Source organism: Candoia aspera, chromosome 4, assembly GCF_035149785.1.
Source record: "Candoia aspera isolate rCanAsp1 chromosome 4, rCanAsp1.hap2, whole genome shotgun sequence".
In the NCBI taxonomy this organism is placed as follows: Eukaryota; Metazoa; Chordata; class Lepidosauria; order Squamata; family Boidae; genus Candoia; species Candoia aspera.
This window is the reverse complement of record NC_086156.1, coordinates 96,706,040-96,778,128: the sequence shown is the minus strand read 5'-3', so window position 1 is coordinate 96,778,128 and position 72,089 is coordinate 96,706,040. Positions and strand designations below refer to the sequence as shown.

The following is a 72,089-nucleotide window of genomic DNA, read 5'->3' as shown; positions in this document are numbered from 1 at the left end:
TGCTGCCCAGAATTGGAGATAGTAGGTCAGGTAGGTCTCACCAATTAAGAATATAGTGGAAGGAGTACATTCTTTTATTTGGAATTCTCTATTTCTGTAGTGTAAAATTTTGTTTGCCTTTTTAGCAGCAATGTCACACTGCTGCTTCATATTTCGCTTGTGATCAGCTTCAGAATCCTATTCATACATATTATTGCAGTGCGAGGTACAATTGATTTCTTTTTCCAAACTAAATCTGCATTTATCTCTGTTAAATTACATTTTTAAAGCTGTTCCCTACCCTTTCAAGATCATTTGAATTTTGTTTGTATCTTCTAGAGTAGTAGCTATCCCACCTACATTTGTATCATCAGCAAATTTCATAAGTGTTCTTCCCACCTCTTCATCCAAGTCATTAGTGAAAAAGTTGAAAAGAACTGGGCCCAGGATCAGTCTGTGGCTGCATACTTGATACATTGCTCTAGTTTGATGAAGAACTATTAATGAGAACTCTTTGAGTACAGTTTTCAAGCCAAATTTTGATCCACCCAATAGGCATGTGGTTCAGCCTATACATAACTGAATTGTTAATCAGAATGTCATGGGAGACTTTGTCAAATACTTTTCTGAAGTGAAGCAAATCCACAGCATTTCCTTAATCTATTAAGGAAGTTAATAAAAAAAAATGAAACAAGATTAGTCTGCTAAGGCTTGTTCTTAACAATTCCATACTGACTTCTGATAATCACCTCATTGTTTTCAAGGTTCTTATATACTGAATTTTCACAGATGTCAATGTCACAATGACTTGTAGTTCCTTAGGCCTTCCTTTCTCCCTTTTTGAAAACAGGAATAACAATTGCCCTCTTCCAGTCATCTATTAATTTAAATTTATTTATTTATGCATGCCTTTGAGTCAGACTTGACTCCTGGTCACTGGACAAGTCCATGCAATTTTCTAGACAATATTTTCAGAAGTGGTTTGGCATTGTCTTCTTCCTAGGGCTAAGAGTGACTAGCCCCATGTTATCCAGTAGACTTCTGTACTTAAAGCAGGACTAGAATTCAGGTTATCCTGCTTCTAATCTAGCACCTTAACCACTAGACAAAACTGCCTTTCCATCTGTGATTTAGGATTTCTCAAAAGATTACTCTAGGATTTCTAGATTAGAAATAGAAATAGGATTAGGAATAGAGAGCCAGTTTGGTGTAGTGGTTAAGGCATCAGGTTAGAAACTGGGAGACTGTGAGTTCTAGGCCCACCTTAGGCACAAAATCAGTTGGGTTATCTTGGGCCAGTCCTTCTCTCTCAGCCCTAGGAAGCAGGCAATGACAAACCATTTCTAAAATCTTGCCAAGAAAACCACAGGCAGTTGCCAGGAGTCAACACTGACTTGAAGGCACCAAAAAAAGAATGGATACAGGCTTGGTCAGACCATCAGCAAGTTCCTTTAATAATAAGAAGGAACTTCTTCTTAAATGTAGAAGAATGTAGTCCATCTGGCCTTGGAGATTTGAACTCAGTAACAGTGGGTATTCCAAATTATGTTCCTTTTAAGCTGAGGCTGAAGTTCTGATGTTTTGGCCTGATTCTCAGTTAATTTGAAATAAATATTTACTTTCTCAGAAGACTATACTAAAAGAGGAGGCCAGTAATTCTACCTCTTTAATTTGTTATGTATTTGCTAGATCTTTACCTTGTCTTTCCTCCAGGAGCTCAACGCAGGATACTTCGCTTTCTCCCTTCCAACAATAACCCTGTGAGAGAGGTTAAGCTGAGACAGTGTGACTGACCCAAAGTCACTCAGTGAACATCCATTGCTGAAAATGGACTTGAACCCAGGTGTCCCTGGGTTATTTATTTGTCCTCTTTGCTTAATGACTGCTTATTTTCTTTTCCTTCATTTTGAACATATCTGGTACAGCTTTTTATTCTCCATATTTTGTCTTAGTTCATTCTGATCTTTAATGTGTCATGGTTCCTGTTCCAATGTTCCTGTGGACATCATAACTAGTTCCCGCGCCATGCTGGTGTTGACATGTGTTACTGTTTGGGAGGGCACTGCTCTTGTTCTTTGTACCAGGCACTGATGTAGAGACTTTGGAATGTCTATTTGGGTTATCTCGCCTGTTCAAGGACACTGCAGGAACCGTTAGGAACACCTGCAGGCTGCAGGGAGTGGTCTCTTTCTGACTCTGGGGGGAGGGATTGGAACTGTTTAAGCTTTAATTGTTTGAAAGACCCACGTTTTTGCCATTCTCAGCTTTGCTCTTGAACTTGCATACTATCCAGTAATAAATCAGATATCCATAAGCTTCTTGTGTGAGTCTGGTTGGGAACTTGGGTAGGCGTTCATTACATAAAGCTGAGAATCTCTAATTTTGTTAACTCCTACCAAGAGAATATTCTTGTGAGGAATTTTAGTTGATGATGGCTATGGCAACCCGAACCACGGAAGTGCCAGAGGAGCCCTCCAGCTCTGCCCCTGAGAACATCACCACACTATTGAGCTACTTGTCAGTATTATTCCTTGATGACCTGTCCCTCTTTCCATCTCCTGCTTATTAAAATACGTCTTTTTGAACTCCAGTATATGCACAGGTAACTCAGCAGCTGCCCCTGAATATCAGGTGTTTTGGAACCCCAGCGGCAAAAGGCTGGTGCCTTCCATCTCCTTCACAAACGCACCCCTGGAGAGGCCTGTAGTCTGATTTGACAAGTCTGTTCTTCATACGGCATTACTGAGTCACCTTGTTTGGCTCTTTTTTTTTACTCATTTCCTTGGCTAGGAGTACTTAATTCAGTATTTGCAGCCCAGAGAGGGGGGAACTGCTGAGACCCAGCAGAGAAGATGAGCCAACCACATCCTGCCCAGAGCCTGAGAGCTAACCTGAGAGTGCTCACACGCTTTGTTGCTCCCTCCCTCTGGTTCGCAGCTTCCCTTGTTCAGTTGGCCTACTGCACCCTTACTGCAAGAGCCTGAGGGTGGAGGTGGGGGGAATAGAAACAAAAAAGACATTGCTGGGAAGTTGGTAGACAAAACAAGAAAAATGTTCTAGAGAACGCATTGTACTGTTACCCTTCCTCTCTCTGTTTATGTGCCATCGAGTCCGTGTCGATTCTTAGTGACCACTAAGAATGGTGCTTAAAAGCTTGCGAACCTTTTTGAATTTTCAGTCTTCCTGCTAATCTGTCCCTGACATTTTCCTGTAGAATTTGCTGGTACAATTCAGAATTCATAGTTCCATCAATGATGGCAAGCCATCCTGGTCCAGAGACAGCAAACCACAATACCTTGTTTCACAAATGGGATACGGGTCTTATGCTGGAATGCAGTGTTTGCCTTTTGCCAAACAATGCTTTTCATTCAAGCTAAAAAGTTCTATTTTGGTCTCATCTGTCCACAGTCTTCTGGCTTATCCATGTGGTCTTTTGCAAACTGTAGATGGGCAGCAATGTTTTGTTTGGAGAGTAGTGGCTTTCTCCTTGCAACCCTGCCATGCGCACCATTTTTGTTCAGTGTTCTCCTGATGGTGGTCTCATGAACACTGACATTCACCAATGCAAGAGAGGCCTTTAGTTCCTTAGACGTTACCTGGGTTTTTTTGAGATCTCCCAGAATGTTATACACCTTACTCTTGGTTGGTAGACCACTCCTGGGGAGGGTAACAATGAAGTTGAATTGCCTCCATTTGTACACCATCCACCTGACAATGGACTAGTGGAAATAGTTTTGTAACCTTTTCCAGCCTGGTGAGCATTGATACTATTTTTTCAGAGGTCCTCCGAAATCTCCTTTTTTGAGCTATGACACACTTCCACATTGCTGTATTGTGAAGATCAGACTTTGATAGTGAATACCCAGAATTCTGTTCTTTAAATAAGGCAAGACACTTCACACTCACACCTGATTACCATCTCATTGATTAAAACACCTACAACTCTAATTTCCCCTTCAAGTGAACTGATAATCCTAGAGGTTCACACACTTCTGCCATACACCAATATGTAGGTTTGGATCCCTTTCCTCAATAAACAAATGAACAAGTTTAATGTTTTTGGCTCAATTGTTTAAATGGGTTCTCTTTATCTAGTTTGAGGACTTGTGTGGAGAACAGATCACATTTTGGGTCATATTTATGCAGAAATTTTGAAAATTCAAAAGTGTTCACAAACTTTTAAGCACCACTGAAGATTTCCTCCATGACAATCTGTCCCTTACCTGGTCTTTCAGGTCTTCTAATGGTGCACCCATTGCAACTGTAACTGAGTCCATCCACCTTGCTGCTGCTCGTCCTCTTCTCTTTCCTTCTACCTTTCCCAGCATTACAGCATTTTCCAGAAAGCTACTGTAGGTCCTTGCATAATATGTCCAAAGTACTATAGGATAATTTCTGCCTGGCCATTTGTGCCTTGAGTGAGAATGTTGAGTTGGTTTGTTCGATGACCCATTTGTTGGTTTTCTTGGCTGTCCACGGTATTCTCAGGAGTCTTCTCCAACACCAAAGTTCAAAAGTGTCAATACTCTTCCTATCCTGCTTCTTCAAAGTCCAACTTTTGCTCGTATAGAGTGTCATAGGGAATACTGTGGCTTGCACGATTCTGATCTTTAGGTATAGACACCTCACAGCATCCAAATATCTTTTTCAGCTCTTCTTCTCTATCTCATAGTATTTTAGCAGGAGGGGACCTAAATCCTTGAGTGCAAAAGGCTGCAGCCTGGAGATGCCTGCTAATATTTCTTAACTTTGTTTCTTTGGATTAAGTTACATATTGGTTTAATATTTAGTATTGCAGGTGAGGGCTGGCTGGATGTACAGTTGAGAAGTACTATACTTCCCTTGGAAAAATGCTGCATGGTGTTGCCACAAGAAGGTCCTGCTCCTAGCCGCTGCACTGAACTGCACCCCAACGGTGGGGTTATTCTGAGCAAATTAGAGTTTATGACTAATTTGCCCTGCAGGAACTTAATGTTGCTCTTGCCATCACCAAATCAGTCCACCAGAATCCACTAATGCGTGGGTAGGCAACCTGTAGCCCCAGAACCCATTTTTGCTTGGGACTCAATAATACTGCTATCATCCAGAGGTGCAGTTGCCAGCATAGCAGCTTCCTACCTTGGGAAGGAAAGCATGAAAGCAGTAATGTATGCCTTAAAGTAGGCTTAACATAGTAGTTTTTTAAAAAAAATCCCCAAACAGCTAAATAAATAAATACATGCATACATACATACATACGTAAATGAAATCCAGCCTCGCCTATGTATTTAAGAACTCATGGTTCTGCCTATTGCAGTCCCATGCCTCTAAAAGTGCAATCTTCTGCCCAAACACTTGCCAATCTATTCAGGGAGACCATCAGAGACCCCTTTGCTCAGAAATTCCTCAGCTTGGGGACCAGTCTGCTTTTTCTTATATGCCTGATCTGCTCACTAACTGAGTACATATAATAAAAACAATAAACATGCAAACCAAGTATATCAGCCATGATTCCAGAAATGCAAGCACTTAACATTCAGTTCTCAGCAACCGAAGTCTAAAAGGCCTGTGAGAACAAAAGTGTTTTAGCCTGGAACTGGAAAAATAGCGTATAGATGCAAGGCCGTGCAACTATGGACACATTTTCTCTTACAGCTATTCTAATTTACTCAGCAGTTGTATTTAAAGGTGGCCTCTTTAGAGGACTGAAGTTTTCAGAGGCTTCTTGCGTGAAAGTAAAACAAGTCTAATGATCCTCCTGGCGAGCTATGATGAAATCTGTCACGGCTTAAGGTAGGGTAACTTCCCTTATTTGAAGAGGCTTAGACACATCCCTCTAGATGAACAAATAGCTGGTTGCCATGATCAGTTCTTCCTCTATCCCAGTGTTTCTCAACCGTGTCAACTTTAAGATGTTTGGACTTCAAACCCCAGAATTCCCCAGCCAGTGGGAATTCTGGGAGTTGAAGTCCATGCATCTTAAAGTTGCCAAGGTTGGTTTAAACAGAAAGCACTGCTTTTGGCAGGACTTTGCAAACTGCTCAGGCCTAAAACTGAAGAGTTATTTTCTTCTATTCTTTTTTTCTAATAATCTGCCAGTTTGCCTCCCCTGGAAGCAAATTGGTGTTTGAGGCAGAGACCTCCACTCCTGTTTGCTGTATAGATGCTGAATGGGCTGGAAGATCTATCTCACTTCAATGTAGTTGGCTAATTTAGGGTTGTTTAAGAGAGGCTGTGTGACTGATACAGTTCATTCTTCTGGCATTATACAGCAGCTACAGCATCCTTCCAGCAGTTGCTGCCTGAGGCAGCCATGTCACTCTGCATGCTGGCTGGGGAATTCTGGGAGTTGAAGTCCATGCATCTTAAAGCTGCCAAGGCTGAGAAAGACTGCTCTATCCAGTTCTTGGTTGACAATTTGTATTTCTCAAAGGACTGGATTTACTCTGGAGTGGGGAAAGGTCTTTAGTTTCTCATCTTTGCTCTTGTTCTCAGGTGGGCTTGTGTAGGGCTCCATTACTCCCATTACCCTCTGCAATGGGCTCCGGTATTACTTTCTTCCTCTGTGGCTGTCATTTCCTTAGTATCTTGGCAGCCTTCTTTCCTTAAAATAATGCCTATTTTTGTAGCACCAGCCCACCACAAAAGTTCACAGAAATTACATGCCCCTTGTTACTCCCCCTCTGCCATGGTATGACCCTCTCACATGATTGGTTTCATTCCTTTTGTGGCTTGCTGATTCTCTGAACGTGATTGGGAGGTGCTCTTTCGGTTGGCCAGATCTGTACATCTTTTTTATGACTCTTGCTTCAAGCAAGAACCTACCTTTAGCTCAAGGAAGCACTAATGTCAGGTTTGGCACTGTTGAATACAGAGCAGAATTACAAGCTAAGAGGTTGAGCAGTGTTAGTGCTTTGCTTATGGCCAGTGTCATCAATTTGCATTTCTTCCCTGTGGACTTAGACCTGTTCATGTACCATTAAAGCATAGCATGAAATGTTACAAGAATAAATTTTCTTTATCTATACATGAAGTGGTTAAATGTCTTTTGCTCACATTTAAGTGTTGGGAAAGAAATTGTCAGTCTGACATTACCGCATAGCTTTCAATCAGCTGTGGCAAAGCTATTTGAAACCCGCAGCTCTAGCTAAGAATTGTGTGAGTTTGTGATTCCCAGACAGCTGGAGGAACCCAGATTGGGGTCATCTGGTTTAAAAAGCTGGGCTGACATTGGAATTTCCACATGGCCTTTTTCCTAAACAAATTGAAGTGGCCATGTGATTAAATGAACTGGCAAAACTCACATTGATTTAATCTGGGTAAACTAGCATATAAACTAAACCTTTTTTTTCCCTTGAACACAGTGTACTTTGTGTGTGTGAACACGGAGGAAGCTATGTAGCTTATTTATTACAAGCATTTCCTCTGCAGTGGTGAAGAGGAGGAAGTTGTTTGATAGGGATTTTTATCCAATAATTAACATTAAAACCAATCTTGTTGCCTAATTAATCAGGACATTTTAAAAACTTCTAGTAAAATGCTGCATTGAACTGCCCTAACTGGTTCATTTAGAGGCTATTACATAGTTATGGGTTCAGCCCATCCCCCCACCCCCCAAGGTGGAAGATATCATGTGTACCTAAACCTCATACTTTTAATTTCTACTTTTACTGGCTGGGCTAAAAAAAGACCTAGTTAGTAGCTTCCCTTTCCCTCACCCAACAGCCCACCTGCTTCCTCTCCAATTATACTGTTCTCTTCACTTCCCCATTCTGGGTGCATGTGTGATGTGGGGGAAGAGCAGAAGTGGGTTTAAAACCTGTACAAGTAAGTCAGCATTGTTGGAAGGACCCTTGTTCGTTGTCCCCTGTACAATTGTTTCTTGAATCCTCACCAACGACTCATCTGCATTTCATGATTTTTCAGCAGTATAGTGTTTGGAAAAAGGACAGGGAGAAAAGGAAAAATATTAAGGCATTTTTATCTAGGTTACTTTTGAGAATGGAATGATGCAGAAGGTCATGTGGACAATGCCCAAGAAAACCAATGAACAGAGAATTGGATCTAGATTTAATTATCCTTAGTGTAGATTGTTTGAAATCATTGGTATTTATGTAAGTCATGATTGATTTGATTTCAGCCAATTACTCTTAATTAATTTAGACAATTATGCTTAGTTCTGGAATAAAGCTTACTCAAGTTTCCTCTTTGCCATGGATACACACTGTAGTATTGGCCAGTCATTCTCAGGGTTCACACATTGCACCAAACCATGATGTGTTGAATGAACCTGTGGACTAATTCTTGCTTATTCCTAAGCCATAAACAATGTTTTCTATACTACAGTGGCTGGATTTACACATTACAGTTAGACGAAACCAAATGGAACTTACTATAAGAGTGCAGAGGTGAGTATCTGGTGGGTTCAATATAGCCTCTGAAGCATCCTTGGGTAGCATAGTTTTTTTTTTTTTTAACTTGTTTAATTTAAAACAACTAAACTTTATACATGTCTGCTAGGCTTAATGTGCTACTTTTTTTTTTTTTTTAAAAGCAGTCTCCAAAAGATACACATGTGGGGGAAACATGAGTTGAAGTGTTAAGTTCTTTTGATGAGGCCACTGTCATTTATTTAAATGTATTTATATAAAGCTTTTGCCCCATCCTTCAGATGCATATATATTATAACATTTAAAATCAATAATGTTAAATTCTAAAAGACCTGTCCCCCTCCAAGTGAAACAAAATTCTAAAAGCTAATAAAATACAAAGCTTGTATTTCCTGTCTTTTTAATACCTTTTTAAAAAGGAAGGTCTTTGGTGAACTAGCAGCCCAATGGGTGCCTGTTTGGCCTCCTGAGAAAGGGAATTTCAGAAAGCCAGAGAGAGTGAGTGAGAAAGGCCTTTCTCTCCCAGTGAAACATAACTCTGCAACAATTGGGACATAGGGAAGGAGTCTCGCCTTCAGAACTTAGGAAATAGACATGCTTCCATGGAAAGAGATGGTCCGTAAAGTGGATTGGACCTAATGCATTTAGAACTTAAAATATCACCATTGCTCTGAGCTGGGTCTGAGAACAAACTGGTAATCAGTGCAGTCCTTGTAGATCTTGCCTGCAAACACCAATCCACACTTTCACTGCTGCATTCTGGACCAGCTGTAGTTTGTGAAGACACTTCAAAAGTAACTCCATCAATATGGTTCAGTAATCTAATCTACATGTCACTGAGGCATGTGTCACTGTAGTCAGTTCTGATCAGGAGTGAATGTAGTTGGCACACCTGCTTAAGATGGCCAAAGGTACTCTTAGCTGTAGTCACCACCTGAGCCACCCAGACATAGAGCTGAAATCTGAGGCACCAATAGATTGTAAACTTGATTCTTCAGTGAGGGCATCATGCTACTCGAAACAAGCTTAATTGCTATTCCTGAGTCTGTCTGCTTTCTAACCATGGACTCCTCTGTCTCAGGATTATCTTTCAATTCATTAACCCTACCCAGCCTATTGCTGCCATCAGACACCGATTCTGAGCATCAACAACTACCCTGGTACTAAATGAAAATGAGAAATAGAGTTGCATATCTCGTACATGTTGATGATAAGGCACTGCAGATCTGATAATATCTTCCAGTGATTTCATATAAACATGCAATAATACAGGGGACAAAATAAAACCCTGAGGCATTTGTGTCCAAAGGGCTGCCCATGAGTCCTCCAACATTAATGTATAATGGTACTTCCTAAGCCCACTCTGGGGGTTCAGCAGAGACATACACCACTCCTCTCCATCTGGCTCCTGGTGTGGATAATCTACAAGGATAACTAATGTTGTCTCATTGTTCAACCAAGGCCTACCTTCAGATTAAGGTAGGGCTAGATGATGTTTCTTGTCCAAGAACAACTGGAGCTGAGATGCTACATGGCCTTCCAGCACCTCACCCAGAAATGTTACATTGGAGTTTGGTTGCAAATTATCCAACATGGTGTACTCCAGAGTGGACTTCTTCACTAGAGGTTTCCCCATAGGCACATTAAATCTGGCTAGTACAGTTTCTTCTCCTAGTGAAGCATTGACCAGTCTGGGTATTTGATCAACCAACTTTCCCCTGGTTATCTTAATCAGCCAGGAAGGTCAAATATCAAACATGCATATAGCTGATCTTGTACTATGAATTTTATCTACATCCTCTGCAGACCTTGCTGTCTGGGGGAAAAAACGGGTAAAAAAATTCCCATTTCTAGCTTAGTGCAGGGTGTGACTCCTTTAGCTTTCATCTTCAGTAAAATGGGCTTAGTAACGAAGCTGGTGAGGCGATTAAAAAATATAGCTGCACTTGAAAAGGTCTATAGGATATTCACAAAGAATCAGTTATGACCTGGATATTAAATGCCATATTTGTGGACGTTACGTATTTGATTATCAAATCAAGAGAAATGCACAGCAGAGTACTGTTGCTTTTTTATGATAATTTGACTTTTTAGACAATGTCTTCTGTTCTTGTACTAAATACTAACTGGACTGAAAGAAAAAGCTGGGGGAAGATAATCTCTGGCTGTTGCTATAGAATTCTCACACAACTCTTAGCCATAGTTAACTGAACCATGGCTATTCAGGCTGCTTTTGGGAATTTGCACAACATTCTGAATCATAAATTAATTAGGAAGGCTTGGTTTACACAACACGCTAGGCTAAAATGTGATCGTCTGGTTTACCGTTCAGCATCAGACAGAATGTTCAAACGTGGAGGGGCAAAAAATTCTTATCTTCTTTTTTTGCCCCCCCCAAGTTTTTATTTGGATAATCGTTCACCGAGTATATGAAAGTCTATTTACTGCCACTGTAGCGGTGAGGGGTTGGGGGTTTCCTTTTGTAACCTCATGATAGATATGGAACAGGAAGGACCCCTCCTTTGTGCAATGGAACCAGTGTTTCTCTGATGTGATAAAGGGCAGGGCAGAGGGAAGGCAGGAGGGCCAGGTTTTGATATGGGTGTGGGTGCAAAGGAAACAGGCATCTTGTGTCATTCACTTCCATCCAGTCCTTCTGTAACCATTTAGAGCTGTTCCTCCTCCTTGCCCTTGTATGTAAACCCCAACATCTAGAAGAAGTTCCTTCTTTCCTCCTCATTCTGCACACCCCCATCTTTCTTGCTCCATTTCCCTGCCCAGAGAACCTTGCTTCACAGGTCCTCCTGACTCTTTATCCCTCCCCAAACCCATGCATTTTTTTGCAGTGGTGAACTTGTAAGTCCTGGTTTCCAGATCCCCTCCCTGTTCCTCATTGCAACCTGCTAGATGCTTCCTCCCCTCCCTTCACTTGCCCACTTGGGCTGGAGTATGTGTGTCTCTGAGACTTCCTGCTTGGGTGCTGCACTTAGGGTTCACATGATTGGTTGAGGGATGAGCTACAGCGCTAATTGCCGATTGCCTTATATGGGCAGAAATTGCAGAGAAGAACCAGGCAAAGCTTTTGCCGCCATTTTATGAGACAGGATGTGGTTGGCTTGCGGTCTTGGCTAGCAGAAAGACGTTTACTTGTGTGTTGGGTGAGGGGGAAGGGGAATTGTCACCTGCAAGCGCTGTAGGCTCAGTGACCTGTTCTGAAACCTTCCTTGCATGTTTCCCGCTGCATGTTTCCATTGTCCTCCTCCCATGCCTGTAGCCTGATTATCAACACATGTACAAAAATTACTCACAAGAAAACTGCAGCCAGAGCAAGTAATTTATGACCAGAGCAATTTGTTGATCAAAAGTGATGGTCTATCATTTGCCGAAAAAGACCTGTATGGTCATGAGTCCTGATCATGTTATGAGAAATTGGCCCCAAGGAAGCAGATGGCAGCCAGACTTGCTGCTGGAGACAGTCTTACCCAGAATCATAACTGAAGAGCTATAAATTCATAAAACTACAACCTGGAAGAACACCTTGATTTTGCACTGATTTTCATAGAAGTCTGATCATCTGCAACTAGAGCAGCATGTCTTGTCATGGGTGATGAGAGTTGTAAGCCTACTACATCCAGAAGTTTGGTTTAGAACAATAGTTTTTCATAGCATGGTTTGGCACTAAAATGGCTTTGGTTTTCTTGATCAGTGATCTCTTGTCAAGAGAGAGAAAGGGGGAAGATGACCTTGTGGATTCTTCTTGATCAGTTAAGAACCTTTAATACTGCTGACTGTGATATCTTAGTAGACTGGCTCTGTGGGTAAGAGGCACAATGATACAGTGGTACTGTTCCTATCTCTGCAAAACTTTGGATGATTTCTACTCACCCTTTGACAATTGTGGCCCGTCTTATCTCCTGTGCTTTTCATATATCTATAAAGTTGCTGGGTGGAAGTCAATGGGAAATTTAAAGTGTTCCTGATGACCTCTTGTTCTGCTTCTCCATTATTCAAACTGAGACTGTACAGATGCTGAATTTGTATCAGGATTTAGTGATGGCTGTGATGAATTCCAGCGAACTGAGTTTGAATGTGAGATAGATGGAAGCATTGTAGATATGGTTCCTGCATCAAGCCATTGAGTACAGTCTTCTAAAACAGCTGAGGAAAGAACATCTTAATCCTGTATTTTTTCTGATATCAAAAAGCTAAGAAGGCTGGACCTGATTAGTACTTGGATGGGAGATGGCCAGGAAATAACAGGACTGTAGGTGAGATGGAGGAGTTAGAAAAACATCCTCAAAGAAGGTAGTGGCAAACCACTTCTGTACTGTTGCTAAGAAAACCACATAAAGATATCTGTGGAATCATAAGGAGTTGAGTATTACCTCATTTTAGTCTCCCTAATAGATTACTCTTGACATATTGGAGTTGGGGCCGATTTAGAAGCTTCCATTGTGGAATGTATTAGCCAGAACTGTTATCTGGTACACAGAGGTGGAATCATATCACACTGATTTGAAAAGGTTTGTACTAATTGTCTGCTCACTTCTGAGGTCACTTCAAGGTGCTGGTGCTTATATTTAAAAGTAAATGATTAGAAACCCAGATATCTCCAGGATGTATTAGCCAGTCTGTCCATGCTTCACAGTCACCAGGAGACGATCTTCTCTAGCTGTTGCTGGTAGACTATGGGGCGAGAAGAAAAGGCCTTGTGCTGTAGCACTGATTGTGGAGTGGTGTCATCTTAGAAATATAGCCAACAGCTTCCATCAGAGTGAGAATGGCAGTTTACACTGATGGATTCCCAGCCAGATGGAACTGAAGGCACTAAAAACACTTGAGTTTGGGGTGGGGAGGCACAGTGTTGCGTGATCTTATTCTTAAAGTACTTAATAAAAGACCTACCCACATTCTCCTTTATAGCACCACACAGAAGCATGCCATCATCTTCAGTTATCATTTTGCACTGAATGAGGCCCCAATGTCAGGTGAGACTTTGTCCTTATTAAAATATATAGAACAGCTGCGAAGACAAAGGACAACCCGAATGAATGCTTGTCCTAAAAGATGAGGCTATATCAGTTTGCCTCTCACTTGCCTTTGTTATACCCATGAGTACATGAATATTTGTTACAGGATACATTGAACAAACACCCCACAGCCTGTTTGGGTAACACAAACATACATTTATGGGTACATGAAAAAGCATAGTTATCTTTTCAAAATCTTGTTGGTACAGCGACCAGCACCTTCTAAACCTGAACAGGTAAGTAGATGGGTAATTTCTGCAGTTATGGGATAGAGTTTCCATATTTGCTTGTCCTCACTGTGCTGCTTCCCGGTTGTACTTCAGTGGTAAGTGGAATTACACTATGCCAAACAAATACAACTTCAGCTGTTTACAAAGGTTTTCTCTGTGTTTTCTTAACTACACAATACAGTAGACTCTCAGTTAACCGGCACCCATGGGGATTGGTAGATGCTGGATAAATGTAGTTTCTGGTTGCTTGAGAGTTACTATTAAACCCTAATACCCACTAGATGGCAGCAGAGAGATACAGATTTTTTTGCTGGTTGCTTGAGAGTGCCAGGGTTTTTTTCTGGTTGCTTGAGAGTGCCTGTTTTTTTCCGGTTTGATTTTTGTGCTGGTTGCTTGAGTTCCGGTTAACTGAGAGTCTACTGTACTTAGCTGGACAAGCCCCTCTATGCAATGCAGTGTTGGATGTTTTGAGAGCTTGCTTGTCCATTTTTCCAAGCTTGTACACTATATGGTAGTTTCTACAAAAATACCAGAAGTAAACAATGCTAGACAAGGTTGTGGGGGAAAGTCAGATGCTAGTAGCACATGGCAGAGGATGTAACCTCATTATTTTATAACTAGTGGAAATCCTTATTTCAGATAATATCATAGTCTTCACAATGGATCTTCACAACTTAATAAATAAGATGCTCTCTTAAAAAATAGTTGCAGTCTGAACTGAGAACAAAATCATGTTTTCAAAATACAATTCTGGAGTCAGAGGATGATCTACATAAAGAAGCTGCTTGACTCGATCCTACACATGCTAGATTAAATGTGACAGAATGAAAGTTACTGCTAAGGAAGTAGGCATAGGCTGAGTTCATACATGTTTAAGCCACCGGTTTCTTGGCTTTGAGTTAATATGTGGGAACCCAGGGATTTTATACTAAGCAAGTTGTGATGTATTTAGTAAACCATGGCTTAATGCAATATGTGAACCAAGTCAACAGTCCAAAAAATCATTATACAACAATTTCAGTTACTATTTGGAGAAAAGGTTACACAAACTATGGCCACATGGTTGAGGTTCTTAAGCACAAATCTAATTATACAGACATAGTTCATCACAATAAATTGTAACCATCCAACTGTTCTCTACCAACGTGGACTGCCACTGAAGCCAACCATGTTGCCTCCCATTGGACAGCATGCTGTGAGAGACTGTCAGCTCCAATACAGAAAATGATGGATACCAGCAGTGAACATTATAAAAACAACTTTGGGTTGCAAGCAACTATAATATGAAAAATTGCCTTTGTGGGCACACACAGAATCGATCTCTAGATGGGATATAGAAACTAAAACATATTTAAGAAATTCTCATTCTTCTTTCACTATAAAGATGAATACATGTAAAGAGAGATGTGTCTAGTAAGCAATCCAAGGGGAAAAAGGTAGCCCCATTATAATTCTCACAAGGTATCAGATTGTCCTTGGGTTTCAATAGGTTGTTGCCTGTTGACAGCAGTACAGTTTATTGCAATGCTCTCCACGCTGGTTCCTATACTAACGTTAGACTACATTTCAGATAGGTCAAGGGATTCAGGAATTGTAGTCCAACACACTGGATGAATATCAGATTGTGGAAAATTGGTTTATTGGTTATACTGAGTTCAAACACTCTGGCCTGGAGGCCATAGAGATGATGCAAATAGCTCTCAGGGTGGTTTTAACTAAAACAGCCATTGCAAAGATTTTACAGAGGGAGAGGAAACATGCACTGCCCTGATCTCTTTGTAAAAATGGTAGTGTTAAAAACAAAACAAGACACAAAAATGATCCCAGCTCATATGGTGTCCTAAAGCTGGCAGATTTAATAAGCATGACCTTTTTGAGCTACGCTTTTTGTACTCCCCAGTGCAATTTTGAAAGGGGCATTCCCCTTTCCTCCCCCAACCTCATGAAAAGGAAGCATATGAGATCTTTACAACAGAGTTAGGTAGCATAAAAAAAAAAAACTGGTAAATTTCATTCTCCTTATTCCAGATGACATTTGGTCTTTTCCCATCGGTCCCTGAGCCTTAGTTTTAATGTGATAATCAGCATAACCTGGGGTTATCCTGTTTAATCTTTAACAAAGCTGTGGAATTAGTTGCTTGCTTGATCAGAGAGCTAGCATAGGATCACAGAGTAAGAAAGCAGAGAACTTGCAAGGATCTTCTTCTACACTTAGCTCTCCCAACTACCTTGTTTTCCAAAACACGTAGCGCCCCCTGGTGGCCAGCATCTTGCATTTATGTATTCCGCCCTCCCTCCTCTGCTTACGTAAGAGTCCAGGGAGGGTGGATAACTAGGAAAGCAAAAACCATCCCATTGCCTCTCTTCATTTTTGGCATTGCTTTTTTCTGTGTGACACAGAAAACAGTGATGCAGGACTGTTGGTGGCACACAGCATATGGCTGTTTTAAACCACAGCTTCTCTCCCATGTCAAATCTGAAACCTATTTATTTTGTATTGCCTCACAGATATGGGTACTTGTATTCAAGCAAAACATAACCAGTTTCTAAAATTATTTCTCACAGGCCTTAGCTATCTTTTTTAGAACCTTGATATCATAGCCAAAGGAAACTTGGATTTCTCCAAGCAATTTCAGGCAATAGTTTCTGAGTTTAAGAATGACGGAGGCATGGCCATAAATACAGTTAATGCTTTCACTTCAGATCATGCAGAAAGAACAGCTACCTCTTATCTCGCATCTAGACAGTGACGCCACAGGAAACTTCTGCATCAGCTTTGGTTCCACAGACTAAGTTCTCAGCTTGCAATTTAGATTCAACAGTTAGCAAGAAAGCCAGGATTGAGAGCGAGCGAGCAATAATACAGTGATGAAGTAGGATGAGGTAGGCAATTGGGTGCCCTCTTAGTCAGTGTTTCTCAACCCTGGCCACTGGAAGATGTGTGGTCTTCAACTCCCAGAATTCCCCAGCCAGCTGGGGAATTCTGGAAGTTGAAGTCCACACATCTTCCAGTGGCTAAGGTTGAGAAACACTGCTCTAGGTGTTTTAATGTCAACCCCATCCGCTTCAGCCAGCACATCTGATGGGAAGGGATCTTGGGAATTACAGTTCAAGACATTTGGAGGGCACCAGGTTGCCTATTGTGAAGTAGAGCATTAAGTGCATAGCTGTTGCAGCGGCATGTGATTACACCTAGCGGTTTCAAGAGGGCCAATGTTGCATAAGGTATGAGGAGTGTGCTGTCTCTAGCCTTGACGAGTGAAGAAACTCGCATTTCCTCTTCTAGAATAGCCTTTCCCAATATAACTAGGAAGTTCAGGTGATGGAATCCCAACACATCTGGAAAGCACCAGGTCGGTGAAACCTGCCTTAGGAGGTGTTGACAGCACATTTCACAGGTGCACTATGAGATTAGCTGTATTTGTCTTTAAGACCACAGGAAAGACATAAAGACATGATCAGAATGACTGCAGCATAAATGTTTATAGCATAATTGTCATCATATAACCTACCCTTGTCCCAAAGCCCCCCTTTTTGTTTCCTTGCACAGGCATACAACGCAAGACAAAAAGGGGAAAAAAACAGCTGAACTTTTATTATTCTCAAAACCAAAGTGAAAACAGCTCTGTCAGATGACTGAGGGTGGGCTTGGAAGGGCGGCGTGTCGTCTTGCTTAGAGAGGAAGGACAAAAGGGAAACCGGGATCAGAGGCAAGGGATAACGCCATAACTTTCTCCATGTCGGATGACAGAGGGAGGCCGGGGGAGAGGGTTCAAGGGTACCGTGGGTTGTGCAGCAAACTCCGCCAGCCGCTGTCTTTCACTGCACTGCTTGCTCATTAGCGCTGCTGCCAGAGTCCTGGGGCTTCATCACGTCTGGGAGCTCTGGGGGGCTGGAGAAGGGGTCGATGCAGAGGCTCTCAAAGGCATCTTCTGGAGGGGGAGAAAGTGGTGTGTGTGTGACACGATCATTCTGGAACGGTGCTATCTTCTGCTATGTCACTGGCTACTATCAATCCCAAACAAAAAATGAGTTCCATGAGAAGTCCAAAGCTGTTGCAAACAAGTCAAGCACATGAACAGCTCATACCTGTCTTTTCAAGCAGTGGCTGTTTAATCCTGTATTAGCAGCAGCATATAAGGATTTTATTTCTATACCGTTCACACTGATACTCGGGTGTGAGTAAAGTTTTTAGTACATCTTTGCTTTGGTTGCCTGCAAACTTAGGGGAAAAAATAGCTGTTATCCCTGCGGAAGCAGAATTATTCTTTGCCGAGGCAGCAGCTAGGTTCATTCTCTATCACCCTGTGATGATTTTTTAAATCACTGGCTTGTTTCCCATCCAAGATAAAATGTATTTTATCACTATATTTATGCCCACCTTTCTGCCAAAACTGACATTCCAGGCAGCTAACAGTATGAATATAAAAATGAATAAAAGGGCCAGGCCTTTGATGTGTTAAGTGGGTTTTTAGCTATTGAGTTTAACAGGTATTTTTATTCCTATACTTTTAATAGTGCTTTGATGCAAAATATTTTGTCTATCGAACACTTCAAGCTTGAAATGCCCCATTTCAAGCTCAACATGGGATGTTCCAGCCATCCAGAGCTGTTTTGGGGTCAACAGTAACCAATTTTGAGCTCAAAATACTGATTTGAACTTGAAATAGAGCTAATATGCAATCAAAACACTTTCAAAATGATCCAAACAATTGATTTCAAACTTTTTAGCAACTACTTTGAGCTCAAAACATTAGCCTATTTATTCACCAGAGGCCTGTGAAAATAAAACTATTTCTCCCTGAAGGGGACACCCACAAGAATAACAGCATGGGAGCCAACCTGATTTAATGTGGCTTTATGGGTTACAACCATCCCTTCCAATTGATTTGGGGGGGGGAACGGGGGACAGAGGTGGTGTTTTATCAAAATCTACAGTTAGCAGCTGGATTCTGGACCACCTGAGATTTCCAAACATTTTACAAGAGCAACCTTGCATAGGCCATGTTACAATAATTCACAGTACTGTGGATGAGAAGGCTTACAGCATGGCAAGAGCCAAATGTTAAAATTCATCAACTTTCTGCTTTGGTGAATCTCTCTCTCATGCTCAAGGTATTCTGGGGTATCTGGTCTATTTCTGAAAATTTAAGTCTCTAGAGCAGGGTATACTGCTGGGAGGTGCACTTTTTTTGTATGAGGGGCAAACAGGGCTGCAGCTGATGAAGCAGTGATATAAAAATGGGTGGGATGATCATTCCCCCCACCCCCTTTTCCTGGAGGGTACAGCTATTTTATTTTAAAAACTACCTTAAGCCTGTTTTAAGGCTTCTCCTACAATTTGTGTTTCCTGCCTCAAAATGGTAGGCACTTGTGCTGCCAATTTTCAGCATGATTAGTCAGCGGGTGATCTGGGACTCCAGGACCAGATATGGCTCCAAGGTGGCACATTTGCTACATGGCTTAAAGCTCTACATGGCTTGTGCTGCAGGTACCACCTATTCACTTGTATATTTAGCTGCGCATTAACACCACCTCTGGAGGCCATCTCCTGGTTGCCTGCCATTTTATGTGTGGCATTACACCACTGCAAGGGGGTCTTTTCAAAGATAGCACTCCAGGCACAGGATATCTTTCTAGGGCAAATTTATTTTTATTTATTTATTTATTTATAAATTTATTCACCGTCCATCTCCCCCTCATGGGGGACTCTGGGCGGTTTACAATAAAATGAAGTTAAAACTTAAAACCATTTCAGTACAACAATACAATAGAATAAGAATAAAATAAAATAAAATAAAATCTGGCCAACTCTCTTAGGTTATCAGTGAAAACCACTTCCTGGTTTTAGGCTTTTAATCTTCCATGACAACTTTGGGCTTGTTTGTTTCAAGAAAGAATACTCACCACCGGCTCTGAAGGCCAAGCCGACTGTTGCTGGGGCCTGGGGCCTTGCTGTCTGACTGGTGAAGCCGCAGTCTCCGAGAGTTTTGCTGTCATCCAGCAGCTGATCATCCTGGAAAATGGGGTAATTTGCACCAGGGTGCAAGAGAAGTCTCAGCAAATCACATATCTTTTTATCTTTAAATCTGGTAATCATGATCAACTATTCAATGATCAATAATCAACTATTACATAGGTGGGTAATTAAAAGCAACCTGCCCACAGAAATTAGGCAACTAGGCTGCAAGCTCTGTTTAGGACATGGTTTAACTGTCTTAGGCACATCGGACTGCCACAGAGTTTGGGGGCAAAGGGTAGAATAGTAAGGAGTCTGTATTTTTTTTTAACTAAAACTATGTGCATACTAGTATGCATTGGAAACCATTTTCCATCTCCCTTATTGCTTCTATTTCTAATCTCATTAAAAAGAACTCCAAGAATTCTTTAATCCCTAATTTTCTAGGGCATATTGAATAGCTTCTTAGATGGGACAAAGGACTGGGTGGGTGGTGAACCAATCACATTGGCATACCTGATTCTGTGGGTTAATTGCTTATTGTTTTACATGGGTGGTTATTAATTTATTCCACTGAAGAGATACCCGATATCTACTGAACAGGATTTTTAAGCAACATATGTACAGGATTTTTAAACCCTGTAGAGTTTAAAACCCTGTACAGGATTTTTTAGGCAACATATGAAGATTTGGATACTGAGAGGGCTATTTCCAAAACTAAAACAAAAGATACACTACATAAAGCTGCAGATCAGGGGCCACAGATGTACTTCTTAAACCAGTATTTCTCAACCATGGCAATGCTAAGATGAGTGGACTTCAACTCCCAGAATTCCCCAGCCAGCATGGAGTTGACATCCACACATCTTAAAGGTGCCAAGGTTGAGAAATGCTGTCCTGAACACTCAGTACCCAGATAAGGATAAGAAGTGTCCAGAAGCCTAATTGCTATCTTCTTCCCTCAACAATCCTGCTGAACAGTGGTGATTCCAAAAGACCATCAGAAGCAGCTAACGAGTGATTTCTTCCCCATGATCTGGCTGCAGGCTAAGCAGTGAAAAAAAGCACGTAGAGCTCCTAGAAACTCTATAGTCTAAAAAAAAAAAAGGCAACTGAGAGTGGTTGGGATTTCTGGGTGCTGCAGACCCAGTATTTATTTTATTTATTTATTTACAGGACATATATGGCTGCCTATCTTGTATGATGACTCTAGGCGTCTCACAACAATCCATAAAAAAAAAAAAGTTAAAAACAAAAATACCCTTTCCCCAGCCAAGACAATCATCCTTGCAACTCAACTCTCATCCTAACCCAGTGCTTGGAGGAAGAGCCAGGTCTTCACAGCCCTCCAGAAGGCTAAAAGGGTAGAATGTCAGGTGGGAGTATCTTCCAAGAGCAGCAGTTTGGTTAGGTCAAAACATTGATATAACATCTGAACTGATAAAGGAGAGCACTAAAATGCCAACCTAGCAAACAGCAGGCCCTGGTGTAATGCCAGAATCAATCAGAAGACTCCCTGAAGGTACCCTCTATTATGATCTCTCCATACCTTGTATAATCTCTGTTCTTCTGGAGGTCTCTTAAGAATCCCCTCCACAATTCTTTTCAGCTCATACACTGTACTGGACTCCTTGGCGTCTGTGAAGATAGTTGTCTTGTGACGTCGGATCATTAGAAAGACGTCCTGTTGGGCAACAGACAAGTTCATAATATTAGGTGATCCATAGCATTCTTAGTTTTATCCAAGCAAGCCATTGCTATCAATAATGATAACATCATTTTATACAATGTTTCATGGCAAAACCTCAAGTTGGTATGTAGGATAGACAATTATTCTCCAAAATATAAAATACAAAGTACAGCAAAACCTCCGTTTTATAGAACAATTGAGAGAAATTATTCCCAGGTTTTTGCTGTATCCAAATTTATGTAATGTACATAAAATATAAGTACACTGTCCAGACTGATTCATCAAGCAACAGACAAGTCCGTTGTTCGAAAAAGCGGCCTAAATTCAGATTTTGTTGTTGCATCCAAGGTCTTCTGGGGTCAGCCAATCGAGATTTGCTATAAATAAAACAGCAGCAGTTAACAATTGTATACTAAAATTAGCACTGTCATTTACAAGCAGCCTAACACCACAGAATCCTGAAATTGTAAGAAATGTAATCTTTTTTAAGGCATTCCCAAGGATGGAGCCATCACTGAAACACTCTATCTTTTACAACTACAATCCTCTCTCTCGTACCTGCCAATTAATAACCATGTGACTAGTTCTTCATGGCCTACTTTACAGCTCATATGAGTTTTTACAGGTGCAGGTAGTCTCTCTATTAAACCACATACAGAATACTACAATTGTCTACTCTGGACAGAACCCAGGGACCACAGATGACTACAGCAAGGTCTTTCCACTCTGCGTAAATATGCAGCTGGGCATATCAGCCAAAACCAATAGAATGCACTCCAGGTAGCCAGTGCTTCCATGGATAGCACAGAGGACATGTAACGTACTAGATCTTAATCTGTAAGCATACCGGGCAAACCCAATTCATTAATTTGGCTTTCACAAACCTTGGCTTAGTACAATTTGTGAATCTAACAAGAGAGACCCTGGCAGAGGAATGGCAAATGTTAGATCATCCAGATTGATTTAGAGAATTCAGGCTTTCTCAGCCTGTACTCTTCAGATGTGTTGACCTCCAACTCCCATCATCCACAGCCAGTAGGAATAATAACAACAGAATGGTGGGCACTGTAGTCTAGTATATCTAGAAGGCACTAGTTTGGGCAATGCTCTGGTAGAGCAATGGTTCTCTTCTCATATATAATTCAAACCTGTATCAGCAACTCTGGTGCTCACATTTGAAAGATTCCCCCAAACTATTATTTTGAGTTTTTCCTACTTCAGAAGTTATCCAAAATTATTTTATCTGCTAGTAAAAATCTCAGACTTAGTTTAGATACTTGCCCATTTAGAATGCAAAAATTCCTGCAACTTAACTTCTCTCCAGCATAAAGGATAACCTTTCATAGCTAATGTTTAAGTCACCCCATTTTACAGAAACCAAGTCTTTGATTCACTCCTGAGGCTAAGATGTTGAACCTGGACTGGAGAGATCCAGATTCAATCCACCCTCAGCCAGGGAAGTGGTCCAGTTGACTTTGGTCTGTCAGTGTCTCCCAATCCATCCTACTCCATGGGGTTGTTGTAAGAGGAGAAACGGATGTTTGGTGAGGAAAGGCAGGCTATAAATTAAATCAAATCCAAAATCAAGACATTAAAGCTCATGTACCAAGTAGGGCATGACAGAGCTGAAGCTCAAATTCTTCCTCAGACAAGATATTCATAGGTAACTTTAGGTCAGTTTCTTACACTTTCTTGTGGCAAACTTAAAACTGAACACTTGTATATACTCCTCTAAGCTTCTTAAGAGAATGCTCTTTTAACTGCTTTCTCTTAAGAGTTGGCAAGAAGCAATAATGGTGCTTTGACCACTTCGAGGGGGTATTAAACCTAAGACACAATCCATCACTTGAAAACCTTGTCTTTTTACATTTTTTTTACACTTCCCACAATGCCAAGGGCCAGGCTACTAAGGCCTGATGGGAGTTGAAGTCCAAATGTTCTGGAGAGCATCTTAAAGGAAGGGTAGGGTAAAAGCCAAAGACTAGGAATTGTATTTGGCCACGTTCAGTTGTTGGAGGCGGCTTGCAGTTTCAGCCAGCCTTTTCATATTGCGCCCTAGAAAGTAAAAGCACCCAGAAGCGGGGAAGCTTTCTGTACCGTGAAAGACATCTTGTCTATATCCTTTTCCCGATACAAAAGCATCCCGAAGCTCCCTTAACTTCCTTGGGGAACAGCCTCCCACCCCAAGCTGGATTCATCATCTTGCTAACCAATGTCTGTCACAATGTCTGTCTTTTTAAAAACCACCAACCATCTGTTTACGAAATAAGCAAACAAACTCGAGAGGAGCCGCAAGGAATATCAAATGATTGCAAGGAATAACGAGGCAGCCTCTCGAAGCACGAAGATGGGGGCGTCAGAGAGCCCAGCGCCACCAACAGCACCAGGGCGACCTCCCTCCTTATCAGTGTAAAACTTCCGGGGTGCCTCTGCCCCATCAACCCCTCTCGGAGCCTACCTCGCAGGGCTGTTGGGACGATAATGCGGGCGGGGGCTGAGGCAGAACCAGGGAAACGGTCGGGAGGAAAACCCGAGTAGGCCGTCGGGAAAGGCTGAAAGGAGCAAACCGGCAGGAAGCCGCCTCTTTCGGGGCGTCAGGAAAGGCGCTGCGCGAGGAAGCCCAGACCGCGTCCGCCCACAACGGAGCCGGGGAGGAGGTCAGGGAGAAAGGGGGCGAGGGGCGGCGGACAGGTGGGCAGGGGGAGCCCCCTCCGGGGAAAAGGAAGGGAAGGGAGCGAGGAAGGTGGTTCCGGGAGGGTCGCGGTCGCTCTTGTGATCCCCGCTGTTGTTACTGCAGGCCCGGCCCCGCTCCCCCCCGGCCCCCGGCAGGCCCCCTCCCCGACTCACCATCTCTGCAGATGCAGCCTCAGCCCAGACCCCCCGGAGAGGAAAAAGCAGCAAAACCCCCAGTTTCCCAACATGCACCGCAGTCTCGGTACAACCCAACCCGGTTTAGGGGAAGAGCACCGGGGCGCATGCGCCCCATCAAGACTCGCCTTACGGCTTTTGGTCGGGGAAAGACCAAAGAGAAAAGAACTCGCGGAAGGAGCCGCCGGAAGAACAGGGGGGTCAACGGCACGGAACCGCTCGCTGCCATCTTGAGAGAGACACCCAAAAGTCTCGCCATATTGAGAGGGTCCACGCGGCTAACACCACCACCTCCCAAGCGCTTCCCCTCAAGGCTCATTTTATAGAGCGGTTACTGTCTATGGCTGCTTCCGTTATGCTGCGGAAGTTAAGAGTTATCTTCGCGGGTTGCCTCTGAGCGGTGGCTATGTTTTTCGAGAGCCCTTTAATCTTTTTGTATGCTTAACGCTGAATCTTGGCAAGAATTCCCTTCCTACCTTAAGAAGGTAACTTCCGTTTTACGCCTCTCCGAGCTAAAATTGGTTCATAGGTCAAGTGCAAGGCTCCTTATGTAATTACGCAGGGAGATGGCTGCCATCTTGAGAAGGGCATTTCTGGCCTCTATAAAGACCCCCATTTTGCAACATGGAGTTTCTTGGCCCTGGGCTGCGAGTCCAGGAATTTGGCCCTCTGAGAGCTTTGCAGTAGCATGCAACCTCGATTCCAGTATAAGAAAACAAAACCAGCTATTCCCATCATTTCCCCAACTTGGTGCTCATCAGTTCCCTTGCATTGCAAATAATTGAATTCTTAGGAAATATGTCAGAAACTTTTGGGAGTTGTATTCCATTACACCTAGAGCAGGGGTTCCTAAACTTTTTGTCATCACACCTCCCTTTAGTGTAATCTCAATGTATATCCCTTCCCTAAAAATCCAAACACCAAAATGAGCACAAATGAACAATGAAACAGTGCAATAAAACTTTAGGAAAGGTGGATTTATTGTAACAATGTAACTAAAAGGTTCTTTGCACCTCCCCTGGACTCAGTCTGCACCTCCCAAGGGAGGTATGCCTCACAGTTTGGCAAACCTTGACATAGAAGATGCCACGCTGGGGTAGACTGTGCTGAGTTTGAGTCATCCTAAGATTTTCTCTGTTGAAGAAAATGCTGCATTTCAATGTGTACCTAGTACATTTCCAGTGTGCAACTATAATGCATTAATCCTTTTGACAACCAGACCATACTATAAATTGGACATTGTCATTTCATGCTGCAGAGATTCAAAGCTTCTGTTTCCCCCCTTTCTGAGCAACTCAGCATGCTGAGGAAAGGACTAGAAAGTTCTCCTTTTCCTAATAGGCAAGTTTTCCCAGCATAGAAATGCTACCATCTTCCCACAGTCATATGTGATACAGTTCGTAGCACCCAATAGTGCTTCATTGACTAAACTGATGTAGAATATTAATAAAGATACTTGGATACTTGTCATTATCTTCAGCTCCCCAGGTAGGGGTCAGTTTAGCACGCTGTGCTAAACCATGAACATTGTGTATGAAACACAATTGCTTGGATTCACATCATGTGCTAATGAAACCCAAACTACATCATGCATCAATAGGTTGTATGGGCCCAGCTGATATCTGATAATGGAAAGATGCATTGGGCCACCTAGAGCTCCATGGAAGCTTCATAGGGTACAAAAAATTTAAACAGTTTTAAAACCCAGACTTAGAAGTGCTACAATGGTAGGCTGAGAAACAAGTGATTACATTTATATCTTTCACCACCAGATGGCAGAATATGGTTTATGGTCTTAGATTTTATTTGATAAGTGGGTCTTTCCTATTCTCAACACCATTTCCCTCTCTTCCCTGCAATACTGGTCAGCATTCGATAGTACTTGACCCTTACCAGCACAGATGTCATGATCACCGTTGCGATGTTCGCTCCATCGTAACGGTTCACATGCCAGAGTGTTGATGCGTGTTCCTGGCTGGGAGGGTGCTGCTGATAAACCTTGTACGGGGAGATGTGTGGGGCTGTGCCAGGAAGGAATGTCTTTGGGTTATCTCTTAAATGTCAAGGTCTTTTTGCCCCTCGATCAGCAGAGCTTGTTAGGAGCACCTGGGAATGTGGGATTGTTCTGTATGCAAAGAGGGGGGGTCGTTGTTGGAGACGGAGCTATTTAGTTTGAGTTTAGGCGCGCTTTTCTCATTCTCAGCTTTCTCTCTGTTTGCACCTTATTCTAAACTTTAACTTAAACTTAGATTTGGAGTCTGAGCATTTTATTTGAGTAAGGCAATCGTTACAACAGATGAAGCACTGCTTTTCTGCAGTCTGTAGTGGAACTTAAGCAACTATGTCATGATATATAAGCCTTATTTCCCCATAAAAATCTGACACGATCAATCCTGTGGTCAGCAAAAATTGAAAAAATGTCATAGAAACAGAAAACCACTTCTGCCACCTTTTACTTACTCTTCCATTATCTTTTTCCCAATAATTTTATTAAATATTATATTATACAAGTAAAACCTATACAGCTATAAAATAGAAAAAATACATTTAAAAAAATTAAAGAGTGCAGAAAAAGAAAAAAGAGAAAAGAGAAAAAGAAACCTTCCCCTTCATCCCCAGCAAGTATAATCAACACTAACAACTTATCACTATCTCTTAAAATATAACCAAACATGTCTTTATTCCACATCTCACCCCACTTTCTATAAACCCATCTCTAGAACCTCATCTCTCCCTATTAAACAGTGAAAGTCCAGTAAGGGTTATCAGAAATAACAACATAGATATTACAAATTATATCTGTTATACCCAATCTGAATCCTTCCTTTCCCATTAAACACCCCCCTTTCCTTTCTTCAAATAATCAAAATTCAGTCCCACACAAAAAACAACTAAACCTTACTAGAAATAACCATCATCATCCAGTCTTAATCAAGAAACCAGTAAACATCCCCCCAAATAACAACCCATTATTTTAACCTTGATTGAATAAACCAATTCTTCTTTCTGTAGACAGTCTTTAAGATCCTCAAAAAATGTTCTGACATCTGCCTTCTCATACTCTGTTCGTCTCTTCTCTCAAAATTCTTGTTCCCATCTTTGTCAAGCCCCCTTTGTACTTCCAATGTAGCAACCCCAGCAAATTCCTCTTGTAAATCCAGTATAAGGAAATAATCCAGATCACTTACTTCATAAGTATTTAAGGAAAAATAGCTTAAGCATTGCTCTAACTACTTAGATCATGGAATTATTTAAATTAAATGGGGTATATAGTGACCCCTAATTTAAGAACAGTTGTGTGGTTTATACACATTTTAAATTTCTATAAAGAGTTCTAAAATAAATTAGTTCCCCAAGGAGAACCATAAGATGTACTGTTTCAGAGGCTGGAAGAGGATATTGTAGGGCTAGTCCATCCAAGGGTGCCTGGGGACAGGCAGTTATGTTTTGGTCTTAGTGGATTATGTCACCCAGATAGATGCTGAATCTGTGAATTGGGTCTTAATGGACTTGTTTGTTAGGAGAGGATTGCTGGCTGAAGGTCTTGTAGTTGCTGGTACAGATTTCATGTCTGTAGGGCTGAGGATGGGTATTTCATAGGAGGGCTGATGCAAAAGTTAGCAAAACAAGAGTTACCCTGGGGAAGTTTGAAAGTCCGCCATTATTTATATTTATATTCTCTTTGATCCAGTCTAGGTAGAAAGGCACTGATGTATAGACGCCAGGTTGGTTGGGTTGAGCACAGTTTTCCCCCCAACTCACCACCCCAGCCAGTGTCCATGCCCCATTGGACTTGCAAACTAAGGGCCCTCCGGAATCACCCTGTAGAGAGAAACAAGAATGAGTGTGGGTGGAAAAGGAATAAGGTTTTTTAAGCATATGTATTTCTTTCTTGTATTCCCTATTTCAATTTATACCTATCACTTTACCCACAGAATGCTCTAGATGGGGAACTGTCACAGTGCAATAAAATTATTTGCATGCAGAAAGACCTAGATCAAATCCCCATAATATCTGGGTTGGGTTAGGGTTAGGCTTCCAATTTCTAAAGAAAGAAGCAGAGCTGCCTCTTGACTTTGCTTCTGAGCTGGCACAGAAACCTCTTCCAGTTACTGGATGTGCTGGGGGATCTCCTTAGAAATAATGCAAAGCAGTGCCTCTCAACGAGGCACATTGCCCTGATGCTGCACCTCAGTGAAGCTGATCCCATTGTCTCTCTGTTGCAGAGCATCTTGGGGCAAAATACAGTCATCTTTCCCAGGCTTAATATACAGGTCTCTTGTCCATTTGAGTTGTCAAGTGCCTGAAGCACAGTCATGTGACTGTGGGGGTGCTGTGAACCAGGAACTTCAAGGACTGGTCATAAGTACCACTTGTTCAGTGCCTTCGCAACTTTGAACAGTCACTGAATGAGTGGTCAATAAGTAAGGACTACCTATATTGGTATTATGAGGATGATGATGAATGGATTGGATTTGGAGGCCCATCAAGGGGTCTCTGATTAGTGGTCAGACTAATTGGTTGCTTCTTTGTAAGGAAAGGAGAGAGAGAGGTGAAAGAGGAGTTACATGACAGTTGGACTGAAGGAAAGAGAAGGAAAGAGCCAGTATATATGGAACCATATTACAAACTATTGACTATTCTAAAGCCTTTGACTGTGTGGACCATAACAAACTGTGGCAAATTCTTAGCGGTATGGGGATACCAAGTCATCTTGTCTGCCTCCTGAAGAATCTGTATAACGACCAAGTAGCAACAGTAAGAACAGACCACGGAACAACGGACTGGTTTAAGATTGGGAAAGGAGTACGGCAGGGCTGTATACTCTCACCCTACCTATTCAACTTGTACACAGAACACATCATGCGACATGCTGGGCTTGAGGAATCCAAGGCTGGAGTTAAAATCGCTGGAAGAAACATTAACAATCTCAGATATGCAGATGATACCACTTTGATGGCTGAAAGCGAAGAGGAACTGAGGAGCCTTATGATGAAGGTGAAAGAAGAAAGTGCAAAAGCTGGCTTGCAACTAAACCTCAAAAAAACCAAGATTATGGCAACCAGCTTGATCGATAACTGGCAAATAGAGGGAGAAAATGTAGAAGCAGTGAAAGACTTTGTATTTCTAGGTGCGAAGATTACTGCAGATGCTGACTGCAGTCAGGAAATCAGAAGACGCTTAATCCTTGGGAGAAGAGCAATGACCAATCTCGATAAAATAGTTAAGAGCAGAGACATCACACTGACAACAAAGGCCCGCATAGTTAAAGAAATGGTGCTCCCTGTAGCAACATGCGGCTGCGAGAGCTGGACCATAAGGAAGGCTGAGAGAAGGAAGATCGATGCTTTTGAACTGTGGTGTTGGAGGAAAATTCTGAGAGTGCCTTGGACTGCCAGAAGATCAAACCAGTCCATCCTCCAGGAAATAAAGCCAGACTGCTCACTTGAGGGAATGATATTAAAGGCAAAACTCAAATACTTTGGCCACACAATGAGAAGACAGGACAGCCTGGAGAAGATGCTGATGCTAGGAAGAGTGGAGGGCAAAAGGAAGAGGGGCCGACCAAGGGCAAGGTGGATGGATGATATTCTAGAGGTGATGGACTCGTCCCTGGGGGAGCTGGGGGTGTTGACGACCGACAGGAAGCTCTGGCGTGGGCTGGTCCATGAAGTCACGAAGAGTCGGAAGCGACTGAATGAATAAACAACAAAAATATTACAAACCCACTAGGAACCCACTGTGACAAGCTATTCACTTTGTAATTAAGTGCAGAGGAGTTGTTGATACACTTCTTTAAAGAGAATCAGCATAATGCATCCTGTAAAATCTGTTTGTATAATGGTGTTTTTAAGTGAAGTTTTAATCATTCAACCTGTCCTCTGAATAAATGGAAGACAGAATATAGTATCTCTTCCCTTTGGCTGAGATAATAGGCTACCAGTAAAACAAAACAACAAAACAAAACAACAAAACAAAACAACAAAACAAAACAAAACAAACAGAGAAGAAAGGCAATCACGTCATCGTGGTTGAAACTTCAAAATTAGGTTTATCATTCTAGGGTGATGGTAGCAAGATCTTAAAAAAAAAATAATTATAATAATAATGACCAGCTTTGCTTGGAACAGCTTCCACCCTAAGACAATAGCTTTAATATTATTAAACAACATCTGCCTATCCCAGGTCCTTGGGAAGCGCTTGATAGGTGGACAAAAATGCCAAATCTAGTCTAAACACCTGGCTGACTGTGCAACCAACCATAATAATCCTTGTCTGGACTGCCTTGCGAGTTAGTCCAGACGAGAAGCACACCCAGGAGTACTAGCTCTATCTTTATTGTAAGGTTACATTAAAAGAATCTTGCAAGTCTGAAAGTACATTTCTCCCCACATTTTCTTTACAGGGAGGGTCCCTTCTGAGATGCCTGCCACACCCACATTCCTTCTCCGGGCTTGGCTGCCTCTTATCCGGCTTGCCTAGTCTGCAGTGCTTCCTCCTGTCTCCCAAGGTCATTCCCACATACCATTACACTCCCACTGTGCTCTGAAGCCCCTCTTTGCCTTGAGTTGCAGGGTCCTAATGCTAAGCTTGCATAGATTTATTCTGGCTGAGATGTTTTTGTGGTTCAGCATGTTGTGCTAACCCAGCCCCCTTGGTGACATTATGGTTCAGTGTATTGTTTTCCCCCGGAAAAAAAGGTTAATTCTTCAAGCAGATTAAGCATCTTGTGTGATTGCAGCTGGAAGGTCTACTCAGACGTCAACAGAACTGAGTTTAACAGAGCTTATTTCTAGGTAAATGAAATAGGATGACTGCCCAAAGGACCCAAACCTACGTGATCATTGAATAAGATTTCTTTTTATAACTGGTTGAAGCCCTATTTTTTCCTTGCCCTTCCAGAGGGTAAAAGAGAACTGATCATTGGGGAATGGCTTCTCCAGGATAGGACAAGATCAGAAAGAAAGACGTGATGATTATGTCTACACCAGGACCTCTCACTTTCCATCAACCTGAGGGCCACAGCAACCTTTGCATTGTGTTTCAAGGGCCATCCCTGAAAAGTGGACAAGGCCAAGCCCGTTTTTGGTTTTCAGGATTTAAGGCACCCATTTTGCCCCTGAGGCACCTGCTGCGCCCACCCACCCTCCACTTCCTATGCAAAAAAAGAACTCAACATTTTAGTTCTATGCTCTGGAAGGCCCATGGTTCAACAGAAGAAATGCCGATTTCTTAGAAATATTCTTCAAATATTTCTTAATTATCCCTTGGAATAGTGGTAGCCCAGGCTCTCTCTACATACTTTCTTTGGGGTTCTCTGGGCATAGGAAGATCTGCACTGATGTACAGATCACAAGTGCTGCAGATGTTTCATTATGCATTTGAACAAAGCTTCATCAGTGAAGAGATCCAAAAGTGGAGGATACTTTTAGCCTGGAGAACCCCAAAGAAAGTGTGGACGATATTTTTTGCACTTCTAGTCTTACAAATCAGTTTAACAGATGCCTAACATGTTTAACACCTTCTCAGGACAGTGAAGATACCTATAGAACTTTCTTTCAGTTGCTCAGAATTTATATTTGTGTCTCATTTTGCCTCTATAAAGAACAGGTTTTGGAACATCCTACCTGACAGGCATCCTTTCCACCTTCTTCATACCCAGCACAGATCATATCAGCCTTGACAGGATCAGTTTTTAACTGATATCCTTTGCTTTTATTATAGAGTTGGTTGCAGGTATCACGATCTATGATTGGTACCTCCACTTCCTGAAGGATATGGGGGGGCGCCAACTGTTCTGTGGGAGAGAAAAATGGGAGAATTTTCATTCATGGAATGCAAAGGCAACAGTTTTATGCACAATATGTAGACCTCCAGATGTTGCTGAATCGTAACTCCCAGCAGTCCCGGCCAGCAAGATGAGTGATGAAAGATTCTGGGCGATGTATTTCAGCAACATCTGGGCAGGCCCATAATGTGCACTGGTGCTGTAGGATACCATTTGCCACTTGTACAACCTTACTGTATATTGTTGGATTCATGATAACTTGCTCTTCCTATATTTTTCTGAATTTTCAGTCATGTACTTAAAAAAGACCTCCATTAATTTGCCCTCAATGATGTATCAAAAGTTTTTTCCTGACCTCCTGAACTCCCCAAACTAGCACTTTACTTTCAGGTCAGTACAAACACCTCATCCTTACTTTGAAACCCACCGCCTCTTCCACCTCTCCAAGTGCAGATTATTTTGATAGATACCTGCCTATATACTCGGTCATCCAGTTCCATCACTCTTGTTTATTGAAAATAGATAAAATAAAACCAAACTTCATAGAGCTGGACATCCTCAATCAGATGCCCCTCGGGTTACTCAGTGACAACTCCCATAAAGACTTTGCTGTCTATGGTGCAACATACATCAAGTTATGTTGAAGAAGACTATGGAAAACCTTTAAAAACTACAGATAAAAAGCCTCAACAGCTTTCTTTTCTCAAATAAAAAATATATGTCACTGAGCACCAGGAAGGAAAGAAAGAAAGAAACAAAAAATCGCATGTAGTCCAGTCTTCTGGGACTCAGTGAGAGCAATTAAAAATGCTTCCTTCAGTTTTCCTCACCTGAAAACTTAGTGTGTCCCCACCCAGTGACCCAACATCTTGTGTCTGCAGCAAACTCCGCAGAGGACGTTGGCAAGCGGACGGGAAGGATGTAGTCAGTGAAATTCACAGGGGAATTCAGCTCCACTAAAGCAATGTCCCCACTTGACCCGTCGCCACTGTAGTCAGGATGGGAGATGACACGTTTAACGGCGGATGTCACCATATTGGGAGAAGGGTCCAGGAGTTTATAAGCACCCAACTGTACTTCATATGGTGTTCCAGCACTGAAAGTTGAGAGTCAAAGGTGAAATAAAAGCTTTTGCAAGGGTGTTTGCAGGATGTGGTCAAAAAAATCAAGATGGTGGCTGTGATGGTATGATCCAAACTCAGCCCACTTTTTATGTGCTTCATGAGTGTGGTGCACATAAAAAATGGGAGGTGCTTTGAATGCACCTTCACATTGCTATCTTGATTTTTTTGATCATACTTGCGAAAACCCCTGGAGCTAAGAGCTCATTAATTCTTTAGTTAAGATTACTAGTGAGCATGGCTGAGTAAGACAATAATAGAATGCATTTATTTCAAAATGCAATTTTCAGCTAGGTCTATGGGAGGAATTGGCAAAAACTTTGTACAGTATCTTAGGCAAAATTGCAAACAGAAGTATAAGGATTTGGGCAAATTGGGCAAAAATATACATAATTTAGTGCATTTTTTTTAAAAAAACCTTCACACTCAATGAACTGAATGTGATAGATTTGTAAAAATCATCAGAAAGTAAAGTGAATCAAGTTTACTTCCCCAATTGTGCCCATGAATCCATTTCTGCTTTCTGATGGTTTCCCCCCAGTGCAAAGCCATGGATAGGTTATTACTACACAGTAAGTAACAACTTTTCTTGACTGCAACGTTGTGACACTCCATCATTTCTTGCAAAGAGTCAATAAGGCCCTTTCCTCGCTTGCTTCAAGCTTTGGTGCTGAATCCTTATTACGTGAGAAACTGCTGTGGGGTGATGTATATTTCTTTTATCTTCAATGCAACCAAAGGGAAAGAGCTGCCTGTCTGCTCAAAAAAGTGAAGTACTGTATTTTAAAAGCTTCAAATATTATAATCCTTAATGATTTTTATAATATTATAATATAATTACATCCAGCAAATATTCCAATTATTTGAATCTGCTTTTCTCTGAGCTTTCTCCCCAGTGTTTTTACTTTGAATGCCTTTAGTTTAAACTAATGTTTCTCAGCCTTGGCAACTTTAAGATGTGTGGACTTCATCTTCCAGAATTCCCGAACCAGTGCTGGCTAGGGAATTCTGGGAGTTGAGGTCCACATACTTTAAAGTTGCCAATGTTGAGAAACACTGTTTTAAAAGCACTGCTTTTGGCCAGACTTTGCACAGCTTGACGTTTGTTCAGGCCTAAAACTGAAGAGGAGTTGGTTTCTTCTATTCTTCTTTCTAATAATCTGCCAGTTTGCCTCCATAAAAGCTGGGATCAAGATACGTCATAGGTGTTTGAGGCAGAGATCTCCAGCCCTGTTTGCTGTGTAGAACCTGAATGGACTGGAAGATCTATCTCACTTCAATATAGTTGGCTAATTTAGGGTTGTTTAAGAGAAACTGTGTGACTGACACAGTTCATTCTCCTGGCATTATACAGCATCCTTCCAGCAATTGTTGCCTGAGGCAGCCATGTCACTCTGCCTGATGGGGAGACCATCCAGCCACCACACCTGAAACTCCCATTCCCCTGCTTCAACTGCCTGGCCCCACCATCCTGGGACCCACAAGTCTGATGACAGAATCATTCAGCCTAACTTCTGGCGGCCTCTGGAGCAAATCTGGACAATGGCTCTGTAGCAGCGTCTAATGTATACTCACGAAGGGAAGCAGTGAGCTGCAGATACTACCCAGTTCGGGTTGATAAGGGAGCCTCCACAAACATGACTGTTAAACAGTAAAATGCTGGTTTGCCAGGGCCATGACCCTTCAACAGCTGCGTGCCCTCCAACAATCCGTGAAAGGGTCACAGGCTGCCCGCAGGCTGGGAGGAAAGAAGATGTACAATAAGAAGAATGCCATGATCACCCAACAACATTTCTACTGGCAAAAATATGATTTTTCCTTTCAGTGTTAAACTTGCTTAAAAATACAATATTCCACATAAAACATGAAAATGCTGCCTGCCTGTTGGAATCCAATGCCTATGCCACATAACAAGGCTGGAAAACTGTGGAAGACTAGGGATGGGGCACTCAGAGCTGGAAAGGAGAGACAATGCTTCAAAGTGGCCAGAGCCACATCAGGCATGTGGCCATGATGGGGGGTTTTCTGTTCTTTTCTTTCAATTTTACAATTTGTTTATTGAAACAATCTCAAACTGATTTTGAGGTATCCAGTAGTTTTGCTTTGGAAAACCGAGTTGCTGATTTTCAGTATTCATGGCCAGAAAGGATTCTGAAGGCTAGAAAAATGAATTTGGGGTTGGATGCAGTCTTGGAGCCATTGGTTTTCCACATGTAGATTTGATAAATGGTCCCCCAGTGCTACCAACTTAAGGCCTTCTTGATATGTTTGACAGTGAGTACCATCACTCACAGCTGAGGTGATGGAGCTGTAGTCCAAGGCATCCAGTGGCTGCCAGGTTGGAGAAAGTGGCTTCATATTCGTTGATTAGGCTTTTCAATCCAAGCTTTTTAAATTGAACCCTTTGGGGTTCAGCTCAGCCACATGCAGAAATCTTGCTGGCTTCTGAACTCAATTAATGTGTTAGTGTCAACGTAATGTGTTGGACCTGGTTAAGATTTAGGTGTGACACCACCAGGACATCCAAGGCTTTGAACTAGATTGGGAAGTTGAAAAAATGTCCTGGAAGAAGGCAAAGACAAAACCACTTTTATGTTGCTGCTGAGAAAACCACATGGTTGTATCTGTGTAATAATCAGCAGTCAAGCTTGACTCATGACAGTTTTTATATTCAGTGTCAGCACAATATCTGTGAAGAATAATTACGGTTATTAACAATGTCTGTCACGCAAGAAGAATGTGTGTTTCTCCTACTTTCTAATCAGCCAGAGATATGATTCACTCCTAAATATCATTGAGGTTGGGGTTTCAATGCAAAACTTCTGCTTTTAGTCTCCCATGTCAATGAACTAAGGGATTAAAACAGGAACTAAGATGAATCTAGGCATGCCACAGTTCTTTTTTTTAAATAATACTTTTATTAAAGATTACATTGTACAGATAAAACTAATGCAAACTATAAAAAGAAAAAAGAAAAAAATTGAAAAGAAGAAACTTCCCCCTTCATCCCAGCAAGTATAAATAACTTTAACAACTTAACACCATTTCTTGAAATATAACAATCTCTTCATCCCATATCTCACCTCATTCTCTATAACCAAATCTTTAAAAGTTCGTCATCCATCCTAATCAGCAAAAGTCTATTACAGGTTACCAGAAATAATGTATCTATTATAAACTTAATCTAAGAAACCCACTTGAATTCCTTCCTTTTACTTTGATAATCACATTTTCTATCATTAAACAGATCCCCCATCATTCAAATATAGTCAGTAAAAATCCAACACTAGTTACCAAAGATAACAACATAACTGTTTTAACAATAAAGGTTTCTGCATGCCACAGTTCTCAGCCACCACTTCTAACCATGCAAAGGGTTTTCCATCAACATTCTGTTTTTGAAAGTCTCATTATGCAAGATAACTTTTCCCACCCCTCTCAAGGGTAGCTTTCCCTAGCCCAATGATCTGAGGATGTGTTGGATTTTAATTCCCATATCATCCGAAGCCATCCTGGCTAAGGAATAATGGGAGTTATAAACCAACTTGACAGGCTTCCAGCTTCAGGAAGACTGCTGTGCATAGCCCATCTCTCTTCACCCTTTTGTTTCCAGAGTGTCTCTGAGACTGTAGAGCGTCTGCGTTCCTACTGTGGTGAAATTACATGGAATCAGCTCCCAAGGGATTTAGGGTTAGAGAAAGGAGGTGCTACTTTTTCTTTTAGGCATTCATCCCTGCCCTCTGGCGTGGGTGAAAGAGGCCTCGTGGCTTATACTAACTAGACGTTATAGATCTGCTTTTCCCTTGGAATCAATGCAGAAGACCCCTGATTTCCCTTCCCGCATCCTGCCCACCGTGACCCCATCTGTCACCTTGAAGCACCACCAGCAGCAGCAGCCAAACCGCCAGAGAGGGGGGAATGCTTGCCATGGTCCTTTTCCTGCTCTTCTATTTCCCTCCTGAAATGGCCTCTGATTGTTCTCCTTTTGTTTCAGCTTTCGTATCTGTGCCATAAAGTTAATTGCAAAGGTGAAAGGGTAGGGCGTGAGGCATTACCTTCTCCTCCTTTCTTTTGTCTTTGTTCTTACACAATTTTTAACAGAAGAAAAGAAAGAAGAAAGAAAAACACCCATAAAAACATGATTATTGGATGGACTAAAAAGAACACACACACACACACAGAGTAATTTTATGTACTTAAATTATTCACATCTCAATTGCTTTACTTAACAATGCCCAGTTCATGGGGTGGCATCTAGCTAACCTTGGCTGATCTTAAAAAAGCTAAGCCAGGTCAAACCTGGTGAGTACTTCTGTGGGAGGCCACTTAGAAACCCCAGGACTATAGTCTAGTCTAAGAGATAGACAGACAGACAACAACATTCCACAACAAGGCAAGAGCAAACCATATCTTTATCACTGCCAAGGAATCAATATGGCATTGTCTATGGAATTAGCAGCAATCAAGCCCTACTCAAGAAAGGTTTCGGTGTACCTTATTTCACAATTGAACAAAAGGAAATTAAGTGTATGAATATATCAAAGCCCTATTTCTACCAATCCTGCAAATGGGGCTCCCAATGGAGAAATTCTTCCTCAGATATAGAATGAGGGGTGAGGACTTCAGGATATTGCATAATTGATGGAGAAGGTGTGTCTTGTCAGCCTTGCACTATAAGGGTTGTGGGGTTTTTTTTTGCAACCATAAATGAGCACAACGCCCATTTGCATTCATTTTCTTTTAATTTTCAGACCAATGGTTTGTAAAAACATCTGATGAATCCATCAAAACAACATTTATTTATGAAATATTTTCTGTGCACAAAGGAGCCACTACAGCACACGGCCCCATCCTATGAACCAATGTTACATTTTCAGCACCACATTTCTGACAATGAGCTGAACACATCCATTTCTTTCTGAAAGGGTGCATAGCTGTCTAATAGAGGGTGGGAAAGCAATGAGAACGTGCTTCACACAGCCCGGGCAAAACGTTCTGGGAGATATAAGGGTTGAGTGGACTGATGAGCTGCTTCTAGGGGGAAGCTGGGCAAAGAAAGTTCATCGCCTTAATGGACCATAGCTGGATCAGTTGCAAATTGACAGAGAAATGGTAGCTGCTGACTAATGGAACACATTGGAGCCTGGCAGTGCAGGACGAAATGTATGCCCAGGGCAGCAGAGAGGTGTGGAGGAGAGATGTGCCAGGTGCTATAGCCAATCAGAGCTGGTCTGGAAGGCAATATTGCAGACCATCTGCTCAGAAGGGCTTAAGACAGTTTAGAACAGCAGGCAGCAGTTTTGAAGTGGAATACACCCTGTGTGTGTGGAATACACCCTGTGTGTGTGAATGGTAGGGAATGGAAGGGGGATGATGAAACCATTCCTACACTCAGGAAGTGTGGGGGGGTAGCCCCTACTGTCGATAGGGTGAGCAGAAAATGTAGATCTGCCCCATGTCTATTATTTTTCACAAGGGCCACGCGAATGCAACATTTCCATCTCCTCCTTCCCCTGCTGAAAAGTCAAAGTGACAACTCTTAAAAAACCAGGGAAATATAGGCTATAACACAATGTGGGGTAGAAATTTGATCAATCCATAACTAGTTCCCCTCTGAGTTGGTGTGCCCATTTCTCAAAATCCTGGCTTCCCTTTGAAATGTTGAGTCTCATGTCAAGAAACTGCCTGTGGTTAAAGGAAACCATCCTTGACTTAGGCTGATGACAAATGATTATAGTAACATATCAGGGTTGAACTTCTGTTTCATGACCCATCAACGTGAGAGAAGGATTTAAGCTTAATGAGAAACCTAGAGAACCATAGACTGGTCAGTGGGCCAAGCCAGGATTATCTGAGGCAGGGAAGGGTCAAAAAGGTCAAGAGGGCAGCTGCAAGTGTATAATCAAATCCCACCACCCTTTTTAGAAGTGTCATGCTGCAATGCATGTATGAAAAAGGCAGGGCTTCAGACACATGGCCATGGCTGAAACCTACTTCTAGCAATACCATGGAGCGGTGACAGGAGAATAAACAAAGATTGGATAATGGTTCAGCAAGATACTTGAAAATGTTGGTCTTAGCAGTTGTGGTGGTGGTCTACCCTTTATTCTCTTGTTCTGTCAAGCAAAATATTTTGGACAAGTTTTACATATTATAATCCCCAACCTTTGTAGGCACTTCTGGAATTTCGAGAATGTGTTATGGTCAGCTCACAAAATGGTTGTCATCTAGAATACTTAGCCAAACATTTTATAAAAACCCATTTACTGCAAGGCAAAAATGCATAGGGCTGCAGCCCTCCACCATATTTCCTAAGAGTATTTCTGGGGTCTGCGTGAGGTCAGGCTGCCATTCTTCTTTTAATTAGAAAAATCTAAAAAATATATTATGGCAAAGAACAGAGAGCTTGTCAGACACATGTCATTCTGGGAATCACACAGATTAAAAACAGTCAACATGTTAAATAATTACATGCATATTGCAGAGCTTGTGGTTGCCAATTACTGCCATTTGCAACATCTACTGATCATTTATGTTAATATCTCCAAAGGAAATAAACAGGCACAAAATAGAAATACTTTTTTTTCTCCCCAAGAAAAGAGATAAGAAATTAGGGGCTGCTCCTAGAGCCAACGGAAGTTAAAAGATCTTCTGAGTCAGTTGTTCTAACCACTATATATTATTTTGAGTCTCTCTCAGGTTTCATTCACTTCATATCTACATATTTCTGTGGAATTGCTTTCTGGCCGCAGCCTTGTAAAAGGAAATTGTTTAATGTTTGATGATAAAGGTGGTGTTTAATCTTTATGGTAGGTCTATAATACAGTCAGTTGGTCTCCTTGCCTACCCTTTCTCTTCATTAAATATTCTTCTTCTTAGCAACTTTGCCTGATTTTCTGCTCTCCTTTCCTTTCCTAGCCCTCATACTTCCTATCTGCCTTTTTCTGGATGCACATGAATAGTGTGACCATCATGAAGAGAAGTTGATCCCAGAAAGAGAGAAAAGAATAAAACCCACTTTCTATAGAAATACAAATTCATTCCGTAATGGAGCTTGCCCTTGGCTTTTAGCACTCAGAATCAACACATTCACTTCCTGCTTTGAATTTTAAAAAAAAAAGGGGCAGTGTCTTCTTCTGCTTCTCCACAAAGGGGAACCAGGCCCACCGCATTGCAGACCCCATTTATTTCTCCCAAAGGCAAGTGCAATGATCAAAGGGGGAGATATTAGTCCCCAAACACCTTTCTGAGGACAGTATGGAAAGAGAAATACACAATTAATAAATGCACTTTTGTATAAGGTCAGATCCACACTTTCTGCTTGCCCCATTACTTGTATGTGCCATCTACCACTTCTAAGTACAAGAACAGATGATGTTGTCCTCCACCCACTCCAGCCCATTGTAAATGCACTTTTACCTGTGTTTTGAAGCTCCTCCTTGCTACAATGTTTTTAAGGGCCTACAGTGGAATGTAGAAGTGAAGGAACAACCTGTTCCTTTTGTTTCGATCTTTGTAACGCTACAGGGACATGCTGCAGAGCTACGGTGACACCAGAAAGGTCTGCATTAATGTTAATGGTCTCAATATGGCAAGGGTGTGTGTGAAGGCATCTAAGTTTGCATACACCTGGGAAAGCAAAGGAAAAGGACAGGGACTGATGAAGAGGGAACAATCCCTAAAGGAAAAGGTAGGCACTGGGAGGCCTGCCCACACAGTGAAGCTTTCCTTCCCTGCACAGAGAGGAAGTTTGTGGTGACTGGATTCTGGACAGAACACCAGCCCAGTCCCATTGCCAAACCATTGCAATCCAGACTGAAATTCTTAAAGTCGGCTTCGAAAGCAGCATTGGAGACAAGCAGTTTAGGCTGCTGTGCTGAATTACCTAAGAACTGGAAGAAATCGAATGTCCAGATAATCAAGTTACTGCAATACGCTGCACCATTTCTTCCTCACTTCCATTCATGCCATCAGTTCCTCCTTACAGGTATGGAAAAATCCTCAAATTTCAGAACGGCCTTAAAGAAGATAAAATCAAGTGCTACATGGATGATGAGTTCCTCTATACAGGTAGGAATCTTCCTAGTATCCTTTTCTACAGTGTTGATGAGGTGGAGATGCAGGACATACAAGCTTTGTGGAATGGACTTGGGTTTTATGGGAATAATGCTGATCCAAAGATCAAGTGGAGATCAAAGAGGAAACCATAATTTGCACAACAGACGCTATGTCGGAGAACTGCTGTTGACCTCACGATGTTCTCAGTGACTTTAGAACCTCCGATGGAATTTTTGCATTGAGTCGATCGATCTAGTTTAAAAAGATGGAATTTCCTCAAAGCAGAAAACACACAGATGTATTGCTCAGTGTTTCAAGCTTTTTTTCTGAAGGTTTTTTTTTAACCAAAGGCTAGTTATTAAAGATTACAATTGGCCTGAGCCCTCCTCCTTCACTCTTCCTCTCTGTCAACCACCTGTGAATGATAGAATTATCCACTGAGGGAAGTTCTCCACCATTCTTCATAGCTGCTTCTACTCAGACTGCTCTGCTTACCGCTTTTGTCTGCCTCCCTGTGCTTTAAGACCATCATCCCATCACTTGTTGACTGGGCTCCTTAAAAATGGGAACTTTGATTTCATGTTTTTGGAATAGGAAGGAGATCAATGAATTTTGTAGATTTTTCAGGATATGGTCAGAGTTTTTTTTAAAATACTTATTTAAAAAATGGCCATTTCCATTAAGTAACCCAACTACATTTTTGTAATACTGCATAGAATCAAAACTGCTGTGTCTAACAACCACCACCCTGACTTTTTAAAAGTAGTGTATCGTAACCAAATAGACAAACTGTTGCTCTGGACTTGAGTTTGGAAGCTTTGCCCATCTGGTAAGATCTGCTGTATTTTATTCTCTGAACTCACGCTGAGCTGTGCACCTTCTCACAAGTACATTATCTGTTTTTTTACTTCTAAAATGCACAACTCTTGGGCTAACACCCCTTCAGAGACCCAGGAGGGAGGATAAAAGAGCTAAAAGAGAAAACCAGGCTTGAAGGGACCCACAGTTCTACTGACAGTATGTTTGACCATGTGCATTCCCCATATAACAATCTTGTAAGGTTGAGCTGAACTGCAATGAAGGAACAGTGGCTTGGTCCCTTTACCATTATCCAGTTATGGGTCATACTTTTTTTAAATGATCGCACAAATACACTTTATATGTACTGGAAAAGGCAGTGGTAGTTGCAGTTGTATCTGTTTTTCTTTCCATAGAGAGGTGAAGGTTAGGTGATTGCATTAATTGATTATTATTTGTTGCTTACTGTTTTTTTTTTTATTGAGCTGCTATAGCTGCGGCAGAAGCACCGTTGGAGGGATATTATTTGTCTTTTCCCACTTGAGTGCCAATTGGTTCATAATATCCTTGAAAATGGCAAAAGTTACAGTGATTGCAGGTTGCCTTCACATTGGTTTGCGAGGGATTGGAGTGTAAGAATGCTGTACTCTGCAAGTGTTCATTATAAAATACAAAGTGCCAGATTTTAATGAATAAGAAGTTGGTTTATCAGCGTATAGATGATTTTAATGTTAATATAGGAGTTTTAAAAAGAATTTTACAAGCAGCAAATGGAAAAGAAACCCAGTGGGTTCTGTTGTGAGAGCATGAAGGGTCCCTTGAAGTTGAAGGCTGTGGCCTTATGATAAAAAAAAAAGATGGCACTAACTTCTAGTAGGCGGGTATAGGACAGCAGTCTAAGGTACACCCAACCTCATGAAAATAGAGTGAGTAAAGAACTCTGCTTTCAATGGCTATTATATAGAAGGTTCAGGACAAGTGATAGCAAAAAGCGGGTCACAGCAAGGACTACAGCAGTCCACTGTTAATTGTCTTGTGGATCCAGCCTCCATAAGAAGGCACTGCAGTGTAGACTGTGAAATCGATTTGGCTGGATTTGGCACAGACTGCTCCCCAGCTTACAATTCCAGTTAGGATCCACCTTTCTTGATCCTTGCAAACCAAAGGTCCTCCAGAATCGCCCTGGGGTATGGGGGGTGGGTGAGAAGGAGAAAGAGGGAGAACAGTGAGAATGTAGAAAGGAACACCTTCTGTGATCAGATTTGGGAGATTTATTTACTTATCATATTTATATGCCGCTCATCTCACAGAAATGTGACTCTGGGTGGCATACACTAAAACCATAAAAAAAATTAGAAAAATACTCTAAAATTAAACATAGATGTTATTATTATAGTAAATAACTCGAAAAGGGTAGGGAGATCATAGTTGTTACACAGTCTAGCCTCATTAATTCCCCATTTTTGTGAGACCTCCAAGCCTGTTGACATAACTAGGTTTTAAGGGACTTCTGAAAGGGCATCAAGGAGGGGGCCAATCTCACCTTGGGGGAGGGAGGGATGATGTTCCACAGGGTGGGCACAATGGCAGAAAAGGCCCATCTTCTGGGTCCTGCCAAACGTAGTTCCTTACAGATGAGACCTGGAGCATGCCTCTTCTGCTAGACTTGATGGGATGGGTGGAAGTAACCCAGCTCAAATAACCCAGCCCAGCTCAAATAACCCAGCCCAACTCAAATAGCCCAATTCAGATAACCCAGCCCCATGCCATGAAGGACTTTAAAGGTCAGAACCAGCACCATGAATTGGACCCAGAAGCAAACTGGCAGCCAATGCAGTTCATGGAGCAGAAGTATAAAGTGTGCAGTTCTAGGGGCACACATAACTGCCATCGCTGCTGCATTTTGCACCAGCTGAAGCTTTCAGATACTCTTCAAGGGCAGCCCCAAGTAGAGTGCATTACAGTAGTCCATCTGGGAAGTGACCAGGGAATGAGTGACCATGAGCAGAGCCTCCCAATCCAGGAATGGGCGCAACTGATGCACAACACAAAGCTGTGCAAAGGCCCACTGAGTCACAAGTGCCACCTGCACTTTCAGCAGGAGTCATGGGTCCAGGAGGACCCCCAAATTGCACACTGGGTCTATGTGGGGCAGTGCAAGCTGATTCAGTACCAAAGTTGGTATAGTCTCAGAATGGCCCCAAAACCAAGAGCCATTCAGTCTTACCAGGGTCCAGTTGAAGCCTGTTGTTTCCCGTCTAGATCCCCACAACGTCCAGGCACTGGGATAGGACATCAACAGCATTGCTTAATTCACCAGTGGCAGAGATGCAGTATATAATTGGGTAGCATCAGCATACTGATGATACCTCACTCCATGGCGACAGATGAGCTCATTCAGCGACTTCATTGAATAGGAGTGGAGAGAGCACTGAACAAATGAGAAGCCGAGGGCTGGATCTCTCCCCCCTAATCACCACTGACTGGTATTGGCCCTGAAGAAAGGAGGAGAACCAGCACAGTACTGTGCTGCACACCCCCAATCCCTGGTGCTGGTGCAGAAGGACACCTTGGTCAATGGTATTGAAGCAGAGTAAGGATGGATGCACAACCCCAATCCTGCTGCTGCCAGAGACCATCCAAAAGCATGACCAATACTGTTTCCATCCCATACCCAGGCCTGAATGCTGACTGAAAGAGATCCAGATAATCTACTTCATCCAGGGTCCTCTGAAGCTGCTGTGTGACCACCTTCTCCATCACCTTCCCCTAAAAGAGGAGGTTAGGAACTGGATGAAAACTATCCAGTATAGTAGGGTCCAGAGATGTTTTCTTGAGGAGGGGGCAAACCAGCGCCTCCTTAAGAGGAAGAGGAACAACCCCCTTACCCAAGGAGGAACTCACCACTGCCAGAACCCACTTGTATGACAACCCCTGGGCAGCTTTAATTAGCCAGGTGGGGTATGGATCTAAAGGTGGCTGAACTCACAGTCCTAAGGACTCTGTCTAGTTCTTCAGGCCCAACAGGTTCAAACTGTTCCCTCATACAAGGGCAAGACTCTGCCCTGGCACCTCCTTGGGACCTGCAAGGCCAGCATCCAGCTGAGAATGAATTTGAGCAACTTTATCTGACAGGTGCTGAACAAATTCTTCTGCATGGTCCTGCAGGGGGGTCTCTACACCCCCTCTACCTAAGGCAGTGCGTGTCACCTGAAACAGGGCTGTGGGAGAGCTATCTGGATGCAATAAGGGCAGAAAATATTGTCACTTCACCATCCTTACTGCCATGAGGTAGGCCTTAACAGCAACTCTAACCCATGTTTGGTCAGATTTGTCCCTTGTTGTGCACCAGTGATTCTCTAGATGTCTCTTCTTCCATTTCATTTCCCTCAGATCCTCTGTAAATGACTGGGAATGATGGAATCCATGAGAGGGGAGATGTCTCATAGGTATGATCCGAACCAAGGCCTCGGCAGCTCTCCTGTTCCAGGTGGCAACCAAGGCCTTAGATGGACCATGCAGCAGACTGGTAGGCACAACCCCCAGCTCCCTCTGAAACCCATCTGCGTCCATCAATTGCTGAGGATGGACTGATCTAATAGGTCCCACCTCCCTGTAGTGGATGGTGGTGCTTGAGAACCCCATGGTAATCGGGACATGATCTGACCATGACAAGGGGCCCAGCTTAATGAACAGGGTCTCACATCTGGCAACCTGAGGAGTTCTTGAAACCAGAGTTCCTCCATAATCAGGAGGACCAGTGGGGAGAAGCAAAAAAAGAGTTGGATGGAATGCTTTCTGCATAGCTGATGGAATTCATATACAATCATATACAATATGCTCTGTTGCTACATGCATGTGTGTGTGTGTGTGTGTATGTGTGTATGCGCATATTGTATGTGTGTGTGTGTGTGTGTGTATGTATGTGTATATACAGCATATATATAATAATAATAATTAGTGAACTAGTGGCACTAAGATGGAGACCCCACTCTGAGGTCCTCAAAAAAAATGGTTAAGAGGTAATCTTGGTTTTGGGGCAAGGATGGGGTCTGGGTAAAGCCAATGAGTGTTGGAAGCATTGCCTTGATAAGGCGCCCACTTCTTCTCTGTGCTAATGTGCAAACCACTGTGTCTTAGGTGGTAGGTGTAAGATCTCTCCAAGTGGATGGGAAGCTCTATGAAAAGTTCCCTTCTGTATCAACACAACCTCAAAAAGCCATCGCTGGACCCTACTGTTCTGGACAATTTTTGCTCAGTCTCCCCCTCCCCTTTTTGGGGAAGGTGGTTGAGAAAGTGGTGGCATTACAACTTCAGAGGACTCTGGATGGAATGGATTATCTAGACCCCTTTCAGTCAGGTTTCAGGCTGGGATATGGGACAGAGACTGCATTGGTCACGCTTATGGATGATCTCTGGTGATGTCCTGACTCCCAGGAAACACTCTGAGACAGGGAACTGGTCTCTAATGTTTTATTGCTAATACATAACAGTAATCCTAACAAACTGAACAAACGTGGGAAAACCCAGCCATATAAACCCCGCAGGTTAAGGTGGTCCCAATCTGTGCCTCTTGGAATGGCTCACCAATTCCTCAGTGCTACGCATGCGCTTAGCAGTCTGGAAAGGAGCCCCCTGCTCGCCATCCTTACTCATGACAGGTGGGAGCTGGATGGAGGCAGTGCATCCATCCTCGCTCTCCTTGACTTCTCAGTGGCTTTCGATACCATCAACCATGGTATCCTTCTAGGATGGCTCAGGGAGTTGGGGGTGGGTGGTGTGGTTTTGTGCTGGTTCACGTCTTTCCTCCAGGGCCGGTCCCGGTCGTTGGTGATAGGAGATGTGAGATCCGACCCTCAACCCCTCTTGTGCGGGGTCCCGCAGGGTTCGGTTCTCTCCCCTCTCCTATTTAACATCTACATGAAACCTCTGGGTGAGATCATCTATCACCATGGGATGAGGTATCATCAGTATGCTGATGATACCCAATTATACATTTCCATCCCGGGTGAGGTAAATGGTGCAGTGACTGCCCTTTCTCAGTGCCTGGGGGCTGTGGGGGCCTGGATGGGGAACAACAGGCTTCAGCTGAACCCTGGTAAGACAGAGTGGCTGTGGATTGACGTCTCCTCGGTATCCGGGAAGTTGTCATCTTTAGTTTTGGATGGGGTTGCACTGCCCCATTCAGAACTGGTGTGTAACTTGGGGGTCCTCCTGGACTTATGACTCCTGCTCAAAGAGCAGGTGGCAGTTGTGGCCAGGAGGGCCTTTGTACGAGATCAGGGGGTGAGCAGGAGGAGGTTCTCATACAGAAGGGAAAACACATGCGTAGTAAAGAGGAGTTGTTACTCAAAGAGACACAGAACAGACCCACTGTGACGTTTGGGGGATATAAGTTTGGGATTTCCCACAGTTACTGAGTTTGGTAGGATTTTCTGTCTGTATTAGCACTAATAAACACTAGATACTAAATCCTTGTCTCAGCACGGTTACTGCTTGCCAGGACAACTTCAGGTTGTGCACCAGTTACGCCCTTTCCTGGATCGAGATGCCCTCCGGACAGTCACTCATGCCCTGGTCATCTCCCATATAGACTACTGCAATGCACTCGACATGGGGCTACTCTTGAAGAATATCCGGAAGCTTCAGTTGGTCCAAAATGCAGCCGTGCAAACAGTAATGAGTGCTCCAAGATCAGCACGTGTAACACCTTTACTGCATGAGCTGCGTTGGGTCCCAGTTTGCTTCTGGGTCCAATTCAAGGTGTTGGTTATTACCTTTAGAGCCCTACATGGCATGGGGCCAGGTCACCTGAGGGACCATCTCATCCCCATAACATCGACCCGCTCCAACTGATCATGCGGAGAGGGCATGTTGCGGACCCCGTCTGTAAGAGAATTTCATCTGGCGGGGTCCAGGAGGCAGGCCTTCTCTGCAGTGGCACCCATCTTGTGGAACATTCTACCCACCGAGGTGAGGCAAGCCCCTTTGCTCCTGACCTTCCAGAAGGCTTTGAAGACCTGGTTCTGCTGCCTCGCCTGGGATGGGAAGGGCAACAGCTCTTCCTGGGGGTGGCTGGTGATGTAGAGTTCTCCCTACCGAATGGAAATTTCCCACTTGGATTCCATATTTATATTTATTTATTTATTATTTTAGTATTGTAGGTGTTGACTTGGTGATTTTATGTTGTTGAGGTTTTAAGGTGAATTTTATTGTAAACCACCCAGAGTCCCCCTTTTGGGGGGAGATGGGCGGTGATAGAAATGTGAATAATAAATAAATAAACCTTACCTCGCAGGTACGCTTCCCACGATATCCAGCACAGAACACACCGGATTGGTTTAAAGCATGAAAATCATAATCATTTAGGAAATAACGCAAGATAGTACCGCAGGAGTCCTTATTTATGAGTTCAACTTGCAGTTCCTGAAGGGTTTCTGGGTATTCTGCAAAAGAAAGAAATTGGAGAGTGCATTCATGGAATTAGAGATACAGCAAGTGGTACCAAATACCTGTACGTGCTGGCTGGGGAATTCTGGGATTTGAAGTCCAGACATCTTAGTTGCCAAGGTTGAGAAACACTGCTATATAGAATCAAAGTCTTAGCAGTTAGTGCAGTGTGAAAGAAGGCATATTTGAGGCACCTTCACAGCTTTCCTTCCTATTCCTATGTTTGATCTTTCTTCCTCCAGCTCTGTTACCAGCAGCCACCAACAACTAGATTTCCATAACTCTGTTTCATCTTTTTCTCCTTTGCTGCCTCCCATGATTAGATTTTTTTTCGAATGCCTCCATAATACCACTCCCTCTTTGATTTCACATCCGCCATTCAAACACAGACAAAACAAACTGACACCCAAACAGATTTTCATAAAGGCAGCCTTCCTCAATTTGGTGCTATCCTGATCTGTTGGACTGCAATTCCAATAATTCCCTAGCTTCATAGACTTTAGTAGGGTTTTATGGGAATTATGGAAGTTATAGTTTGCGGAAAGCTTGCATTGAGCCTTTTGAGAGGATTCCACAGAGGAAGATGGTTTTGAACAACATCCTTGTCATAGGCTCTAAGAAACTTAAGCACTCTGCTGGATTAGACCTAGAATCTATCTAGCCAGCTTCCTGTTACCCACATGGCCAGTCAGGTTTCCATTGGTGATATGCAGGCAGGACAACAGGGCAACTGCTTTCTCCAGCTGTTGATTTGAGCAACTGATGGATAGTGTTCAGAAGTCAAAAGCAGTAGTCACTGGTAACCTTATGCATCAATTTCTCTAGTCTCTAAAGTCATCTAAATTAGTGGCTTTTCCACATCTTTCTAAAATAAATTCCGTACTTCTATTCTCTTGTGTTAAGAAATACTTCCTTCTGCCTGTCCTGAATATTCCGCCTCACAGTTTCATTGGATATGTATATTCTAATAAAGTGAGGAAGAGAGAACAAACATCTGCTTAACTTCTATATTTAATTTTAAGATATCGACCCCCTTTGCCCACCAATTTGCCATATTGTGTGAATTTTTCCATCACCTTAATTGCTTTATTTTGTTTTCCCCTTCCTGCACATTTTCTTGATCTACACCCTCCTTTTTGAGGTGGGGTGTTGAGTGTAAATATAACATTCTTGTCTTGCTTGGGAAAGAACAAAAACAATAGGTAGAAATAAAAATACAAATACAGTTAAAATCATAACAATCTCAGTTAATAGAACAGAGCCAAAGAGAAGACAATGAGGTTCAGGACCTATCACATATGATGATGAGAGATAGATAGATACAATCTTTTAATAAAATATCTTTAAAAATATATTTAACCTGGTCACTTTGTGCTAAAAATGTGTCTGTTACTGTGAATTTAGAGCATTTCCCTATTAGAGATTTATAATACCATCCAGCCATCTTTGTGGCAATAAATCTCCAGTGTAGACAGACCACATGTCATTACAGTGAAGGCTGAATTATACTAGTAATCCCTAGTTTGTAAGTAGTTAGGGTTTAGGACCAAATTATCTGAAGGAGCACCTTCTTACATATGAACCTACCTGGACCTCAAATTTTCTCTACCAGGTCCCCTTCTCAAAGGAGGCAAGGTGGTCGTCTACAAAGGAGAGAGCTTTTTCTGTGGTAGTACCCCATTTATGGATTCCTTCCCCAAAGAGGCTCAACTGGGGTCCACATTAACATCATTTCAGCACTGGATTAAGACCTTTCTATTTTCCCAGGATTTTTAACTGATTTTTAATTCCTAGTTTCTGAATGACTGCCATGCTGCTGCCTAGTTTATATGATGTTTTTATTCTGTATTTCATTTGATGTTATCTATACAGTATACTTTTATTCAGTGTGAATGTTTAGTGTGTTTTATTGTATTTATTACTTAGACTCTTGGATGGTTTAAAAATTTTAATAAATAAAAAATAGTGATTATCACCAGCAATGGCCAAATGATACTATAAATCTCATCCTTTTTTTTTTTTTTGAAGTAACATCCTGTGGAGTCCATGGTGCTTTCTGAGCTTGGTTGTTTGCTTGCAGATGTTTCCTTAGCCAACTAGGTAACCCCATCAGTGCTAGTGAGTGTGGGGTTTGCTCCCTGTACAGTAGCTTGCTCTGCCAGGGTTGGTGAGGATGTGATTTTCCCCTTGGTAGCTCCTTGATTAGGGGATTGTTTTCTGCTTGATTCTTTGCCTGGTGAATCCTTGCTTATCTGGGTGTTGGTTGCTGGAGAGGACTGTTCTAGTCTTTTTTGTTTCCTTCTTAGCTTTTTAATTGTCTCTTTTGAATGGGATGTAAATGTGGTTTATCTCTATATGTCTATTGATGGCTGAACAGCCATGAAAAGGGAGCAAACCCCAGACTCCCTGGCACTGATGATGCTACCTAGTCAGGTAATGAAACGTCTACAAGCAAACAACAAAGCTCCGAGAGCACCAAGGACTCCTCAGTTCAACCCTGAGCTACAGATATTCTCTTCTATTGAAAGTAACATCTTACACAGTTTCATCTTTCTGTGGATCAGAAATGACCCTTCTTTTCCTCACCATTCATAGAAATAAGTCCCCATCCAGTGACCCAGCATTCTGCATTCAGAGGAAACCATGTTGAGGACTGTGGCAGGGGAACAGGCCAGATGTAACTTGTGAAAGTCACAGGGTACTTCAACTCCATTAAAGCGATATCTCCATTGGATGTCGCAAAGCCTTTGTAGTCAGGATGGATGGTAATCTGTTTTACATCAGATGTTACCTCATTGGGAGAGGGCTCTAAGAGGCTAAAGTCTCCTAATTTCACTTGATACAGGTTTTGAATCCTAGAAGAATGAAAGCCAAGAATGAGATGTCATAGAAGCACAGGGCACTGGTTTCTTTTCTAATAGCTAAGAGGTAATTTGTATAGGATGGCTTTGTTTCCTAAGCTTTTACATGCCTTTCTGATGACAGAATCTGTATTTTAAAAATAACGTTATTCACTCTGAGTTCATCTCTGCTTTCTGTTGGGACTATGTTTTCCTGACCAGCTTGATGTAGCACAGTTATCTCAAGAAGTAGCATTGGTTTTAAACATCCCATCATTCCTTGTAGAAGATCTGTAGAGATTGTTTCTCCCTCTAAGCAAACTTCAGTGTAGTCTCTATATAACAAGGATTCCTGTAGGGTAGAGAGGTTTTCATTTCTTTTTTCTTTTTTTGTCATCTGAGGAAAATAAGTTTCTTATTGATCAAATGAGGAGATGTTATTTCAAAAAGGGTAAATAATATAAGGGAGGAAAACCTCAAACAATCCTTCCAGTTGTTTCAGTTTGTTTGGGAAGGTATGTATTATGTAAATAATTGAAATGGAAAATAATCTGGAGCAGTTTTTTAAATTATTTCAACTGACTTTTTTCTGCACATCCTTTACCCTAATATTGACAGTGATGTCTTTAGTTCTTAAGCATACAAGCATTTCCATTGGATACGGTGAATAAGCAAACAATGGCTGATTGAGTGGGTTTATTCTAAGCAATATTTAGGCAATGGCCTGTAGCTGTACACAAAAAATATTGGATGAATCTGAAAGGGACAAAGAATTTTCCATATTTACTTTTTTCAACCAACTGTATTTAAATACTTCTGCTATATTCCACCCTAGCTGTTTTTTTTCTAAGGTAAAGAGCCCAAAAAATTGTAATTTTTCTTCACAAAGTAGCTGTACCTTGGATCATTTGTGATGTTCTTTTCTGAAGCCCAGGGAATCAGGAGCCAGATCTCAATTTATTGTGCAAGACAGATAATTATTTAGAAACCTTGTATCCAGAAATTCAGCTGATCAGGAATAACTAATTGTTTCTGTCTATGAGAGTTGCAGATGCTCAGCAGACTGAACAGTGGAGCATGTGGGGAAGCCTCCTGATTATTGAATTTCTGGTCCTGCATCTCAGGTGGACACGGAGAGTGGTCAGTCTACAGATGCCAACTCAGAAGACTTCATGTGACCCAAAAGCCTGTGGTGCTCCACTTGCATCTATTAAGCTCTTGACTTGCTCTGGCTCCTCAGAGTCATGCAGCTCCGATTTCTTGCATTTTTCTGGTATGTCATACCCTCATCTGTCAAAATGGTATATACACTCCACCTTCCATTAGAGGGATGGTGGACTGTATATGCCATTCTGACAGATTCTATACATCACTTTCTGCATCTGCTATACATCTACCATCTATACATCACCTCAAAATATCTCAAAAAACTAATGTACTCATATAAAGTACAATGATTGATGAGTTCAATTCTCAGAAGAGGGTTTGAACCCATAGAATTAGATTCGACTGTGTCTCATGATTCCCAATAAGGATGAAACCAGTCACGTGTTGCCTCCTAGTGGTCAATATAACCTCATCATCTGCTATTTCAAAAAACCACCCCCTTCTGCCCCAAAGGAGTGCGGTCTTGCCTGCAAACTCTGAGTGAGATGGGTGGTGAATAAATTTCTCTCTCTCTCTCTCTCTCTCACACACACACACACCCTTGCTTTCTCCCCATATTTGTCTTGCTGTCAGATATTTGCTGCTTCTTACTTTCCCCTTCATCAATCTGTCTGACTCTCTGTTTTTGACATAAAATCTCAGCCCATATTTGCAACTGCTTTGGGCGGAAAGTTACATAATGGGTTCCCAGAAGCATTTATCAAGTACTTACTGACGACGGTGGAAACAGTGAGCAGCAGACACCACCCACTGTGCGGCTATGAGAGAACCTCCACAGATATATCTACCGTGATTAAAAACACTGACTTGCCAGGGCCACTTTCCTTCAAAGGCTGCTTCCCCTCCAATAATTCTTGTAGATATCCTGGGTTTGCCACTGGCTGTGAAAAAGAAAGAGGAAAGAGGAAGATTTTGGTATGATGAAGACTACCATTATCAGAAAACACATATCAGACCCTGCAACAAATATTTAGTTTTGCTTCCAGATCTTTACCAACTGCACTGCTACAGGGTCTGTATAAATTAGAGGTGCCTTCACATGGTCTTCTTCTAACATGATGTAGACCATCATCCACCAGCAACGCCCCTCTGGATTCAACATAGAATAAACAGGACAGGCTTTGCACAAAAGAATTAATGGACCCAAGTTTGACATCTGGAATCAAAACAAGGACAAAATAGTATCAGAGCATTTCAGTCTCCCAGAACATTGCATTATAGCTCTTAAAGCAGCCATTTTGGAAGAATGAAACTTTAATAGCACCACTGAGTGTGAGATTGTGAAATGGTGTCTGAGGGACCGCTTCTCCGCAATTACATCTACCCGTCCCATCAGGAGAGACGTGCGTGTTGCGGGTCCTGTCTGCTAAGGAGTTCCATCTGATGGGACCCGGGAGACGAACCTTTTCTGCCATGGTGCCCGCCCTCTGGAACATCATCCCCCCCAGGTGAGGTTAGACCCAACCCATGTGACCTTCCAGAAATCCCCTAAAACATGTTTTTTTCAATAGGCCTAGGGATCCCCTGACTATAGATAGCTGGCTGCATCATGTGTAACATTCTGGTGCATTCCCTCTCACAATCTTGTTTTTATTTATGTTTGTTTTTAAGTGGTTTCTGTAGAATGTTTTAACTGTTGGTTTTGTACGCTGTTCAGAAACACCTCGAGATGGGCAGCCATATGCATTTGATAAATCAATAAATAAAGATAAACTCACATACATCAAAAGGTTTCAGGCAATCTCAGAAGGTCTCAACAAACCACAATGGGTTTTAACACACTATAATTGTTGATAATTGATATTTGTAATCTGCCTCAGAAGTAATTTGCATCTGCATATCTAACCTGTCTTCCCCTCACTTCCCCCCACCCCCACATGCCTCATCCCAATTTAAACCCTACATCAATGTAATCACTTAATGCATATGATAAGGTGAGTAGCAGCTTACAAAAGCTTAGGCCTTTTAATAAAAGGTGTTAGCTGGAAAAGGAGCTAGTAGGCTCATTCTGTTTTTTGGCAAAAGGTGTAGTAACATTTCCCTAATAAAAAGCCAGCTTTGGAAACAGTAGTTTTGAGGTCACAGGCACAGCAAGCAAACAGGGGAGCAGAAAGATCATTTTGGGAAGGACTTTCCTGGGGAGGACAGCACACGTGAAGCACACTGACCATGCACCGAAAGAGGCTAAAGCCTTCTTGTACTGCAGCCTTAAACTGCTTGAATCCAGTGTATAAGCCAGCTGCACTGAAGCTGGCTTAAGAAACACCTTTCCAGATCCTAACTTCTTCCTCCACTTTGGCCGCAAGGATGACCTGATCTTTTGTCCAGACTGGCTTCCCATGGCTTCTAGATTAGTGGATTCCCCTACTTCTTCACCCTGCCCATCCATGACCGGAAACAGCACCCATCAGTCTCCTTTCCATGGGCAGGTCTTTGAGGACACAGGTGTCCCTTGAGAGACCTTCTGTATGAACCCCCTTCTCTGATTCCCCCTTGTGCTTGACATTTTCCCACCAGTGGACCAGTAAGGAAGAAAACACCTCGCTTTATTTAACAAACATTTAACAAATATTCCTATCACTTGGGCTAGAAAGAAAACCTGGTAGAACATTTGTAAATTTTTCATAGTTTAAAATGAAAAGTAAGGTCCATCCTTTTATGGTCCCATCAGTGAATGTATAAAAACACCCCCCAGTTAAATTACAGTGTCACTGGGGATGCACAGAGAGGGGTTCGGAATCTGATAAGAGACCCAGGACCACACAGTTTCCACACTTTTGTTTGATTTTATTTACATAACAGACAGACGTAAGAATATCTGTAAGTCAACTTTATTAGAGCAGAGAAGTACTGTCAGTTTTTAGTGACTTCAAGCTCCCTAATTGGTTTGTTCTTTCATGAGCCCATCTCGCCTTTCACTAGCCAAGCATAGTCTAGGAAAGTGTTTTGCACATGTTTTTTCTCTAGCTTTGTGTTTTTTTTCTCAAAAGCATTCTAAATATCAACATCCTATGCCCTAATTACCAATCCTACTCCTACTTATCGTTCTAGGGATAAATAAAGACTTAGGTAATTTTCTGGCATGTTATCATCCCCTTTCATATTGAAAAGATGATAGATGACTAACAGATAAACCTTTGATCATCTTCTCTTTAGTCATTTTGAATCTTAGACTTAGGAGTTGTCAGGTTAATGCTGTTTTCCTTCAACACTCTTCTTACCCAGGGTCTACCCTTAAATGCTTCTTCAGTCTCACCTGGCAGCCCATAAATCCTAATTAACTTCTTAGTCCCTGTTGAGATTTATTAGCCAATCTTATTCTGGATAGAAACCAACAATCCAATATTCTGTCTTCATCAGCCACTAAAGCTACGTAGTCCATTTGCCAGCCACCTCTTCCATTATTCAGCTGCTTCTCTCTAGAATCTTCACTGAGCCAGCTGCAGTATAAATGTCTCCCTTCTTCTCCTATTAACACTATGTCTTATGAGAAGGTAAGCTATCTTCTATTCTCATATCTTATCAGCAAGCAAAGTACAGAGTAAAAACAAGTGTGTTTGGGTTATTTTTCTATCTTCCCAACACCATCTCCAGAGTTCAGTGTTGTAAGGATTCATGTCTAGCCATCATCAAAGCATGGTTAACCGCTGGTCTATCATCCACAGTTTTATCATTATTGCCTTTACTGGCAGAATTCCCTGATATGGGAGAGAAAGAAAAAGAGAGGAGGATCTGCCTCCATTGAAATGAAGCATAACAGGCAAACTGGACAGTTCTGCTTGAACTAGCATAAGTTAGGTAAAGGTAAAGGTTTCCCTTGACATTAAGTCCAGTCGTGTCCGACTCTAGGGGGCGGTGCTCATCTCTGTTTCAAAGCCGAAGAGCCGGCGTTTGTCCGTAGACACTTCCGTGGTCAAGTGGCCGGCATGACTAAACGGAACGCCGTTACCTGCCCTCCAAAGCGGTACCTATTAATCCACTCACATTTGCATGTTTTCGAACTGCTAGGTTGGCAGGAGCTGGGACTAGCAACGGGAGCTCACCCCGTCACGCGGATTCGAACTGCCGACCTTCCGATCGGCAAGCTCAGCAGCTCAGCGGTTTAACCCGCAGCGCCACCGTGTCCCTATGCATAAGTTAGAAAGCATAAGTTAGAAAGCACCAAAAAAACATATTGCAAGAAAGGACGGGTGGAGGAACTAAATTAAATGCAGCCTCCCCAACCTCCCCGGGCGAACGCAGCTTGGGATTACTTAGAACGCAAACATTGTAGGTTTCTGAGCTACATTCCTTATGATAAAAATCACAAGTGTTTCAACGTGCAGTGCATTTGTGGCACAGCAACTTGAACCACTCTCGAGGACAGCCTTCCTTAACACAGCAGCCTGAGGATGTGTTGGATTATAATTCTCACATCATTCTGGCCACCCTGTTTAAGGAGTAGTTGGAGTTACAGACTTCTGTAACCTATCAGCTGGGGAAGGCTGCTGTGCAAAGCTCATCTCTCTTCACCCTTTTGCTTCCAGAGTGTCTCTGAGACTGTAGAGCGTCTGCATTCCTACTGTGGTGAAATTACATGGAATCAGCTCCCGAGGGATTTAGGGTTAGAGAAAGGAGGTGCTACTTTTTCTTTTAGGCATTCATCCCTGCCCTCTGGCGTGGGTGAAAGAGGCCTCGTGGCTTATGCTAACTAGACATTATAGATCTGCTTTTCCCTTGGAATCAATGCAGAAGGCCTCTTCCCGCATCCTGCCCACCGTGACCCCGTCTGTCACCTTGAAGCACCACCAGCAGCAGCAGCCAAACCGCCAGAGAGGGGGGAATGCTTGCCATGGTCCTTTTCCTGCTCTTCTATTTCCCTCCTGAAATGGCCTCTGATTGTTCTCCTTCAGGGAAAATGGTTTTATTTATACAAAATATCTGTTTATTCAGTAAATATGAATAAATTAAAATTAAATTCCTCCTCCTCCTCCTCCGGCCTCCTTCCTCCTTCCTCCTCCTTTATTTGTACTTTCTGTATAAAAAAAAGAGGAAAAGCAAAATGGAAAGAGTCTAAGAACGTGAATTCTACTTTATTTTACAAGATTTAAACTATTTATTTAGAGAATTATTTAAATCATGGTAAATGCTAAGCGGTTCAGAGAAATTAATAATAATGCAGTCATAACATCTCTCAGCATTCATCCCTGCCACTGCGCATTCTAGGCAATATGCTCTTCTCAAGGCCTTCTGGAATAACCAGAACTACCACAAGGGATGGGCCTATTCCTTTTTTTAATGTCAGGCTTTCTAGAGAAGAGGCACAGCTTCTGAGACCCCTGTTGTCAGATAGTCTGACATTTGGAGACTCTCAACAAACACTTCACAATCATGAAGTGGCTGCAAAATCTCTCACTTTTTAAGCTTCTGTTCCAGGACGAAGAGAATCATTTTTTTCCTCGTCACTATTATGTATATTTGTATTCATGCTACTAGACTTCCCTTTGGAGTCCGTGGTGCTCCCTGAGCCTGGTTGTTTTCTTGCAGACGTTTCCTTGCCAGACTAGGCAACATCTTCAGTGCGAAGAGGGAGTGGGCCTTGCTCAAAGTTTATATACCATGGTTTGTCCAGCTTGTGTTGGTGTGAAGCCAATTTAGTGGCCTGCTAGAACCACTGAAATGGAGCAGAGCTCAACGCAGCTGAGAAGCTGGCACAGAAAAAGAAAATTATCTTCGATAGCTTCAATGAGCATGCCAGAGAAACACAGGTTATTGCTCTTACACATTCAGCCCTCCCAAGCAGAAAGAATCACACACTTAGAGACATTAGGTTAAGAGGTAAAAAGAAGCTTACTGACTTTATTCTTTGTTGTTCTGTAACATCCATCTTGGTGGAAAAGATGAGGTTCCTTTGTTCTTCTTTTCTTTCTAGTTACATAGTTTGCCCTAAACTCTCAGCCCTACAGCTGCCAAGAGGTGTGTGAAAGAAAGGAGCAGATTCCCTCATCAAGGCCCAAGCACATGGCCCTGGTGAAGAGAGCAGCATCCATGTTGCCTCTCCCTGGGTGGAGAAGGGGGAAAGAGAGAGAGAGGAAGTGGAAGCGGCAACAAACAGCTTCCTCTGAGTTGCACTGTGGGGCAATTTAATTTACATGGTAATGAGGCATGCTGGATTTGCCAGAACTTTCAACATGGTGGAGGTGTTGTTCTCTCCTTGGGAGTTCCTTGATTGGGCTGTTGTTTGCTGCTTGGTTGATTGACTGAGCTAATAGTTCCTTGATTAGGGTATATAGTGTTGTTTGATTGTTTATCTGGTGTTAATCCTAGTGTTAATCTTTGCATATCTGGGTGTTGATTGTTGGCGAGGAGGTGTTCTGGTCTTTTGGCTTTTCTGCTGTCTCTTTTGAATGGTATGTAAATGTTGTTTACCTCTGTGTGTCTGTTGATGGCTGCTTTGTCTGAGTGCCAGGCTTCCAGGAATTCTCTGGTGTTTTTGGATTTGGCTTGGTTTAGGATGCTCACAGTTTCCCAGTTGAAAGTTGAGTCTGTCCATGTGTTGCGAGGTTAAGGAGTTTTCATTGTGTCTTCTGACTGCCAGTTGGTGTTTGTGGATGCGCTCTGCTAGTCTTCTGCCTGTCTGTTCTACATAGTTGCTGCTACAGTCCTTACAGTGTATGTTGTAGATAACTCCTGTTTTTTCTTCTTGGGCTATTGGGTCTTTTGGGTTACTTAAGATGTTTTGAAGAATTTTAGTTGGTTTATGTGCTATGCGATGCCATGTGGTTGTAACAGTCTGCTGGTAGTTTCTGAGATGTTTCTGATGTATGGCAGTGTTATCCTTTTCATAGCTTCTCTTGGTTGGGTTGTAGTGGGTTGGGTGGTCAGGCACTTTTTGACAAAGTTGGGGGGGTATCCATTTTGCTGGAAGATGCTGTACAGATGATGTTTCCTTTTTCTGGTGTTCTGGGTTGCTGCAGTGCATTTGTGCTTGTCTGAACAATGTCCTTACACAGCTCCCCTTGTGGGAGGTTGAGTTGTTGGCTTTGGTAATGGAGCACTTGGTTGGTGTGGGTAGCTTTCCTGTAGACTTGTGTCACTTCGATTGAGACTTCCCTTTCTTTGGCTCTGAATTACATATTTGGTCTTTCTCAAAGTCGAATCTCTCCCTTGAAATTTCTTTCTCCCTCCTCATTAGTTGGCTTAATATAAACAATAACAATCACCCGATTATTTATTAATTTATATAGTGCCACATGGTTTAATCTTTGACTACTGGTTTCACAGATTTGTTTGGCATTTGATAGGACAGCAGAAGTCTAGTTTTCCTGTATCGTTTTGCTGCAATCTAATGGTTGCCTGGTTTCTGCTGCTCAGATATGGTAGTCCTAATTTAATTATCATAAAATCATAGAATGTCAAAGTTGGAAGAGACTTTAAAGACTATCTCATCCAGTCTTCTGCCAGTGAAGCAATCCACTGCCACAGCATCCCCAACAGATGGCCATCCATCGTCATTTTGTATTATGTCATAAAATGTTTTATGATAATTTTTAAGTCATAATATGTTGTATAAAATTTGCCGAATTTGCCATGGGAGTCATAGGTCCCAGATTTTGGATGCATTCTGTAAGTTAGCCCATTTGAGGTACCTTGGTTCAAAAACTGATGCCCTATGATGGCCTGTTTTGCCCAGTTAAAGGTTATACACAGACAAACAGGAGAGTTTTAGTAGTATATATATAGATGTCCTAAAGGCTCTGAATAAATACCAATTGCTCTGAGGCCCTGCTTGAAATCATATTTAGGGAATATACTTAATGCATCTCAATTTGTTCCTAGTCCTCTATCAAAACTAGAAGCTGTTCTGATTTCTACGGAGGCCCTCACTTGGCTTAATCACTTAAATTTCTGGCTAAAATTAATTTGCCATGGGAAGTTTTTTAACTTCCCTGGATCTTCAAAATAGCGTCACGTCCTCCTGGTCTAAGGGAATAACTGAGGGCTTAGAGTTTTGCAGCTCATCATCATAGTACTTTGTTGTATTTTGAGCTTACGTTGGGCTTTGAGAAAGTGTGACCGGAGGTAAAAAAAACAGATATTTGATGTCAACCTTCAGAAAGACTTCTGGGTTCAGAAAGCAGTGAAGTGTTCCAGGAATCTAGAAATATTGTTGGAAATACAGAATTGTCTTGAAGCTGTTAGCATCCTATTCAGCAGCTATTACAGAAAGTTTGGTTGGGGGAGGTTTATTTAAGTAGATTTAATTTAATTTAGTAATTTATTTAATTATTATTTATTTAAGAGAGCTAGTTTGGTGTAGTGGTTAAGGCACCGGGCTAGAAAGTGGGAGACCATGAGTTCTAGTCCGACCTTCGGCACAAAGCCAGCGGGGTGACCTTGGACCGGTCATTCTCTTTCAGCCCTAGGAAGAAGCAGGCAATGGCAAGCCACTTCCAAAAACCTTGCCAAGAAAACTGCAGGGACTAGTCCAGGAGGTTGCCAGGAGCCAAAAGCTGATTCAAAGGCGCGCTTGCGCGCACACACACACACACAGAAACAAAAAAAAGTTTAATTTTAATTAATAGATTTTCTAACCTGATTGTTGAAGGATCATAGGGAGAATGCTTATTTAGTACTTACTGTCAGATTGGGTTAGCAGTGTCTAGCACTCCTGAATTTTTATGATACAAACACAGTTTTTCCAGAACTAGTACATAATTGTTCTTAACATCTCTGTACTATGTCAGTGGACCATATGATTGGAGGTCATTTGAATCAAGCTTTGGATTCCTTGTTAAACAGTAAAACTGCACCATCAGAATTATAGTCTCAATTTGTAATATTTTGCTGGATTACCTGTCTGAATATAATTTCGTGTTCATTTGCCATTCTGTTAATCCTTCCCCATAGGAAAATACTTTCCTTTCCTCCACACACAGAAATTGCTTTTGCCTAGATTATTTCCTGTTATCTCATTCTTTGATATTTAATCATGAGATATAAAGGCTATTAAAAATTCAGACCGTGCTCCTGTACAGCTTATTGCTTTATTTGATTAAAAATGTGTAAAGTCTTCAAACAATCCTTGAGTGTATCCTTGCTGAATAATAAAGATTTTGTTAAGGAAATGGAACAGGAAATGGCAGAGATTTTTGTGTATCAACAGAGATGTAATTTCATCACTGTGAGGTGTGAAACACTATTAAAACATTGATTTGAGGTCATGTTATATTTTAAAGTTAAATATTTGGAGGAGGAAATTTGAGAACGTTGTTTTATGCATCTCACCCATTTCCTGACTGATCAAAATCTATGAATTTAACTAACTCCATGCTTCCAAAACAGTTCTTTAAAACATTCCATTCCATAAGGCAACAATATTGGGGAAAAGGCAAGAAATCAACTTATTGATTCCCAGATTTTTTTTAAAAAAGTGACCAATATAATATTCTACCATATATTCAGGATACAAATGGGAAAGTATATCCAGCTTACAGATTCAACGACTTTTTGAAGTTATTCTAAATTGCATAGCATGCATTTTGCATCCATAGAAGGTGAGGTAGATTCTTTTTCAGACCCAGGATCCTAGTTTTACTTCACCTCTTTTGCTTCAACAAATTGTCCTATAATTAAATCCATAAAATCGAGGAAGACTCCTGGCCCTGATGGATTTCCAGTTGATTGGCACAAAAAGTATATTGTTGTTTTGATCTCTTAGTTTCCTAGAATTATATGGTTAAGCTTTTTCAGACAAATCTGGACAGGAGACCAGGACACTACTCCTGAACCACGATTGGTGGTCAATAATTGGTTTATTGACAGCGTTGCAGGCAAAGGCAGGCCTAAAAAGGAATGGAGTTACAGTCCCTTTTGATCAACTTATGCAAGTTAGAATATGCATGTCATTGGATACAACAGCCTGGTATTTCATCATGTCCCTAGTGAGGTCAGTGAAGCCATTAGGGTGCAACTATGAGGTAATGGGGTAGGACTACAAAGACAATGAGGTTTTGAAAGAACAAAGAGGCAGTATTCAATGAACGTAGTGTTATGGCTGAAATAATAGGGAAAAATTATCATTTGATTTATTTCTGCAAACTACTGAGGGGTGCAGAGTTGGAGACAATACAAGTATATTAGAAGTTGAATCAACAGACTCAAATGTCTGTGCCACTTGTGTATGGGCCCAGAAGGAGAGGAGGGAAGGCTGGGGGCTGTGTTGTCAGACCCCAGATACCTATAATGTCTGAGTTAAGGGTAGGGTGGCAGATACACAAATTCAAGATGTCTACGAACATACGTGCCCAGTCAAAGGTAGGGTAAAATATGTGACAACCTAGGCATCCCAAGCCACAGGGCAATGACCCCTAGCTACTTAGCATCTCAAAATCTCTACCCCAAGGAGGAGATTTTGAAGAAACATAGAACATACTAAAAACTTATTATGGGATACCATGTTGCATGTGAGAGAAGTGCACAGGTGCTGTAAGCGTTAGCCAATAAGAAGCCTTTGTTGATGAACTGCTTTGATAACTGTATAAAAATGCCACACATGAAATACTTGGGGTCCCTCCTCTTCACAAGGGACCCTATTTGCTCCAGATGCATCTTGAATAAATAGCTGTTGATTCTCCCGTTCTGCGTAATCATTGGCTGTTTATTGTGCTGGGCGAAATGAACCGACAAACCGTGATTTGCGGACAACACTACTGAGAATTCCACTTTGTGCGTGAGTCATTTTGTAAATTTGAGCTCCCCACATTTTGTATACTCAGTGTTTAGGACTGGATTTTCTTCCTCTCCCTGGATCTCCTTTCATAAATGAAAGGATTTCCTCTCTACTCCTGAAGTTCCTTTACAATTGAAAGGAAAACTTTGCTCCTTGCTTAGTTAGAGTAGACAGACAGGATGAAACTGACTAGAAACAGCAGGGAGTCATTTCCATGCAATTGTCTAGAATAAACTAATCAGGAAAGGCCAATAAAGTAAGAATATAATCTAGATAGGAAAATTGGAGACACCGGCCTAATCTCATCAATGTTCCACGGGGGTTAACTGTTCTAATATTGCTGGTATTTTCCAGCAAATCAACTGAATCCATTTCTCTATGTTTCTAAGAATAGCAGTGAATCAGAGACCTAGAAGCAACCGGAATGCAAATTGTCTATAAACTTTCTTGCTTGCTATTGTTCTCTGTTCCTTTTCTTTTGTATGCTGAAACCCAAAAGTTGTTGCACCAATAAACTTAGGTGTTTTCCTTCTCAGTGTTGTGTTCCATTTTCCACATCCACAAAACTAATTTCTTTCTAGGAGTTACAGTACTTTCTTTTTCTTCTCCAGAGCTTTGCTGTCTCCCAGGATCTTCTCCCAGCTGATTATCATAGCTTGGCCTTCTAAATGTTTTAATGGCTGAGCTAAGAGTTTTAGTTGCCCAGGGAAAATGAATTTGGGGAGGAGATAGTGGCCTAATTTTGCATCATATAGCAACAAAGCAGTGTTTTGTTTTCCCTGGAAAGATACATTATATTGGGTTAGGGCCTTTTAGTCCCCCAATTCTCCTTCACTATCAATGGATTCTTTTGTACTCAGAAAGGTGAAGTTGTTGAGAGGTGAATAACATTTAATGCAGAGAAAGTAAGGACAACAGGAACGTCATGAAGTTTGTATTTATTACATAGGTGTATTTCTTCAGCAATCAACTCCTTAGAACAATAAGCTCACTTGACTATTTTATAAATCCTGTGAAGGCGAAACAGAATCTTTATTAAACATTAAATGATTTTGTATTGCGTGATCAAGAAAGGAGACCAGAAAGCAATTCCACAGACATGTACTTTTACAGAAATATAATTTCTTTTTACCATAAAATGAAAGGAATATAAAAACTAGCAGCAGGTTAGGTTGGGAGACACCAGTCTAGAGCTCCAGAGAACTCTCCGGGGCTTTCTCACAATGGGGGATATAAAAGGATTTGGTCACTGTTTCCAGAGGCAATAGATAAGGCTTTGTCACTCCCAACAGAACGAAGGCTACAAGGAGTTCAGTCAGGCTGGTGGGAATAAAGGTGAGGTCAATCTCTCTGTCAGGCTCCGCAGGTGAAACCCAGCAGAAGCTGTCCAGACACTTGACAAGCCTTTCTAGATATGAATCTTTATTGCTAACCATGATAAAGCACTTTAATTGGTTGATTGCCTTCTTCAACATTAAATGAAGACTCTTCCTGCGCCTATAACCGGTTCCTTTATCCTACATTTTCAGTAATTTAGCAGATTAGCCTTGCACTTTTCAACCTTGGAACACTCAACATGGCTCTCATACCAGCACTTACACCTTGTAATGTGGATTTTAAGTATGTGGATTTAATTGCTGGGACTGTCCAGTTGTTTTCAGCATTTTTTTCTTCATTTAAATAGAGATGCAGTGGCTTTTTCTGCGTGTTTCTTTCCTGCTTTCCTCTAGTTTTCATTTTCGCACCTCATTCTACTCTCTGGAATATAGGAGGGAGGGAAGGGAAAACACATTTAGGCTTTCAAGATTCTGTTACTATAATCTATCTCAACAGAGTTTTTTTGTTAATCTGTTCAGTCATGTCTGATTCTCGGAGACTGCCTGGACTAGTCCCTGTAATTTTCTTGGCAAGGTTTTTCAGAAGTGGTTTGCCATTGCTTTCTTTCTAGGGCTGAGAGAGAGTGACTGGCCCAAGGTCACCCTTCTGGCTTTGTGCCTAAGGTGGGACTAGAACTCATGGTCACCTGCTTTCTAGCCTGGTGTCTTAACCACTACACCAAACTGGCTCTCCAATAGAGTATAGTTCCAGTCAAACTTGTGGAGTCTGTGTCCTGACCTAGACTACCTCAAAGGGCTGACAACATATATGCACCCACCCTGATTAGACCCTCTCTACAGACCACACAAAGAATTAATAAGGAACCCAGTTTTCAGTGGGCATGACAGTAGAAAACCAGTGCAGATAGTTTGGAATGAGAGATAGTGATTGGTCCAATATTACCCACTGGGGATTGGATCTCCTCAATCACCCAACACTTTAACCATGATGCCACAATATGGAAAAGATGTGGTTAGAGTGTGTCATATGGAGAACTTTCTTATATATTCTTTTCACATGTATGGAATATATAGGAATATATGGATGATTCCAAGGTGCTACACAAATTCCTCTGATTCTGCATTAATCATCTGGACATCTGCATTCTTGCACTGTCAGCTGTTTTCATCAACTAAGCTAATTCCCTTAAAGCTCAACTATAGTTCAACACAAACTAGGGAAGCAAGCTTTTTCTGCTTGCAGTGGTGAAACTCTGCAGATGATCTGTGGGTCTGTTTTCCCAATGACTAGACCCACTCTAGTTCCCAGTTCCTGAGCTTCAAGTGAGTTAGCATTCTGTTCAGGGGCTCTTGCCTCTAGGACCTACAATACGTTGGGAAGCAACTCCAATCAATGTTATTCATTTGTGTCCTTCCCTTGCTTGGAAGGAGAGAACTCAGAATGTTCTCTATTCCCTTCATTTTGAGATGGGCGAAAACTACAAGTCGATTACAATTTGGATTGTGAGGAACAGTGGAGTGGAACTGTGGTAAGGAGCAAATGCCCTGGTAGCTAAAGATATGATCAATTTAATTACTGATTAAGATTTTATTAATGGCACAAATAGAGAAAATAAAGAGCTTTCTGTCAAAGTGTATTACATGGGAGGACCAGCACAAAGATAGCAAATATGAGATTACAGCAGAGGTGGTAGTCCATCATTAATTATCTTGTTGACCTGTTCAGCAGATGGACACACTGAGGTGTAGATTTCAAGTGCATTAGGTCTGACACAGCCTTCCCTCCAACTCACAATATCAGCCAGGACCCAACTTTCATAGGACTTGCAAACCAAAAGTCCTCCAGAATCACCCTGTGAGGAGTAGGAATGAGATACAGAGGGAGAGAGAATGAGGAATGGAATCTGAAATCACATTTGGGAGACACTACAGATGAAGGAGTTAGAATAAGGTTCAAATCCTACTCCAGCCAAATATTCACAAGATTGCCTATTCCTATTTGTAATATGTGCTGCTGTTGTGATGAATACCCTTTTAAAGAATGTTGGAAAAACTGCATTGTTACTATAATCACAGCACACACTTATATGTGAAAAGGTGTCTTGCAGAATTTAAGATCCCAAGTGTGTGTTCTCCTGGCTAATGTTCACACCAGCAGGTCTCAGCCCATGACATGATAGGCAAAAGGATCTCTGCAGACTGATACCAACAGAATCTTATTTATCTGTATGCTATATATAGGCCATCTTCCTTTAAGCTCTCAGAGAGTTATGTATACTGATATTACATGGGGTTTTACATCGAGGAGTGAAAATCGTGTGAAACCTCATGGATGGGGTCATGACATAATGGAACATCTGTATATATAACTTTGGACTGTATAAACCATTCTGATAGATTCTCTACCACACTGCTGAGCACCAGGACCTGGGTAGCCCCTAAAGCTAATGCATTATATATAGTCATTTAAAGTACAGTGGTTAATGAGTTCAACTCTCAGAAACGGGTTTGAATCCCATAGAATAAGATTTGGTATGTATGTCTCATGATTCCCAATGCAAATGAAACTGGTCATGTACTGCCCCCTGGTGGTGAATATAACTGACAACAGAATTTTACACAGTTCTATATAAAGCATAGAGGTATTTACCAACGAGACCATGAGGGTCAGGTAGATGGGATGATTGACATCGGTGAACTTATTTTTATTTATTATTACATTTGTTCCATTTTTTTAGGAGAAGTGAAATTTAAGGCCTTGTGTCCTTGTCCTGCATTTATAACCCCTCAAGCCCACTGCATATGAGGAGTCTATATTCTCTTATCCTTTTTTCTATTTTTGGTGGCTTGTGGCAGGTTTGCAGGGTGAAATAGGCATTTCAAGCCTAAGAGAAGAAACTTTTAAAACAAGTATTTATAAACTTTCCAGAGCAGACATTTCATCTTGTATGTAATCAACCTATTAAAAGATGGACCCTGTTCTGACTAAAGATTAGCAGATCAGGGTAGGTCTGTTCTGTTTAGCTGGCTGTAGCTTTATAGATTCCTGTTCTGGAAAATTTTCTGAAATAGCAACATGACTAAAATGCACCTGGCTTTAAAAACATTTTCAATAAGATAAAATAAAGTAAATACACACAGCACCTGTTCCTCCTGAGGATTTTCTCCTAGCAAAGACAAGCATTAGTAGAGTTTGATCTTGTTAGCATTTCATTCCATTAGTGATCCATCATATATTCACTGGAGTTGGGCAGCTGATAAATTTAATAAAATAAAATAAAATAAAACAATACTTCCACTTTAAGAAATTCCTTAGTCCGCTCCTAGTATATACATGGATTTTTTTTTAATCCATACATATGCATTCACAAGTGTGCATTCTTGTAAATGCACATGGGCAAGTGACACACATATGCATTCACAAGAAAGAAATGAATTCAGATTAAAAGAGAAAACACACCCCTTGCTTTTCTTCACCATTCTCAGCAATAGTTCCCTATCCAGTGACCCAGCAGTTTGAATTTGGGGGGAACTGCATCGGACAGTCCAGCAGGCTGATGGGGAGTCTGTTAGTGGTGTAATTCACAAGAGACTTCAGTGCCGTTAAAGCGATTATCTGCAGCTGCTTTGATGTGGTCTTCGAAGTCAGAATGGATGATAATTTGTCTTACATCAGATGATACCGTATTGGGAGAGGGACTTGATAAATCAGAAACACCCAAATTTATTTTGAACCCGTCACAAAAAAGCCCTGTTTCTAGAATATTTCATACAATTCTACATAGGTACATTCAGCAAATGTGGACAGCTAGTTCAAAACTTTATTTTTTAAGAGTTCCTGTATTGAGACTTAAATTTATGATATAATCTGTTGTATGAAAATGTATAAATATAATAGACCGTTGCCGAGTCTGATGTGCAGTTAAAAAATCTTAAAGAATACTTACCTGGAATGGCTGGCTGGAGATCTTAAACTTCTTCTCTCAGAAGCCCTCTGGATCTTCACATCCTGGCCTGACCTCCTGCTTCTAAAGTGGCTTACTAGTTCCTCCTGCAAGGACCTATTTGCCAGGGATCACCTCACCTTGTATCCTCCATCTAACCCTGGTGTGTGTGTGAGAGAGGGGGTCTCACAACCTGTGCTAACTTTCTGGTGATTAGAAAGTCAAAATGAAAAGAAACCCAAACTGTATTATAGAAGTGTACAGCTAGAGGATTTGGTTCTTCCTTTCCCTCCCTCTGCAGGAGATAAAATCAATCTCACAGGAGATAAACAAAATCAATCTTTATTAGAAAAAGCATTTTAACTTTAAATATACAAAATGCAAACATTCAGTGCTGAAAGAAAGTAATACCAGTGGCTTAAAAAATGCAACAGCAAATGGAATACTCTAAGCAGACCACAAGATGCTACAAATAGTAAGCTTTGGATCTCAGAAGAGAGTCTGTAGAAATTATAAAGTACATTTCAGATCACAAGAACATCCTCAATAAAATCCTGGACATCCTCATGTCTAACATGAAGAAGGAATAAAAGAAAGCTGATAATAAACCCAACTTCCTATCTTGTACAGAAAAATATAGACAACTAGATTTAGCACCACATAGAAAACAAGAGGTCTAGTGCAAAATCCTGGCTAAATGTTTACCTACTTCTACTTCCACAGACAACATATGAACTCTTGAATCAGCTGTTCTCTTGATTCTTGAAGCCATTTATCAGAGGCTGTTTGAGCAAATGTTAGACCCACTTCAACAATTTCTCCGCTGAGTTCTTTCTCAAGTTCTGCCCTTTTGTTTTTAAAAGTGTCCAATGTTCTATCTCTAGCGCAGGGAGGGTCTAGTGTACTCTAAATGTACAGGGCCAATAGCCACCCTTCCCTCAGGGATATGCAAATTGGCTGACTATCAAAGTTACACTTTGCAGCTTGCACATTCACAACAGTAACCAAACTGATGCACCATTAGGACAATAGATACAGCTTTTTGCTTAGAAGCATTGTGGTGGCTGAATTTTGGACTGGAAGCAGTCTCAGTTTGGAGACTAAAGCCAGTGGCACATGGACTGCATTACGGGGGTTGTGTCTGGATGTAATCAGTATAGGGTAATTTTAGTTGAAAAACAATCGTAAACTGATAAAAGGCAAGGCACTCAAGCCACTGAGTTTACCTGCAATTCAGAGAATACAGGTAGTCCTTGCTTACTGACTTCCTTGTTTAACAACCATTCAAAGTTACAATGGTATAAAAAAAAAAGCTTTGCGACCAATCCTTGCATTTATGACTGTTGCAATGTCCCATGGTCATGCAATTGCCGTTCAGGTGCTTTGCAACCAGCATGCATTTACGACTGTCACAGCTGAGAGATTGCCATTTGTGTGCTTCACAACTGGCTTGCAACAAGCAGAGCTAATAGAGGTAAAAGGTAAAGGTTTCCCTTGACGTAAAGTCCAGTCGAGTCCGACTCTAGGGGGCGGTGCTCATCTCCGTTTCAAAGCCTTGGAGCCGGCGTTGTCCCTAGGGACACTTCCGGGTCATGTGGCCAGCATGACTCACGGAACGCCGTTACCTTCCCGCCGAAGCGGTACCAATTAATCTACTCACATTTGCATGTTTTCGAACTGCTTGGTGTGCAGGAGCTGGGACGAGCAACGGGAGCTCACCCCGCCGCGCGGTTTCGAACCGCCGACCTTCCGATCGACAGCTCAGCGGTTTAACCCGCAGCGCCACCGCGTCCCATATAGAGGAGGCAGTTAGTAAAATAGCTAATAGAGCTAATAGAGGAGGCAGAAGTAAAATGTTAAGCACAAGTCATGTGATGTTTTGCTTAACGACTGAAGGGGAAGTGAGGTCGTAAGCCTGTTGCAGTCATGCGATTTTCTGCTTTGCAGCTGCGGTGCTTATCAACAGAGTTGCTGGTCAAAATTGTGGTTGCTAAGTGAGGACTGCCTGTAATAGGCCAATGAACATCTTCAACAGGGTTTTTACATGGACGAAGGCCTGTTTTGCAAAGCAACATGCCAGCTGCTTCTAAAAACAAAGCGAAACAGTACTTTGCTTCTCATTGCCTTGAGCCCAACTCTTCTGCTAACTAGAAGAGGTTTCTGTCCCTTCTGTCCCTTCTAAGCTGCCTAGAGACATTTTGGGGTGACACGAAACACATCCACAAGGAGAACTGTGTCACATCTTTACCTTGAGGAAAACTGCATTTCCCTCGTGGTGCAAAGCACCTTGCACTGACAAACCTTAATTAACTCTTACAGGTTGAATAAATAATGGTAGGAATTCCCAGTTTGTGTGCTTTTCTTATGGAGGAACCAAATTTAAATTTTCCACAGCAAATGATCAGTCTGTCCTGTATGTTGGAATTATCAGGAATCAACTCAGCATTGTCTCATAAGCATAAGGGGGTCACTCTAGTAAATGCATCTCTATTGTACTTGTGGGACATGGGTCACCTGATTTCTACTTCCTCCTCCTTCTTGGGCTTGGGGATTAACAATCTCCATTACCCTTCTGGCAGACCTGCAAGCAGGAGCTGCTGCAGGATGCAGCTCTTGCACTTCAGAAAGTGTCTACAAAGAACCAGTGATGATTAAATGCTTTCTACTATGAACCTACCTGTATCTAGATCTACTGAATAAAAGTAAGCTATCTATAGGGACGCGGTGGCGCTGCAGGTTAAACTGCTGAGCTGCTGAGCTTGCTGATCGGAAGGTCGGCGGTTCGAATCCGCGTGACGGGGTGAGTTCCCGTTGCTAGTCCCAGCCCCTGCCAACCTAGCAGTTCGAAAACATGCAAATGTGAATAGATTAATAGGTACCACTTTGGTGGGCAGGTAACGGTGTTCCGTGTAGTCATGCCGGCCACATGACCATGGAACTGTCTACGGACAAATGCCGGCTCTTTGGCTTTGAAATGAAGATGAGCACCGCCTCCTAGAGTCAGACATGACTGGACTTAATGTCAAGGGAAACCTTTACCTTTACCTATCTCTATTTTTCTTCATCTAACTACTATGTGAAGACTGAATTTATTTCTGAACATAATTAAGCTTAACGTGCAAGTTCCTTTTTTGGTTCATGCTTGTACTCTGCAAGATTGCTGTTTGCTGCTTGGAGTTTTTTTTTATTAACCTTTAAAAACTCCATCACTGTATTCAGTGTCTACCATTTAATTCTGTTTTATGATTCTGCTGTTGAGAATTCACAACAAACTTCAGGCTGTTGGAGATTAATTTTCTTGCCATCTCAAGTCTTACTGCATTTTAACACCCACCACCATACAGCAGGTACGATACCGAAACAAGGTTCAGTTTTAGATGCTTAAATACTACCAACAATAATTATTCAGTTTTAAGCTCTTGTTTATGAGCAATTCAAACCGCGGACAATATAAAGAATTGCACATTAATGACACAGGGAGACTGTGGAATCTGATTTCCTGTGAGTTTTTTCTTTTATGGTTTGCATAAATGCAGACTTTGTCAGAGGAAGTGTTTTCTATCTAATATGCCCTCTTACATATCTTGCACAGCATTTTCTGCAAGCTATTGATATCAGATATGTTAGAGTTGGCCTATGCTTGTAACAGAATCATGTGATAAGGCTTTAAACTATTATTTTAATGGGAACTGCTTTCCCTGTAAATAGCAGCACTTTGCACATAGAAAATTAGCATATATCCCTGGACA

The 72,089-nt window shown here is 41.9% G+C and overlaps 2 protein-coding genes across 3 annotated transcripts; both read right to left on the bottom strand.

The window, feature by feature from the left end:
- Positions 1-17,181: 17,181 nt before the first annotated feature.
- ELOB (elongin B) lies at positions 17,182-24,304 on the bottom strand. Of its 2 annotated transcripts, none has more exons than XM_063301060.1 (4): positions 24,105-24,304; positions 21,117-21,251; positions 19,516-19,624; positions 17,182-17,537 (listed from the first exon to the last, which is right to left on the bottom strand). In XM_063301060.1, the coding sequence occupies exons 1-4, from the start codon at positions 24,105-24,107 to the stop codon at positions 17,428-17,430; spliced, it is 357 nt and encodes a 118-aa protein (XP_063157130.1). In that variant the 5' UTR covers positions 24,108-24,304; the 3' UTR covers positions 17,182-17,427. The 2 variants fall into 2 exon arrangements, with proteins under 2 accessions (XP_063157130.1, XP_063157129.1); XM_063301059.1 differs by having other exon boundaries at positions 17,182-17,540; positions 24,105-24,300.
- A 2,385-nt stretch (positions 24,305-26,689) lies between these two features.
- Positions 26,690-35,393, bottom strand: LOC134496097 (serine protease 27-like). Its single transcript, XM_063301855.1, has 5 exons — positions 35,328-35,393; positions 34,611-34,783; positions 32,745-33,010; positions 31,754-31,923; positions 26,690-27,947 (listed from the first exon to the last, which is right to left on the bottom strand). Exons 1-5 carry the CDS (start codon positions 35,391-35,393, stop codon positions 27,720-27,722), a joined length of 903 nt encoding a protein of 300 aa, XP_063157925.1. The 3' UTR covers positions 26,690-27,719.
- Between the last annotated feature and the right edge of the window lie 36,696 nt (positions 35,394-72,089).

Bases quoted from the DNA above. Each gene is read 5' to 3' on its own strand.
- ELOB (XM_063301059.1), bottom strand. The intron at 19,625-21,116 runs GTATGGAGAGAT...CCCATTTTCCAG, and splicing joins AAGAACAGAGATTATACAAG to GATGATCAGCTGCTGGATGA. The intron at 17,541-19,515 runs GTGAGTATTCTT...CTCCCCCTCCAG, and splicing joins CTTGGCCTTCAGAGCCGGTG to AAGATGCCTTTGAGAGCCTC.
- LOC134496097 (XM_063301855.1), bottom strand. From the start codon at position 35,393: ATGAAGCCACTTTCTCCAACCTGGCAGCCACTGGATGCCTTGGACTAC. The intron at 33,011-34,610 runs GTGAGTATACAT...CTCAACTTTCAG, and splicing joins GCAGCTCACTGCTTCCCTTC to TGCTGGAACACCATATGAAG. The intron at 27,948-31,753 runs GTAGGATGTTCC...TTCTCTCTACAG, and splicing joins GTGGAAAGGATGCCTGTCAG to GGTGATTCCGGAGGGCCCTT.